Here is a 60,948-nt window from a genome sequence, read left to right on the forward strand (position 1 = left end):
CTTCAAGGACATGGATTTAAAGTGCAAAGACTAAACTTGCTCAGGCAGATGATAGAAAAAATAAGGGTGAAGTTTGAAATATAAATATATGACAGGTGATTAGAAATTCATAATGGAACAGATATGAGTTCTAAACACTTTTTTCATGCTTTTCTTTAAATGTATTTAATTTAGTTATTCATTTTATTGTAATTTCCGATGTATTATCAACCAATTATCACTGAATTGAATAAATAAGAAGCATTTCAAAAAGATCAAACCATAAACAAAAGCATAAAATGTCTTAAGATAAACATTTCATTTATGTATGCATGCAAGTATTTTATTTATGAATTTATTTTCTTTTTTAATCTATTAACCTCTAATTTTATATATATATGATTATTAATAGGAATATTTATTTTTATTATATATTTTTATATTAATTTTCTTCCTTTTTCTTCTTTGTTTTATTTGCCATTGTAGTGAGAAAAATAACTTGATTCAAGATATAATTTCAGATATATTATTATTAATTATATTATAGTAATTAAATAATTTATACACACTCATATATATATACATAATTATTAATAGTAATATATATGTATTTTTTATTATATATTTTATATTAATTTTCTTTGTTTTTTTAATAATTTAGATATTTTATGATCAAAGAAAATAAAAAATACTGAAAGATACTGATAAAGTGTTTGTTGTTGTTCTCTGTGGTGTCTCGTCACCTGTCTGTGGCCGAAGTCGTTGAGGATGGCGGCGAGTTTCTTGGTGCCGCTGTGGAGTCTCTGGGCCGGGACGGCGGGGTTGGGGTCCCTCCAGTCGACGGAGAGCCGGTGGAGCCACATGTGTGCGTCCTGCAGGTGAGCTCCTCTGATGCTGGGGTCGAAGCAGTGAACCTCACAGCCTGAGCCGGCTAACAGCCGCTCCAGACCATCATCCTCCACTCCTAACCTACAGAGAGATAATTAGGAAGCATGGTGTTAGTTTTCACTGCTACGCTGATGATACTCAGCTCTATATTTCCTCGCGCCCTGACGAAACCTACAAATTCACAAAACTAACAGAATGCATAGCTGACATTAAAAACTGGATGACAAGAAATTTCTTATTTTTAAATTCAGAAAAAACTGATATCCTAATCTTTGGACCAAAAACTTCCTCACGAAAAAACCTTGAATACTCTCTAACATTTGACGGGTGCTCCATTAAACCTTCGTCCTCAGTTAGGAACCTGGGTGTGTTCTTTGATACCAATCTTTCATTTGAAAGTCATGTTTCTAGTATCTGTAAAACCGCCTTCTTCCATCTAAAAAATATATCTAAATTACGACATATGCTCTCAATGACAAATGCGGAACAGTTGGTTCATGCATTCATGACCTCAAGACTAGATTACTGTAACGCTCTACTGGGTGGTTGTTCTGCTCGGCTTTTAAACAGACTACAGTTGGTCCAAAATGCGGCAGCTAGAGTTCTTACTAGAACCAGAAAGTATGACCATATTAGCCCAGTTCTGTCAACATTACATTGGCTCCTTATTAAACATCGTATAGATTTCAAAATCTTGCTACTTACTTATAAAGCTCTAAATGGTTTAGCTCCCCAGTACCTAAGTGAGCTCTTAATGCATTATAGTCCTTCACGTTTATTGCGATCTCAGAATTCAGGCCAGTTGATAATACCCAGAATATCAAAATCAACTGAAGGCGGCAGATCCTTTTCCTATTTAGCACCTAAACTCTGGAACAATCTTCCTAGCATTGTTCGGGAAGCAGACACACTCTGTCAGTTTAAATCTAGACTAAAAACACATCTCTTTGCTCTTGCATACACATAACACATTATCAATACATTAACATTTTTCAAATCCGTTAAAGGATTGTTACACTGCAATAATTAGGTCGGCTGGAACCAAGAACATTTCCTATAACACTAGATATACCTGTACATCAGAATAAGAATGGCATCTACGCTAATATCTGTCTCTCTGCTTATCCCGAGGTTTGCCGGGTGCTGGATCCAGGCCGTATCCAGATCAGATGGAGAACCTGTGTCTGGACCTGACTACAATGTAGCCCAGGAGACAATGGGCCTACAGATCCAGTTCTGGCTGCATCTATAATTCAGATTTTTAATCCCCGTATCCGCTTACATATATTTATATATAATCTATTTTTAATCTCTATAATAAAAATGTATAATTCAGATTTTGATCTCCATATCCATTTACATATATTATATATATCTTCCAAGGGGTTTTTTCCCTCCTAGGACTTTTTTCCCAGTGTTAGCACGCTGGGTTTTTCTCCTAGGGGGTTTTTTCCACCCCTGGGAGTCAGCCGACATTGGCTTAATGTAGCACCATCTTGTACCACGCTTGTTTGTACAGCTTATTTTTAACCACTTCCCTTTTTTTCTGTGCTTCTAATATGTAAAGCTGCTTTGAAACAATTACCAATTGTAAAAGCGCTATATAAATAAATTTGACTTGACTTGACTTGACACACACTGAACCACCATCAGAATCTCTCACACTCTCTGTGATTCTGCCACAGCAACGGCTGAATTTTTTATTATTTTTTTTTATTATATATATATATATATATATATATATATATATATATATATATATATATATATATATATATATATATATATATATGGGGATTGATTCAGATGTCCCAAATCGATTTGATTCCGATTCACAAGGTCTCAATTTGATTCAATTTCGATTTCGATTCTCAATTCGATTTTTGATTCAATTCAATGAATTCAATATATTTTCACTGGCCCCACTACAAAAAAGTAATAAATTAATAAAATAGTTATTGTTTTTGTTGTTTTTGACCTGATTCGTCGAAAATCGATTCGTGGCTTTTGAAAATCGATATCGAATCAACCACATTTAAAAAAAAACAATCAAAAAAACAAAAAAACAAAAAAAAAACAAATATATATATATATATATATATATATATACTGTATATATATATAAAACTATAGTAGTAATTTAAGTTTTAGAAATTTTTAAGTTTTAGTATTTTTATTGTTTGTCATTTTTATTAGTTTGTTTATATATATATATATATATATATATATATAAACTAATAAAAATGACAAAAATAATAAAATCACTAACACTTAAAAAATATATAATTATATATATTTTAATATGTTATATGTGTGTGTGTGTGTGTGTGTGTGTATGTGTGTATAACTACAGTATATAACTATAGTAGTGATTTTTAATTTTTATTCATTTTGTGTTTTTGTCATTTTTATTAGTTTATGTTATATATATTTATACATACATACAGTATATATATGTGTGTGTGTATAAATAAATATATATAGAGAGAGAGATATTTGGAATTTTAGTTTTAGTTTATTTTAGTACATCGAATTAAATATATATACACACACAAAATTATATATATATCTTTAATTAATTTTTATATAAATATCTTTGATATAAAAATTTGATATAAATAACTTCAATTAAGGTTTCTCTTGAAATAAAATGACCTCAACACTCCTTACAAATATTTATTACTTGATTTAAAATCTAAAAACATAAATCTATAACATAAATCTGCTTAAAACAAGAATAATTTCAGATATATTATTATTAATTATATTATATTATATTAATAGAATAATCAGAAATATCACTGAATATCAGTTAAAGTTTAAGTAACACATTTTTTTATGGTTTTAGTTAACTATAATAACCTGAAAACCTCTGATGACTAGAGCAAAATGTAAAATTTTATGATAATAATCATAACAAATATGTTTTCCAAATTAATGTAATATGGTTTGATTATACAGCGACTTGACGCATTAATACTCATTGATTTAGACTGTTCAGAAAACAGTTCTAGCATTCAGTGTAGTATATATTCATTTATATAGTATATAATCATTTCAGACAGTATTATAACATCTAATCCAGTTAATCAAGTCATCTCGAAAATAAAGCTACAGGTATTTCCATATATAATCTTTAATTTCTGTAAAAACATCTCAAATTTGGACAATCTGATCAGTACCGGGCTGAAAAGCACAGTATATGCTGGTAGTATATGAGTATGCTTTATGAATTCAGCAGCTATCTTCCACACAGTGTACTGCATATTTTGTGCTCATGTACTCATATTTTATGCATACAGAAAGTTTGCATACTGTGACCAGTATATATACTGTATGTTACAAAAAGAACAAGAGTAGTAGGTTGCATGCAATTGTGAACATATATCTGTATGTATTTGATGTGCATAATGACTGTTTTATCAGCTTTTATCAGAGTGTGTTTTAGCTGGAGGAGGATCCGCTCTGAAATGAGCCGAACGCCATGGCAGCGCTGCAGGGGTCAAACGTGCTCGAGATCCGCTCGCGTTCGTCATGAATGATTCATTTCGCCTGCTGACTGTAATGAGTCTTGAGTTCTGCTCGGAGGCGCTGATGTTCGCGGAGTCTGTTTGCACTGCAGAGGATTCTGGGATCATTTGAGGTGATCTGACAACTTTCTAGGAGTGTTTTGGCTCTTAAATAAACGCCATTATTGGGATCAGGACCAAATTATGAGCCAATTAAAAAGCGTCAGCTAAATGAATCTCACTCAGGGTCATATTTCATTTCAAAATCAAAAGGAAAAAATAATAAATTATATTTTATTAAGAGAATTAAGCCTTTGAACGTCTCTTAATTCATTTCTTTATTTATGTAAAATTTCACTGGGAGTCTGTTTGTTATTATTTACATTTTTATTGAATTATTTTGCTTTTTTCTGTTAAATAAACAGCAATTACTTTCCCAAAAAGTAAATGTGTAATTGTATATAAGGAAATATATATATATATAAGGAAATTAGGCCTTTGTACATCCTTTAAAATAATTGATTTATTTATTGACAAAATTTCACTGGGAATCGGACACTTTTATTTATTTATTTGTTTATTTATTATTATTTTCATTTTTATTTAGTTATTTTGTTTTTTTCTGTTAAATAAATGCCATTTTCTTTCCCAAAAAGTAAATGTGTAAAAGTGAATAAATATCTCAAAAAATATCTAGAACATCTCTGTGTCATATTTTATATTATAAAGAAAATTAAACCTGTGCTTTTATTTATTTATTTTTATGTAAATTTTTATTAAGAAAATTAAGCCTGTGCACATGCTTTAATTAATTGGTTTATTTATTTATTTATTGGCAAAGAATTTCACAGGAAATCAGTCAATTTTATTTATTTGTTTGTTTATTACTTTATTACTAAACGTCATTATTGGGAAAGTAAATGTAAATGAATCACAAAAAAATATCTAGAACATCTTTGGGCCATTTTTCATTTTATAATCGAAAGGAAAAAACAATATTTATACTATAATTAAATTATAAATAATTATATTTTATAAAGGAAATTAATCTTGTGTATGTGCTTTATTTAAGAAAATTAAGCATGTATATGCGCTTTAATTAATTAATTTATTGACAAAATATAAATGAGAATCGGTTCATTTCATTTATTTATTTATTTATTATTTACATTTTTTATTTTTATTCTTTGCATTTTTATATTATTCTCATGATTAAACACAATTTACCCCACAATTCTCATTAGTCAACTATACTGTTGAAATTTTATTTATACATGGTTGTATTTTTTGTTAATTACAGTACACTAATGAGAACTTGAGGAAAAATGTGTTTAATTGTCATGAAAATAATACCACAAGCATCATAATGATCCAGTTTTTCTTTGATTTTGTGTTGAAATATGACTCATTTCTTCATAACATTCTAGAGATGATCTTTGATTTAATATATAAAGTCTGTTTGTGTCAGAGGTGTATAAATGACGTGAGCTGATGAAGTTTGGCTGTATTATGAGGAGAGACGCTGCAGGGCAGGAGTCTGTCAGACCGCGTTTCACATGCATGGATTATAATGCCAGCATTTTAGTTTGCAATGCAACACACACACTCACACACACACACACACAGAATGTTAATGAGCAACAAAACCTGCTGATTTTGCATGTCGAGTGCAGGAAGGATGTACAGCATGAATCCTGACACGACCCTGTGTGTGTTTGTGTGTTCCTGCAGAATCGCACAAGTGTGTACCTGTCAGCCGAAGTGTTTGTACTCAGTTGTGTGCTGACAGATGTTCTGCATGCACAAACACCTCAGATTTCCTTCAGAAAGTGTCAAAAGTTATCCACCTTATTCCTGCAGCCCATGGCGCTTTGCACAAATTATGGGAGTAACTTCTATTAAACCATGTTCGCTCTGTGAACGCAATAAGCATTTTGACTAAAATGACATTATTCTACTCATCCTTCAACCATTGAACATTAAAAGGACATTTAAAAGTGTAAAAGCATCAACAAATTACTGCAACAGATCATGAATAACTTTATTTCCATGCAATATTATGGACAGGTTAAATAACACTTATGTAACATTATGGAATATTTATTTTTTTGTATGTTAATGTTAATGTTGATTTTTTTTTTTTTTTTTTTTAGTGTTAAATATATTGAATCTAATTAGGGTCGAATTGACGATCATACCCAGGATTTTAACATAATAGAGAGGTAAATTTTTTTATTACACTCTTAAAAATGCTGGGTTAAAAACAAACCAAGTTGGGTTGAAAATGGACAAACCCAGAGACTGGGTTGTTTTAACCCAGCAGTTGGGTTAAATGTTGCGTAATTTTATTTAACTAAACTATTGTTCAAAAATTACTGTATTGCTTGCTTAAAACGAACCCAAAATAGGTTGGAAATTAACATTTATTAATAAGTTTAATGAATAATAATCAAATCAAATTAAATTTCTTATTAATAAAGGTTTACCTTTTGATTATTATTGTTGCCTCTAGTAATTATGTGTCTGATTTTTAATTTCCAACCTATTTTGGGTTCATTTTAAGCCAGACATATAGTAATTTTTAAACAATAGTTGAGTTAAATAAAACTACCCAGCAGGTTGGGTCAAAACAATTATGCCAATCGCTGGGTTTGTCCATTTTTAGTGTGTGTGAAGAAGCGACAGACTGACCTGAGAGAATAAACGCGGCAGTGTTTCGACGCGATACGCTCGGCCAGACTGAACCGGCGGTCCAAACACAGAACCCAAGACCCATGATCCTCTCTGTCAAACACGGGCGCAGACTCTGGTCTCTCACAGGACACCTTCAAACACACACCGAAGATCCATCATTCATCACGTCCTGCAGGCGACTGATTTAAAGTGACTCTATTATGCTTTTTCGAATCAATTGTGAAACGAGTCGTCAGTAATTCAGTCTCACTTCCTGCTGAACCTACATAGGTTTGTAACTAATTTGCATAATGGTGTTCATTGGCTGAACAGCGTCTCTTTGCCCCGGCCTCAATCACTGTAGTTGTATCTGAGACTGGAAGAGTTTGGTTCGTGTTGTTCATGTCGAGAAGACGCTGTTTTCTCCTGCCAAAGCAAATCCACTGTGATGAGTTTGATACGTTAAAACCGACGCCATCGTTACTGTTCGAATCACTGTGTGTCTGTGTTATGAACATATTTGTTGGTTTCTTGTTTTTTTTTCTAATTTTATTCTTACTTTAATAAATGTTATTCCTTTCTGACCCTCATCCAACTTATTGTGTCCTTCTTTGTCGTGCCTTGCGAGCCGGCCGTGACAAATGGGGGCTCGTCCGGGATTTGAACTCAAGACCTCTCACATTCTTATACTCAGATATGATAATGAGCGTTTGGTTTCTGACCAATCACAGCAGACTGAGGCCATCTGACTTTTCTGCTGCCAAAGCAAATCCACTGTGATGAGTTTGATACGTTAAAACCGACGCCATCGTTACTGTTCGTATCACTGTGCGTCTGTGTTATGAACCCCGTATGGGTCATATTTGTTGGCTGCTTGTTTTTTTGTTTTTTTTTGCTTGTTTTTTTCTAATTTTATTCTTACTTTAATAAATGTTATTCCTTTTTGACCCTCATCCAACTTGTTGTGTCTGTCTTTGTCGCGGCTTGCGAGCCGGCCGTGACAAATGGGGGCTCGTCCGGGATTTGAACTCAAGACCTCTCGCATTCTGATACTCAGATATGATAATGAGCGTTTGGTTTCTGACAAATCACAGCAGACTGAGGCCATCTGACTTTTCTGCTGCCAAAGCAAATCCACTGTGATGAGTTTGATACGTTAAAACCGATGCCATTGTTACTGTTCGTATCAAGAGCTGAGATTCAGATATGATAATGAGCGTTTGGTTTCTGACCAATCAGAGCAGAGCAGCTCTCAGAAAGGTGTGGCATAGAGTGGCCGAATCTTTGATTGAACCGTTTTAGACTCTGTGAGACATGAGGAGCCTTTAAAACAGCATAATAGAGCACTTTAACTCAGGTATTGAGAACAGTGTTTACATTAAAGCCAGAAGTGAAGCATGAGACTGTACCTGCGGTGTAGAGATGTATCTGAGGAATCGATCGGCTTCCTCCTGTAAGTCGTGTGTCTCTGCGGCCCACGGTTGAAGGTCGATCTTCCATCTACGAATCTACACAAATACACAGAAAACTGCTGAAAACTCCTCAGTGGAGCTTCTTCAGGGTTATAGACCTCAGAAAACTGTCTTTGAGAAATAAATGACCTTGAGTTTTTCTGTCTGAGATTCTGAAAGCTCTTCATCTTATTTTAATCTTTCTGTAAATTTGAAGATTCATCAGTGAAGATCTGGAACAGATAAACTATCGTTTATGACTGTCTGAGAGCTCGAGACTGTGTTTTGTTTTGCTTTATAGTTTTTATAGATATTCTGAATTAGCTGTTTCAGTTTTAGCTTTTTTAATTTTAATACTTTGACTTAAACATTTATTTCAGTTGCTATATTTTGTTTTACGTTTAAGGTTTAATATAACCTAATATTTATAGTTTTTTTTTCAGCTGTATTTCATTCACCAAAAATTATTTTTAGTTGTTTTAGTTTTAGTTAAATATAACAACACTGGTCTTAAAATACTGTATAATTAATTGAACAGATGAACTTTAAATAATTGTATTAGTTTTGTGTAGATTTTTCTTTTTTTTAGATTTTGCTTTTTTCATGTTTCCAGATGCTGGACTAACTTATAAAGAAGCACTAATTTATTGATTTGTTTGTTTATTTAATATTTTTATTTATTAATACTAATAGATTAGTGCTGTCAAATGATTAATCACATCTAACATAAAACTGTGTGTGAGTATATATATATATATACACACACATACATACATACATACATCTGGCAGCACTGTTATCTTTACAAACTTGTGCGTTAGATGCTATTAATCACAAATAATCGATTTGGCAGCACTGTTATCTTTACAAACTTGTGCGTTAGATGCGATTAATCACGAATAATCGATTTGGCAGCACTGTTATATTTACAAACTTTTACGTTAGATGCGATTAATCACAAATCGATTTGGCAGCACTGTTATCTTTACAAACTTGTGCGTTAGATGCGATTCATCGCGAATAATCGATTTGGCAACACTGCCATCTTTACAAACTTTTACGTTAGATGCTATTAATCACAAATAATCGATTTGGCAGCACTGTTATCTTTACAAACTTGTGTGTTAGATGCGATTCATCGCGAATAATCGATTTGGCAACACTGCCATCTTTACAAACTTTTACGTTAGATACGATTAATCGCGAATAATCAATTTGACAGCACGGTTATCTTTACAAACTGTTATGTTAGATGCGATTTATCGTGAATAATCGATTTGGCAGCACTAATATCTGTACAAATGTTTACGTTAGATGCGATTAATTGCAAGTAATCGGTTTGACAGCACTGTTATTTACAAACTTTTATGTTAGATGTGATTAATTGCGATTAAATCGATTTGAGAGCACCATAATATTTAGAAACGTTAGATGCGATTAATTGCGAATAATCGATTTGACAGCACTGTTATTAATTCATTGTTGTGAAAATGTCATGAAATTGTAATGATCTATGCTGCACTAACACAGAAACTCTCAAAGAAATAATTCATTTTAAATAATTTAATAACTTAATTTTAATCTTTATCCAACTGAAACCAAACGTGTTGTCTTGAGAATATTGCTCACAATCATAATCAGTTTATGTCCTCAATATCACTTTTGTATAATCCCTGCCAGTTCCTGGTCATGTGACAGGAAGTGATGTCATTTTGGTGGGAAAACAGTGGCACAAACATCAGTAAGTGTCTATTATCAATATTATCACACATTTGTGATGTTGGTTTGTTTCACTCTAAATCAAACTCTGTCAGAAGTGCTGGTGTATTTCAGAGTTGGAAGGATCACTTATTTCCAGCTTGTTTTACTCTATTTCTATTTTTATTAGTCAGAGAATTCCAGATCCACAGACGCTGTGGCTTTTATTAGAGCTGCATTTTTCCGTCCCTCTTACAAATGTCAAACAAACCCGAGTTCAGCATGAGAACAACATCTTGGTCGTTTCAGAAAACAGTTGCACTGCTTCATCATCATCATCCTCTCGGATTACTTCATACATATTAGTCAATGTTTTCTCTTGTAGTTCTTCTTCTAAATAGAAACAAGAAATGTTGCCTTTGCAGCTGGCTAAAATAAAATAAATTGAGGTTTGTATATATTTTATTTTATTTTTTATTATTTCAGTTCATTTTAAAGTTAAAATAAACTTTAGACAAAAGTTAACTTTATTTCAAGCAGAGTTATTATAGTTAACTAAAACTGAAACTAAAACCATAAAACATTTTTGTTACTTGAAATAAAATAAACGTTAACTGAAATAAAATAAAATATAAACAACTTAACTAAATTTAGTTTAATTTGATGATAAATTTATTTAAAAAAAAATTAAATTAAAAAAAATTTAAAAGACAAAAATATGCAACAAATTGAAATGAAAACGGAAAATATGAAAATAAAAATGGATTTAAAATACTGATAAAAAACATAATAGTATCTCGATTATACTAAAGTAACGCTGATTTCAAGTAATGAAAATGTTTTTTTTTTATGATTTTTGTTTCAGTTAACTATAATAACCCTGCTTGAAATAAAATAAAATAAACATTAACTGAAATATACATACATATATAATTTGTATATTTTTTCAGTTAAAGTTATAGTAATTATGTTGTGTTTTTGTGATTTAATTCTAATTAGTTTTTTAAAAACATAATATATAAAAAAGTCAAAATATCATTAAAAAGTCTCAATTTACTATAGTAATCCCACACAGAACATGTTCTTATAATGTGCTTTTTTATCTGATTTTCAGGGGTCTTAATATTGTTCTAGGACCAACAGAAGACGTGGATCCATGAACGCGTCTCACTTGGCAAAATCTGAACGTGCAGCTCTGTTTTCACAGCTGGATTCAATCAATTCCTGATGTCCTTCCTGCTGCCGCTCTTCAGATTCAGAGCTCGTATTATACAAACACTCGCTGTGAAACATGCAAACACATTCAGCGCTCGTTTACAAACTGCGATTTTTAAATTAAGAGTTTTATATGGTAGAGGAGAAGTGGGACGCCTGAAACATTATCATTAACCCAAATATCTCCAAATATAACAGCGGTTCACTGCCGTCAAACGATTCTTCTGTGTATAAAAGATTATGCAGTTTCATTCTGTGAAGTTTGATCCATCCAGGCCTTATTTGATCAAAAATACAGTAAAAATGTGAAATATTTTACAATGTAAATCAGCTGTTTTCTATGTGAATATATAGTAAAGTGTAATTTATTCCTGTGATCAAAGCTGAATTTTCAGCATCATTACTCCAGTCTTCAGTGTCACATGATCCTTCAGAAATCATTCTAATAAGATCATTTGCAGCTCAAGAAACATTTATCAGTGTTGAAAACAGTCATATTTCTGTGGAAACTGTGATACATTTTATTTTTCAGGATTCTTTGATGAACAGAAAGTTCAAAAGAACACCATTTATTTGAAATAGAAACATTATAAATCTCTTTACTGTCACTTTCGATTAAACTCATCATGTTGCTGAATAAATATGGGCGGTCATATGTTAATGAGCGCATGATTGTAACATTCTACTCATGCATATTCATGTACGAGTCATTTTATCAGTAAATGGTCCAAGTGCACTGAAGGGGATCTTTGTGTGGTGTTAGACCCAAAGGTCAGAGGTCAAGAGCGTGAAAGTCTTCAGAAGAGCATGAATACGCTTTTGTTTAAGAGTGTTTCTGACATGCACAGTCAGCAACATAAACAGGATACCAGGCGAAAATGGAGAACAGAAGTGCGTTTGAGCGTCTGATGGATCCTATTAATCTGTGGAGTAAATTCTGTCTAAAGTTGCTTCGTTCTCCATCATCTGAGAGTCTGATCGTGTTTTCTGTGCATCAGCATGCTGTAACTCTTTCTAGTGTGAATATAGATCAGTGCTTCTCCACTGAGGGGACTCAAGATGACTTAAAATGATTTCAAACAAGCTAATATGTAAGCTGACATTCCCTCAACAATTGCTATTTTATTTTCCGTTCCAAACCTGTTTTTCATCTGTTGAACACAAAAGAATATATGATGAAGAATGTTGGTAACCAAAGAGTTTTGTTTTCCATCAACTTCCATTGTATGGTCGAAATATATCATTTAAGTCAAAACAGAACCAAACGGGGTTCTTGGAAAACCTCATATATATAAATTCATTTTTAAAAATAAGATTTTTAGACCTGGTAGTGTTATGGAATTCAATAAAATCTAAAAAAAATTTTTTTATAATGATCATTATTATTTACTTTTAGTTATGGCATGTTAAATTGCTATTTGTGAGTTAAAATAATTTACAAAAACCCTTTATTTACAAATGACTAAAGTTGTGTAAATTCATCAATAATAAATAGTGCAAACCCTGATGAACTTTCAATAACTCAAAATTATTAGTAGTATTTATTATATAGTAATTATTTTAGTATTTTTTTAATTAATTATTTATAATTATTTAATTGAATTAGTTTAATAATTTATTTATTATTAATTTATTTGAATTCATTGAATTATTTATAATTGTTTTATTTAATCATTTTAATGTAGTGCTACTCCTTGTTTATGTAAATAAAATTTTAATTTAATTATTAATAATTGTTTATTTGATTATTTTAATATAGTGCGACTCAGTTTGTAAATAAAAGTTTAATTTAATTATTTTTAAATATTTTATTGAATTACTTTAATATACCCCTAGTCCTAGGTTATGTAAATAAAAATGTAATTTAATTATTTTTTAATTAATTTAATTATTTATAATTGTTTTTCATTATTTTAATATAGTGCCAGTCCTAGTTTATGTAAATAAAACATCAATTTATTTGAATTAATTATTAATTATTTTATTTTAATATAGTGCCACTCATAGTTTATGTAAATAAAAGTTTAATTTAATTATTTATAATTGTTTTTCTTTTTTTTAATATAGTGCCAGTCCTAGTTTATGTAAATAAAACATCAATTTATTTTAATTAATTAATTAATTAATTATTAATTATTTTATTTTAATATAGTGCCACTCATAGTTTATGTAAATAAAAGTTTAATTTAATTATTTATAAATATTTAATTTAATTATTTTAATATAGTGCCACTCCTAGTTTATGTAAATAAGTTTAACTTATTTTATTTGAATTAATTTAATTATTTATAATTGTTTTATTTAATAATTTTAATATACTGTCATTCCTAGTTTATGTAAATAAAAATGTCTAAAAAATTGACCAACTTTGTCATTACAGCAGAAGTATCAGAAATCTTGTGGCGGGTCCTTGAAGTCAAACAGACAGAGAACTGCTGAGTTTTGAGATCTGAATGCAGTCATTTACATTAATATCAGTTTTCTCACCCGTCTGTGATGTTTCAGCGGCCGGCAGCACGTGGATGCGGCGTCAGCCAAAGGTGTCCTGGTAACGGCCTTCTGATGCCTGCGATTCGGGGTCTGTTTCTGGAGTCGAACCGCCGCCGTCAGACACAAGCCCTTGAGCTCCACGTAGACGTGAGCGCAGACGCACAGCAGAGACAGCAGGAGACTCACGCGCAGCAGGAAACACTTGTTCATCCTCTTCCTGTAGGTACACTGCAGTCTCATCTAACGTCTCGCTCACTTTTCAGTCGTGTGCGTCTCCATCCGGACTCTGCTATACATTTTGTACTGTTAGATATTCATGCTCCTTGAGGTTCACTCACTATTGCATGTGAATTTTACTTGTGGTTTGTGATGCAGCTGCTGTCAGATCTAATACAGTCGACTGCTTCATCTTTTAACAAATGTTTGTTTGCAAACTCTTCATTACACTGGGACTCAGTCAAATGCTCCGAACAAACATATAATCCTCTGACGCGATCTGGGACAGCTTCAGTGATTATAAAAGAAGCGCTCTTTACTTGCATCCTGTGTAATTCAGTCACAATTTGAAAAAGTTTTTGTTTTTCATGAGACTTTTCCTACTTTTCCATATACAATAAGTGCTTCTCTACCCGCCATCTAGTGCTAATTTCATTTTTTTTTTTTTTTTTTTTTTTAAATTATGGATTTTTGTGTGAATGAAGTGAATGAAAACATCCTGCAAAGTTTTAAATCTGAAAGTGGACCGTATATAGTTATTGTCTCTCAAAAGTAAGAGTCGACTCTGAGTCAATTAAACGAGTCGTTTGTAAAACGAATCCCAAGCCGTTTCGTTGTGATGTCACAACAAAACATTAGCAATATTGCCCGCCCACTTATTGCATGTACAGACGGCAGGGAAAATTCTTTTTTTTTAACAATACCACAGCAGTACAATCTTTTGTTGTGTTCCTGTCATTTTACTGACGACTGCTTCTCAAACCTCGGGGAGTTTAACGCAGAATTCACAAAACACTTGGTCTTAAAATATGGATCAATGCCCTGTTTATTTGGACCAGCTTGCTCGTCTAAATCTCATCCTGTAAATATGATTAATAATTGATGTTTATATTTTCTAGCGATCGTTCAAAATTCATAGTTTTGTGTGTTATGCTGCTAACCGGCTAACTCACATTTCTGTAGTTCTGCTCTTCAGATGTGGGTCCAATATTGTCTAAAAATGTGTCTATTAATGCAACTTGGAGTAACGATCAAGGATGGAGCACGACTTTTGTTTACAGAGTGTAATGCATGATCAGCTATTCACCTTTGTGCTCGGCTAACGTGGGAGTTTACAACTTACAAAACATATGTGTATTATTACAGTAGAGTAGAGCTCTATCTGTATTGTAATGGTATGTTAAGATGCTAGTCCACGCCAACTAATGTTAGTTGAAGTATTCTCTCTGTAAACAGTAAACACTCATTCTAATGTCAAACTAAACTAATGATATAGTCATTTTTTACTTTGTTAATAGTTATGAAGAAAAAGTCTGGCCTAAATGTTTATCTTATGTTAGAAGTTTTCAGCTTTGCTTGGCAATCTGATGCACCTACATAAAACATAACAGTGACGCTGCTATCACATAGCAGAAACGTCCTACTCCAGTTGTGATTGCGAATCAGTTTCTGGTCGATCGACTGATTCAGACGTTTCATCGTCAGATTCGGGCTCCAATTGATACGGTAAAATCAATGCCATCTTTTATGTCTGTACTTTGTATACAATGTCTTGCAAATTGATAGCTGTTATCAGTTATGGCAATGGGTAGACCAATCACAAAGGATTGGGCCATCTGACCAATCAGAGGCTCACAGAAAGGAGACTGATTCTTCATGCTTCTAACGAATCATTGAGAACTGAGGTGAAATTAAATGTATGTTATGAGAAAACGAAAGTGTTTTTTGATGCATGCATGTAAACTTGTTGTAGGAGACTCCCAAAACAATATTAAAAAGGCATAATAAGGGCACTTTAAAAAAGCTTTCTGTGTAGAAGTGTTAGTTTTTCTTCATCTTTAACCTTGTAGTTATCATCACATTAAAAATAACATTAAAAATGGATAATATTTAGAGGTTTTAAGTGCTGGAAAAAGTGTGAAAGTGTAAAAAGTCCTTGAACATTGCTTGAATTTCACTCTCAAACGTTTGCACAAACCCTGAAATTAATAATGTAAAAGCATTCAAGTATTTCTACCACAATACCACGTTACTACATTAAATCCATGGGGATTTGTGGGCTGGAGAGCCTTAACTTGTTCGTGGCACAGTGTTTCTCCTGGTTTCAGCACTATTTGATCTGATATCTGTGCTCTAAAGCAGAGGATTCTGCGCTGAATTTGCACTGTTATTAATTTTGCAGCCAATTCAAATGTGGGTGGGGCCTATGGTAACAGTGGGCGGGCCTATGGTGACAGTGGGCAGGGCCTACGGCGCAATGATGTTGAACTTGCAGGATGTTTTAATGGTTCAAAGACCTCTTATATGTCAAAAGACCAAGGCAAATTTAATTTCTCATATCATGACCCCTTTCACGTGTGATAGCGACAAAGAAACACGGAGTAAACTAAAAATGTCAACTTTTTGCATTAATTGTTGCATGATGTGAAGTCTGTGTTTATCAAATCTAGTCAAAACTGTCTTTAGTTTTCATAATGTGAATCTATTTTACACTGATTTATTTGACAAAAAAATCATCTAATATTTGGATTCGATTCCATCAAGATCCAAATAAATAAAATTAGAATAAAGTACTTTTTGTACAGTTTTTCATTCTCTGGATTTACAAAAACAGACATTAACACATGATTATTTCATACTTATAAAGAATTTCTGTTGAATTTCTTTTAAAAATTAAAATATTGTTCACCATTACTGTGATATGAAACTATTAAAACTAAATGGTAACATTTTACAGTAAGGTTTCATTAGTTAACACAGGTTAACTACAAGTTCTAAAGCATTTATTAATCTTATATAATGTTAATTTCAACATTATTACAATCAAAAGTTGTATCTGTTAATATTATATTTATTAACTAACATTAATAAACGCTGTAAAAAGGTATTTCTCATTGTTAGTTAATGCATTATAAACTAATGTGACCTTACTGTAAAGTATTTTGCTCGTAGCGCCCTCCTCTTTCAGCCCGTGCTGCCTGATCTTCTGCTCTTCATGTCTGAGCGTTTGCTTCATTCGCTTCTGTCTTTCTTCTCTGCATTCAGACACTCAGAAAGTCTTCGTATACGGAGTCCAGCGTTGGTAAACATCTTCTCACGCTGCTGCTGCGAGTGTTTGAGGCCAGGAGAAAACTGCAGTCGTCACTCGGAGGTCAGGAACTCCCTCTTTAGACCGCGCCTCTCTTCATAAACACACACACATGTTTCCAGAGCCTCTCTCCACCCGTATGCTCCTGGACAGCTGAAGCTCTGTAACTCTAGACAAAGACACACACTCTCTCCGCCCCTCAGCACAATCACAGAAACACACAGAAAGCGTTCTCCATCATCTGGCAGTCTGATCCTGTTTTCTTTGCATCAGCATGCTGTAACTTTCTAGGGAGCGAGTCAAGATGACTTAAAACAAGCTTTAAAATCAGCCAATAATCTGACTACATATTTCTTATTTTAATTTGTTCTTTGCAACTTTTTTGGAGGAAAAAAACAGCTTAATTTTATTCAGAGGCCCAAACTGAGCAAAAATATGCAATAATGCTGCAGATGCTGATATTTATATGGACAAAAAGTTATGAAATTCTGATGCTTGTAATGTAAATCAATAAGATCTTTATAACAGTATAGCACATAAAATGCAAGACTGACACCTGTTGGTGATTTTAGGAATCACATTTCAGGTAAAGTGCCACATATCCCAATCATATTTCACCCCAAAATCAGAAGGAAAAACAGAAATCATATTAAGGCCTGTTTTACAACAATTTTATATATTTTTTTACATATTTTTATCTCTCTCTCTATATATATATATTTGTCTCAGGGCTTTCTGGTTTGCTTTACATCTCTCTAAATCTCTTTTTCTTTCAGAATGATGTCCTAATCTCTGACAAGACTTTGAAACTTGACAGAAATACAGGCTTCTTTGAAACCCAAATGAAGATGTTCATTAAGGCTACATGGAAAATGGATGGTTACACTAACAAGTTACAAAAAAAGACCCCAAAAAGCACCATAAAAATATAATAACAGTAGTCCACATGAGTTTTGAGACTAAAAAGTCATTATCGACTGATAATAATCTTGTCGCTCTCAGATCTGTTATAATCTATGGAAATGAAACGGCAATTGTGATTTATTTCTCACAATTGCAATTTTATTTAAAGTGATTTTTATATATATATGCATTTGCTGTGAGTGTGACTTTAAGATGCACCAAAACAGAAACTCAAATACTCCACACCAGAAATCAATAGCAGTGTGTCGAAGTTTTGTGTCTAAAGTTTAGCATACTGTAGTTCAGTGTCATTCAAAGTGAATTCAGACCAGTGTGAAGAGTTCAGAGTCTTATATTTGCTATACACAACACAAGCGCTTATGCAGATTAGTCCAATAATTCTTCGTCTCCTAAAATATAATCCATATCCACATTGAACGGGCTATGCACAAATGTTAATGTATTAATAGCTTTATTGTCAATGTGTGAACAGCTTGTAATGAAACTTTAAAAACGAGACCCTCTTCGACTTCCTAGGTTGTCTATGAAAGCCTGTAGACTGATTTAAAGGATTAGTTCACTTTCAAATTAAAATTTCCTGATAATTTACTCACCCCCATGTCATCCAAGATGTTCACGTCTTTCTTTCTTCAGTCGAAAAGAAATGAAGGTTTTTGATGAAAACATTCCAGGATTATTCTCCATATAGTGGACTTCAATGGCCTCCAAACGGTTGAAGGTCAAAATTACAGTTTACATGATCCCAGACGAGGAATAAGAGTCTTATCTAGAGAAACCATCGCTCATTTTCTAAAGAATAAATAAAAATTATGTAAGTTTTAACCATAAATGCTCATCTTGAACTAGCTCTCTTCTTCTTCTTCTTCTTCTTCTCTATTTGAATTCCAGCAGTGTAGACACTGCTAAGTGTATTACTGCCCTCCACAGGTCAAAGTTTGAACTAATTGTTATATACTTGCACTAGCATATTGAATATGACAATTTAGTTCAAACTAAACTCACGGTCAGGTTGGCTGGTACCAAATACCTGTGAGTATCAAGGGGGGTACCTATCAGGCTTTGGTGGATTCTGGATGTAACCAAACCTCGATTCAGTTCAAATTCAGTTCAATTCAAAGCATAATGTTGAGGTGGCAGTTAACCCGCACCTCCGGCATTCGATAATTTTGGGAACCAATTGGCCCGCGTTCACTAAATTACTGGGGTGTTTATGTTCGGATGCCTCTTGGAAAAAAAAGACGCCGGATGGGGACGCGTGTGCAGGTGGGAGAAGCTGACCAGGGACCAATGAGTACAGCTTCAGGGGAACAGAGCAAAGTCGGAAGACTTATTCTTTCGGAGTGCGATGACTTTCCCCTGGAGCAGTCTCAGGATGAGACGCTAAAACATGCTTTTGAAAAGGTCAGTGTCATCGATGGTCAGCCTCTCGCTTACTTATCCGTATTTTGTGATTATAAAAGATAGGAACTTTGTTCTTTTACTACAGAGTCAAACAAAGAAAAGGGATTCACTTAAACTGTAGTCTCAAAATATACTTTATAATCAAACTCATAACAGTAATTTTAAGGCCTATCTCATTGACATGATGCCGGTGAATCGCAGAGCTAGCTCAAACATATCCACATATGATCAGATGATTTAACTGCTGTTTCTCACCGCTGTCATTTTTGTTGTGTTTATTTTGTTATTGAGAGGAAAGTGCATCACGCACATATTTACATACAGTATAGCCGTCGCTCTCAACAGCATGGACGGCATCGGATGTTCATTAATAGTATATATCGCTGCAAAAGTATTTCCAACTTTTTTCTTCTAAGCAAAGAATTAAAAAATAACTTCGTCATGAGTATGTCAGGGTCTTGAATCACATCTCTTGTGCGTTACGTGTGCACGATAATAATAACAGGGTTTCCGAATTCGACATAGAGCCCGTTTCATTTCTGTCTCTATTTTTCCTCCAGATTTGTCCTTACATCAGTTCAGATCAGCATATGCATATAAGGAGTTTCTGTTTGTCACAAAGTCCTTGTTTATTTAAAACTACTTTTGCTGATCTGAACCTATAGATTGAGCAAGATTGCACACATTGTGTTATGCAAAAACTGATAGTGGAATGGCACAGCAAATGATAAACATGTTGAGTATTCTATATCTGCAATGACAATAAATGCATGCAGTTTAAATTTATAATTAAGATAATAAAGGCAGATAGACTAGTAATGCCAGCATCTTGGATTTGATTCCCAGGTAATGCAGGAACTTATGAAAAAAAGATGTACTGTGAATGCAACGCAAGTCACTTGACATTCTAAGTAATAATTTTGACTTTTTATATTATTTTGACGTAAAAAGTAAAAATTATGACGTAAGTCATAATTATGAGATAAAAGTCGAACTTATTACATAAAAAGTCATAATTATGACATACTAAGGCATAATTGTGGCTTTTCATAATTATTACATAAGTTGAAATTAGGAAATAAAAAGTCCAAATTATTATGACATACTAAGTCAGAGTTATGAGACTGAAAATTAAAAATCATGACAAAAAGTTGAAATTGACATACTAAGTCATAATTTTGATGTTTTCTGTCATAATTATAACACAAGTAAAAATTATGACATAAGTCATAATTATGAGATAAAATTCAAACTTATTACATAAAAAGTCACAATTTTGATATACCAAAAGTCAAGTCAAGTCAAGTCAAATTTATTTATATAGCGCTTTTACAATTGGTAATTGTTTCAAAGCAGCTTTACATATTAGAAGCACAGAAAAAAAGGGAAGTGGTTAAAAATAAGCTGTACAAACAAGCGTGGTAATATGTAACATATACAAGACGGTGCTACATTAAGCCAATGTCGGCTGACTCCCAGGGGTGGAAAAAACCCCCTAGGAGAAAACCCAGCGTGGGAAAAAAGTCCTAGGAGGGAAAAAAACCCTTGGAAGATATATATAATATATGTAAATGGATATGGAGATCAAAATCTGAATTATACATTTTTATTATAGAGATTAAAAATAGATTATATATAAATATATGTAAGCGGATACGGGGATTAAAAATCTGAATTATAGATGCAGCCAGAACTGGATCTGTAGGCCCATTATCTCCTGGGCTACGTTGTAGTCAGGTCCAGACACAGGTTCTCCATCTGATCTGGATACGGCCTGGATCCAGCACCCGGCAAACCTCGGGATAAGCAGAGAGACAGATATTAGCGTAGATGCCATTCTTATTCTGATGTACAGGTATATCTAGTGTTATAGGAAATGTTCTCGGTTCCGGCCGACCTAATTATTGCAGTGTAACAATCCTTTAACGGATTTGAAAAATGTCAATGTATTGATAATGTGTTATGTGTATGCAAGAGCAAAGAGATGTGTTTTTAGTCTAGATTTAAACTGACAGAGTGTGTCTGCTTCCCGAACAATGCTAGGAAGATTGTTCCAGAGTTTAGGTGCTAAATAGGAAAAGGATCTGCCGCCTTCAGTTGATTTTGATATTCTGGGTATTATCAGCTGGCCTGAATTCTGAGATCGCAATAAACGTGAAGGACTATAATGCATTAAGAGCTCACTTAGGTACTGGGGAGCTAAACCATTTAGAGCTTTATAAGTAAGTAGCAAGATTTTAAAATCTATACGATGTTTAATAGGGAGCCAATGTAATGTTGACAGAACTGGGCTAATATGGTCATACTTTCTGGTTCTAGTAAGAACTCTAGCTGCCGCATTTTGGACCAAAAGTCACAATTTTGATATACATCATTTTGATATATATTAAGTAATAATTGTTTCTTTTTTATCATAATTATGATATATGCCTAAGTTAGGATATAAAAAGTCAAAATCATAACATAAAAAGTTGAAATTGACATATTAAGTCATAATTTGATTTTGACATAACGAGTAAAGAATTATGACATAAGTCATAATTATGAGATTAAAGTCGAACTTATTACATAAAAAGTCATAATTATGACATACTTAGTCATAATTGTGGCCCTTTGGATAAGATGTGTCATTAATCAGCTCAGTTCTTCTCCAATCCTGTCAGTGCAGTTAAATCAATAATATTACTGAAACCTCAACTAAGCAAACCAATGGCGAGCCCAATGTTTATTAGCAAACTATGTCTGTTTGTTCTATTAGCCTCTTTGAGAAATCAATGTCAAACTTGGCTCTGTCAGCCTATGAATGAACTTTGGAGTAAGAAAACACATGAGATTGTTTTACTATAAATGTGCTGAAAACTGAGAGGAAAACAGTTCTGAAGCCATCATGGCCGACAATAAGCTCCAGCTTCTGATGCTTTTGATCGTCGCTGTGTCCGGTAAGTATGAAATTAGTTTCTGACAAACTTTTTCATTTATTTCCCCTCAAATATTTGCACTGCAAAAGCGATTTACTTACTCTGTATTTTTCCAGTACAAGTTTCTAAACATTCTTAAATAAAATACATTTACTTGAGATGCAAAATGATATCAAAATGAAGTGAGGTTTATCCTTAAAACATGTTAAATATTTCATATCATTTATGTTTAAATAATTCAAATGTTGGAGGATGTTATTTTTCCCAGTTTCAAAGGATACATTGTTGAGATGAATATGAAATCCATATGGAGTCCCATTTCCAACACATAAAAAAGAATCTTTGGTAAATCTTAATTATGACAAAAAGTTTGAGATGAAGTCTAAATTATGAAATACTTAGTAATAATTACGAGTATTAAAAAGTCAAAAAAATGACATAAAAAGTCAAGATTGACATACTAAGTCATACCTTTGACTGATTTTGACAAAAAAAGTAAAAATTATGACAAGTCATAATTGTGGCTTTTCCTATCATAATTATGGTAAGTTGAAGTTAGGACATAAAAAGTCATAATTGTTTCTTTTTTATCGTAATTATGACGTGTCTAAGTTAGGACATAAAAAGTCAAAATTATGACATAAAAAGTTTAAATTGACATACTATCATAATTATGATTACATAAGTAAAAATTATGATATAAGCCATAATTATGAGATAACATTCAAACTTATTACAAAAAAGTCATAATTTTGATACGGCAAGTCATAATTGTGGCTTTTTTTTTATCAGAATTAAGATATATGTCTAAGTTAGGACATAAAAAGTCAAAATCATGACATAAAAAGTTTAAATTGACATACTAAGTCATAATTTTGACTTTTTATATGATTTTGACATAAAAATTAAAAAATTATGATGTAAGTCATAATTATGAGATAAATGTCGAACATATTACATAAAAAGTCATAATTATGACATACTAAGTTATAATTGTGGCCTTTTCATAATTAGTACATAAGTAGATTTTAGGACATAAAAAGTCATAATTATGAGATAAAAATTCAAAATTACTATGACATACTAAGTCAGATTTATGAGACTGAAAAGTCAAAATAAAAGTAAAATTTATTACATAAGTCTTAATTATGTCAAACTAAGTCATAACTGTGGCTTTTTCTATCATAATTATGACACAAAAAGTTGAAACTGACATACTAAGTCATAATTGTGACTTTTTATGCCAAAAATCAAGTTAAATCTTTATTATGAGATAAAAAGTCAAAATTATGATGTGCTAAGTCATACTACAATCAGACCTTTTGAATTCATTTGACTTTTTTCACTTCACTGGCATGTATTTGTTCTAGTTTCTGAACACCACTGCAATAAAGAACTAAATAACTACCGAAGGATTACACATACATTCAAGTTGGTTTTTTATGATTTTTTCAGCCCTGACTACAGTCATAACTGCAGAGCAAACCATAGAGTTTTAACACAACGCATTTGTTTTGTGTTGCAGACGCTCAGGATGAAGGAGTGCCATGCTCGAGTACGTCTCTTGCAATTATTCTGCAGAATCAAATGATCTAAATTCAACATTAAATATCAGCATGTATTTCTGCAGTTTCTCACTGGTGGATAATGTGTATTAAATGAGTTGCTCTGCTTCTTCTAGTGGCCAAAAGATACAAGCCTTTCAACAAGTATGAATACTTCTATGAGACGGAGTCCTTGAATGCTTTGAACGGGGCAGTCAACGGCCCCAAGGCCAGCTGCAAGGTACAGTAGAGTTCATTTCCACACATCAAACTCTAAAGATACTGCTGTTTTTTCAGTAACGCAGTGTGAATATCGTATTAGGTTGAGATCGCGGTTCCTGATACATGCAGCTACATTGTGCGCACTGCCGACTGCACGCTGAGTGAAGTGATAGACGTCGATGCGGATGGAAACCCAGTGTTTGGAGCAGCTGCTGGTGCGGAGGACTTCAAAACCGCCATGGAGAGGTAAAGCCCTGCTCACACTAACAATAACTATGGGTGCGCCTCAATCAGATCCCCAACATTGTGTATAATTCGGGCAATGGTATTCAGCAGAATCCTCTCTCTTTGTTCAGACATCCTCTGAAGTTCACCGTTGAGGGAGACGATGACATCAAGCTTTTCCCTGAGGAGGATGAGCGGATAAACATCCTCAACATCAAGAGGGGAATCATCTCTGCTCTTGCTGTCCCGGTGCTTGAGGAGGACAAGAACAAAGACATGGTCCGTATTTTTAAATCGCAATATATATATATATATATATATATATATATATATATATATATATTTCATAGAAAAGCAAAATATTGCAGTGTCAGTTTTCAGTATCGTGCAGCCGTCCTAGTCCACTGATAAACTTCATTCTTGAATAAGAAGATGCTCATGTCAGATCCACTTCTAACCATTTCCATTCCAGCCCACCATCTACGGTCTGTGTAAGACTGACTATGTCGTGAACACCAGAGAGGACGTCGCCACCGAAGTCACTCTTACAAGAGACTTGTCTGCTTGTGACAAGTTCAGGCCAGTCGATGACCACACCAGTCCCCTCGCCCTCATCACCGGCATGGTGAGTCCTGAGACACTGATTTTTTGCTATTTTAAAGGGAAGAAATTTTGTTTTGGAGTCTGCTACAATAGTTTTACATTCATCCAATGCTCTGATTGGTCAGATGGCCCATTCTTTTGTGACTGGTCGAAACAAAACGCTCATTATCATATCTGAATCTCAGCTCTTCCTCAGCATTTGATACACAGTAATACGATGGCATCTTCTTGACATGAACAACACGAACCAAACTCTTCCAGTCTCAGATAAAACTACAGTGTTTGAGGGCGGGGCAAAGCAGATGCTGTTCGCTGGCAGCCAATGGGCTGGCATTATGCAAATTAGTTACAAACCTATGTAGGTTCAGCAGGAAGATATTTGGAAGAATGTCAGTAACCAAACAGATCTCACCCCCTATTGACTACTATAGTATTTATTTTTCATCAGTGGGGGGCGCGATCTGTTTGGTTACTGACATTCTTTTAAATATCTTCCTTTATGTTCAGCAGAACGAAGAAATTCATACAGGTTTGGAACTACTTGAGGGTGAGTAAATGATGACAGAATTTTCATTTTTGGGTGAACTATCCCTTTAACATTAAAAACGCAGACAGCAGCAGGATTATTAGGATGCTGTCACTTTAAGATGTAATGCACGGATCCAATATACTGATACTGCACACATGCATTTTCTTTCTCATCTCTTTACATTCACTTAAGATATAACCGACTATACTTAGGATACTTGCCGAGACGGGCATTTTGTTTTTTACATAATTTTGTGTGAATTTGTCTGTTCAAGCACAAGAAGATGCGAAAGAGAGCTCAGGTATTGCACTTTGGATGTTTAAACTTCCCATACAGTGTGTGAGTAATGAATTGAGTTCTCTTTCACGTCTTCTTGCGCTTGAATATTTAAATTGGCAAGGATTAAACTTTCGTGATGATGCAGCACTTACCCGTAAGCTGTTTCGAGCGTTGTTCATGTTTGTTCACACTCATGTTCTCACAACATTGCATTGTTTCTGGTGATTGACATTGTTTAATATACTCGCCAACACCAATTTTTACTTGCATTTGGCGCTTGCAGAGTGTAGGCCCTGCTGACAAGCCTTAATTTCAGAATCAGAATGAGGGTAAATGAATGAAAATAATAATTTTTCCCGCATATATATTAGTTATAGAGTGAACCTCAAGAAATAAATTAAAATAATAAAACATATTAAAATCCATGTCATGACCCCTTTAAAACCCAATGAAGATGAGTAGGTTGAGATGTCCAATGTTTGTCATTCTCTCTTCCCAAGAAATATCCTCTTGCTCAGCTGATCAAAAGCAAACAGACCTGCAACTACAAGTTTAATAATGAGCAGCACCACATGACCTCTGGAACTTGCACCGAAAAACATGTTCTTGCGCTCTTTTCACACAAGTAAGTGAAATAAACATATTTTCCTGTAGCTCATGTAACTGTAGAGCATGTCGCTAGCAATGCCAATGTCATAACATGAGTTCCAGCACGTCGCTTCAGTTTTTAACGTTGAAATAGTGTGAGGAAAGATGTAAGTAGCTAAACATTTAATATTCAACACTGTTTTACAATAGAAATATTAGTAACAGTAATATCCAGTGGTGCAAACTACTCAAATTTTGCCATTTTTAATGGAAAATATAGGCTGAATCATTTACGTGATTCATAACTGAATGTCATGAGAATAGTTCAAGCTGATTACTTTACAAAAAATGTAATTCCTTTAAATAAAAAGACCATTTCATCCCCTCCCAAAAGAAAAAATGGTTTCCCCCAATGATCAATGCCTAGAATCTTAAAGTCAGCATGAAATGTTGTGCCTCTATTTTCTTCCCTATAGTGCCATATATCCAAGTGAAATGGCTTCTCAAACAAGAACAAATGTAGGGTGGGGCTTGATTTTGTCCGTGGGGAATTGATTGGATGGTTATGGTTTGCTATTCGTGGATCACATGTGCCCCGCCCTTGCCATCAGAGAAGAGAAGAGGGAGGCAAAGTTATCCTGATTCAAGATTACAAGGAACATGAATTTAAAAAATAATGATGTGCACTGATAAATCATTTAGAATAAACACTGCAATATTCCATAAAAAAAATTAGAATTGTCCATTTTGACTTTTATCGTGAATTTAAATGCTTTAGATAAAGCATCTGCCAAATGCATAAATGTTCATTGAGTATCTTGGATGCTCATGTACTGATGCTTGTCTCTATGACTTTATCTCAACCAGGAGAGAATATGGAGTGATCAATACTGGCAAACAGGCTTTGACACTTCTGGGAGTTTCTAAGTACAATGACCAAATCTTTGAACACAGTAAGAGAACATCTCTTTGGTATGAATATTCATAACTTGCTTGGATGTCAAACTGAATGCAAAATGCACTGTTATTCCTCCAGATGTGGCCAACATGAAACCCCTCCATCCAGACAGCAGTGTTGACATGAGCCCCATCCAGGATAAAGAATCCGCTCTTGTTGTTCTGAGGGAAATTGCTGACCTCTCCAAGACCAATGATGGACGTAAGAGAGCCCACTTGGCCCACAAGCTCATAGCTGTGATCCGCAAGATGGAATCTGAAACCTTGACAGCCGTTGTTCCCGAGGCATTGGAAATCTCTCAGTCTTTGACGTACCAGGCTTTGCTACAGTGCGGTACACCAGAATGCGTCAGTGCTATCATGCAGTTATTCAGGACCTTTGACACATCCTCAGTTGAGATTGACGCTGCTGTATATGCCATGGGAATGATACCCAGGTCCTCCCGCGTACTTGTAAAGGAAATGTTGGCGATGGCAAAGTTCAAGCCAAGCAAACCCATCTACTACGCTCTCAGCAATGCTGTGAGGAGGTGAGGGACAACTAGTAATGTGTTCCGTTTAAATCTTTAGATTTAGGTAAAAATAAATGGTCAACTAACATATGAACAGAATTTTACCAAATGGTAACATTTCTGTAGCTCAACCAGCGGAGGATTGGCCAAGATCTTGGGTTTGATTCCCAGGGAATGCATTGCACAATGTCATTATTCCATATTTACCTCGAATGCAATGGATAAAAGCATCTGCCAAATGCATAAATATAGTACACTTTAATTTGCAACCATGTGAAAAGACCTTTTTAGACAAACACAGTTTTGTCTCACTGACTGTTGTCCATGTTTTGCGCAAGTGAACTCAGTGTTTCATCAAATCAACATCTTTATTCTCTCTGTGTGACCCAAGGCTCTTTGAGATGGATGGAGTCACCAGTGAGATCCAGGCAGTGGCTGATTACACCCTTGAACAGATCGGTGATTGCACGGGTGACCAGGAACACGTCTTTCTTTCTCTGAGGGTATGTTCACACATGCTAATAAATTCAACTTCAGACTATACAACTAAAGCCCTATTCAGACAGTAATAGTTTCTCATGGGGACATAAGTTATGTTCATCATTTACAGGGGTTAGTCTGTGATTTTATTGCCATCCGAATTCAGAATGTCTGTGTTTTTCCTCATAAAAATTCCCTGCCAAATTACCTTCTTTTTTGATGAACACCAAGGTCATGTTGGTAATTTAATTGCCATCCATATCCTCAAGAAGGGATCAATTAAAAAGTCATTTTTGGAATCCTTTTTGACCATTGACAAGCACCGTATGGTAACTGTTGTGCTTCACAGTAATGTGTGCATGAATTTTAAGGAAAAATTTGTAAATGTTTTTTGTTAGACCAAATTGTACTCGTACCGTACAACAAATTTGACACGCCAAAATGGATGTTAGGCTATAACTCTGCAATGCTTAGGCATATTGTGATGAAATTTGGTACATGTCATCATAATCATGACTCGATGGTACTTTTACATTTGTGGCACAGCACCACCTACTGGTCAAGAAAAATGAAAAAAAAATAACATTTTTGCTTATAACTGCTGAACAGTTTGGCCAAACACCATGAGATTGGTTTCGTTAGATTACCCTAAAAGTCTATTACAGGTCATTGGCAATATGGTGGCTGCACTGGGAGCTGCGCGCCCTGCTTTGCAGTCTTCTGTTATTCAATGCATCAAGCAGCCGGCTGCCTCCCCTGCAGTCCAACAGGCCGCTGTCCAGGTCTACAGACAGATTCCTGTACCTGAAGAGGTGAGCTGTTAAATAAACCCACAACTCTTGGTGAGTTTGAAGTCAGTCTAAAATAGGGCTGCACAATATTGGAAAAAATGACATTTTGTTTTTCTGTGATATACATCAATCAGGCATAACATTATGAGCACTGACAGGTGAACTGAATAACACTGATTATCTCTTCATCATGGCACATGTTAGTGGGTGGGATATATTAGGCAGCAAGTGAACATTTTGTCCTCAAAGTTGATTTGTTAGAAGCAGGAAAAATGGGCAGGCATCAGGCGTCAGGGTCATGGGCGGCCAAGGCTCGTTGATGCATGTGGGGAGCGAAGGCTGGCCCATGTGGTCCGATCCAACAGACGAGCTACTGTAGCTCAAACTGTTCAAGAAGTTAATGCTGGTTCTGATAGAAAGGTGTCAGAATATACAGTGCATCAGTTTGTTGCGTATGGAGCTGCATAGCTGCAGATCAGTCAGGGTGCCCATGCTGACCCCTGTCCACCGCCGAAAGAGCCAACAGTGGGCATCAGAACTGGACCACGGAGCAATGGAAGAAGGTGGCCTGGTCTGATGAATCATGTTTTCTTTTACATCAAGTGGATGGCCGGGTGCGTGTGCCTCGCTTACCTGAGGAACACATGGCACCAGAATGTACTATGGGAAGAAGGCAAGCCGGCAGTGGCAGTGTGATGCTTTGGGTAATGTTCTGCTGGGAAACCTTGGGTCCTGCCATCCATGTGAATGTTACTTTGACACATACCACCTACCTGAGCTTTGTTGCAGACCATGTACACCCTTTCATGGAAACGGTATTCCCTGGTGGCTGTGGCCCCTTTCAGCAGGGTAATGCTCCTGCCACAAAGCAAAAATGGTTCAGGAATGGTTTGAGGAGCACAACAACAAGTTCGAGGTGTTGACTTGGCCTCCAAATTCCCCAGATCTCAATCATCTGTGGGATGTGCTGAAAAAACAAGTCCGATCCATGGAGGCCCCACCTTGCAACTTACAGGACTTAAAGAATCTGCTGCTAACATCTTGGTGCAGATACTACAGCACACCTTCAGGGGTCTAGTGGAGTCCATGGCTCGACGGGTCTGAGCTGTTTTGGCAGCAAAAGGGGGACCAACACAATATTAGGAACGTGGTCATAATGTTATGCCTGATCACACAATCGCACTAAAGCCATATCGCGATACTGATTTTATTCCGATATATCTTGCAGCCCCAGTCTAAAGGTCATTTCATGGCTCTTACAGGGCCGAGAGGTGCTCTTGCATGCTGTTCTGGATAGAACTGCATCCATACAGAAGCGTGTAGCCGCATATCTCATCTTGATGAAGAACCCCACGCATGCTGAACTCGATCAACTAGCAGCGGCTCTCCATGTTGAGGAAAATCCTCAGGTCAAGAGCTTCATCATCTCTCACATCAGCAACATCTTGACCTCGACAGCACCAGAGACCCTGGAGTGAGTAAAAAAATAGAATGGGAAGAACCTAATCTAATTTCCAGAAGAAAACGTAATCTTGTTTTGTTTACTCCCTAGCTTGAGACAGAAGATTCAAGAGGCCTTTCAAGGCAATGAAATTGAAATGCTCACTGAATCCACCAAATTCTCTCGGTACTACAGACTTGGATCTTTAGAGGGAAATATGATTTTTGAATCTCCAAATGAACTTCCAAGGGAGGTCATGGTGGAGATGACCTTGAATGCTTTTGGGTTTGATATGGACTTGATTGAGGTTACAGAGTACAGTAAAATCCAACATTTAATTTTTTCCCAAATTCTGCTTGCCATAATCAAGCAGCCCTAATGTCTTTGATTCTTGCTTTCAGATTGGCATGGAGGGAAAGGGCTTTGACCCCATTGTGGAGGCCATCTTTGGTGAAGATGGATTCTTCCCAGATACAATCATGAAGACCACTTTATACGCTACTGACAAGATGCCCGCCCAACTCAATGAGGTCTTGGACAACATGCTGCCGATCATGAGAAATGATAGGAAGAAAAGACAGGTATTAAATGTTGTAAAAATGTTGCAAATGGATGTACTTCCTCACAGCTGGATTCCAATCTCAATCTCTTCTGTGTGCTCTAGGCTTCTCAAAACATATTCAATGAAATCAGTCATAATGTCAACAAGCTTATGGAGGATTTAAAGGCCCAGGATGCTCCTGAAGCGATGGTGTATCTCAAGCTCCTGGGTGCTGACCTTGGGTATCTCGATACAAAAGATGGCAAGATGATTCAGAATCTCCTTAAGATGATCCCCACTGATGTGAGTCCAGCTTTACCAACCACAGCTGTCATCACATGGATTAAATCAGCAGAATTAGTCATGCATTTTTTAATTCATAATTTTAATTAAAGTTTATTTAATAATCAATTAATTAATCAACTTTATTTAATAATCAACACCCAGTTGTTGTTGTTTTTTCCAAACAAGGCAGTTTATATCAACTTTTTAATAGCAGAATTATGTTTCAACTCCAAATTGTTGTTGAAAGTATGTTGGCATTACTAATCAGAATTATATTTTTGAAATAGTTCCTCAAAAGACTGCTCTCAAGTGTCGACAACGAGCTTTTCCTTCACTACATCTTCATGGATAATGAGTTTTATCTGCCCACCAGCGCTGGCTTTCCACTGAGAGTTGCTCTGTCTGGTACATTTACTCCTGGAGTCAAAGGAGGATTGAGCTTTAATCCAGGCATGGTGAGTCCATCACACTTCAGTTGTGCATGTGTTACTGTCAACAACAAATTATTTTTGATCAAATAAATGCAGTTCTGGTAAGCAGAAGAAACTTCTTTCAAAGTCATTAAAAGTGGTATTATCCTAATATGAATTAACATGACTACACCACAGAGGGAATTTGCTTTGACGCTGTCTGCTGGCATTGGGTTTGTGACTGAGATTGGGACTCACTTCCCCGACTATGTTCATTGTGGTCTGGAGATGCACACGAACATCTATCATGAGAGCGGCGTCAGAGCAAAGCTCTCTGTGACTGACGGCCAGCTCAAGCTCTCCATTCCAGCTCCTCGTGGGCCAACTGAGCTCATCAGCGTCATGTAAGACATCTTGAAATGTATAATATCAGTGCAATAAAGGTATTTAAAAGCCCTTAGCATAAATGCAAGTAGGGCTGCATAATAATGGTTAAACTGATTCTCATTTCAGAAATTTCTGTTACATTTAAGTGAAGTTCCTAAACGTAATTTAGGGAGGAGCGAGCCCATCTAATCTTCCAATCAACAGCCAGAGTATATAAGCAGCTGCTTACCTCTCTTCAGTCTCAGCTGTTTCAGCATCCGGTAGTGCCGTACTGAACGATGTCCGACACCACGGAAATTCCACCATCCCCCTTCAGACGACGAACTTTCCCCGTGACACCAACAGTCACATCTCGCGTAAGATCGGATCTCACAGATCCAAACACGGATGCTCTTTCTGAGCGCTCATACAGACCACGCTGCGGATAACCACTCTCTCCTCCACGCTCAGGATCGCCCGTTTAACTGCGCCTCATCAGTCTTCTTCACAGACTTCATCTCTTCATTCTACCGCCGTTAATACACTGATTCTACCCATTTCAAAAGGTCCGCCAACAGCCTACGTCAAGTCCTCTCCAGCTCTGGAATTAATTTCTCCCGCAGATCATCAAAAGCTAAACTCTACGATCTTCTTTAGTTCTAACAACAGTTCCAGGATGCCAACAAACACTTCAGCATCATAAAAGCAAGACTCAGAAGTTTCTCTTCCGACCTGATGTCCTGAACATAAACATTTACAGCACGCTAATCCACAGTCCGTTGCCGCCGCACGCACTTCCTCGTCCGCCGTTTTTTCCGCCCGATCAACAACAGCGGCCGCAAAAACAGTCCCGCTTTTCCAGCTCTTCCCATACGCAGCTCCACTCCTCAGGCAAGAACTATCCAAACTTACTCCTGTCTCCCGCACTTTACTTCCTTCTATGGATTATGAAATTAAGCCTCTTGAATCTTGAAGCTTTTAAAAATAAATAAATAAATTTACAGCAGCCATAAACCAGCCAGTGCAGCTAAAGAATATAGATGTACAGCTCAGTCATTCCATTAAGCAAATAAAAGCCTGGCAATGTTAAACGTGTAGTTTTCTGATAATATAATTTCCATACTAATGTGTTGCAATAAATTAAATATAACAATAATAATAATACTAACAGAGTTTGATGCAAGTAAATCATGCTCTAATTATGATAGGGTTTTATACTGTCTTTATGGCAGAATGTACGATCATGTAATATAATATATAGATTAGTAAATGGACTTTAAATTCCATAAACCTGTAGAGTAGTGGTCTGGGTTCAACATTCTGAAATGCACAGCATTCATGTGACTGGAAAGATAGTTGAGACGTCCTTCATTTATCACCGCTCCTCTGAAAACATGCATTCATTATAATTGAGCCGTGTATTCGATATGAGATTTGAAGCTTCAGTTTCATATGTAACATCACTAATTCCTTCTGCTTTTTCAGTTCTTTTTCAATCTTCTTCATGATAAACCCATGCGCCAGGATGCCCTCGCAGATGGTTACTTCTCGCTCACCCAGAAAGCGGATCCTAGCGTGAGGCTGCCTCCGCTAGTCGTCCCTCACCCTCTATCCGTTTACAACTTGCCTCATTCCTCTCCTCCCTTCTGTTCCCCGCTTGCCAGCCCATTCTCTCGCAACAGCAGTCCCTCTTCCTCCTTTGGAGCAGTCATTTTTATATCTACCTCAAGCTTTGCAGCTAAGTGAGCAGCCTCTCTCTTCTTCAATCATTATTTCCCGGTTAGTTAGTGAAATGGACACCATCCAGACAATTTCCAAACAGTTCTTTTTTCAGGCCTGACAGAACATTTCAGCCGCAGTCTGGAAAGTATACCTGACTCCAGCTTGATCTGCAATAACTTATCCGATATAGGACCCGATATAGTGGAAGGCCTCATCAAAAAGAACTAGATTCCGGATTCATGATCCGTCCCTTTTGATTCTCCACCTTATTCCGCATAAGCCCAATTGGAGTAACCAAATTAGATGAATTCTCCACCACCACAACATAGACCAAGCAATCATTCTCATAAACCTGTATCCCATAGTAGTAACAGCCAATCTGTGGGGTTCCGAAATGTTAATTGCCCCTTAGAATTTCCGCCTGTTACCAGTTCATCATCATAGATGAACATATCCCAGGTCACCAAAATAAAATCACAGATGTTTTATCTTCTTTTTCAAATTTAGAACATTGGCTCTTGAAGCAGACTCCAATCAACTTCAATTCCTCCTGATTCAGAACTCTCATTCGTCTGGTCCATTTCCTCAAGACATCTTCATACCACATCCTCAAATACCATACTGCAAGCCGTTTCTCCCAGAACACTCCAATCCTACTGGACAGCTTGGAGTTCCTTCCTTCCACAGAGCTTTCCAGGAGTTTTCCCTCCTTATCAATATCCTTCATCTCTTACCTCCATCATACCAATTTAATTCAGGAACAATCAAAATCTACCTCAGTGGCATACATTGCTCTCCAAGTTCATCCATGGCCAACAGTGCCCCGACTCTTCAAGTCCCCAGATATCCCTCCTCATCAGAGGTTTACAAAACCAATCCCCCTCAGCCAAACACCAGACAACCTTTTAACCATCCATTTTTCTTATCTTTCTGCATAGGTGCAGCCATCACAGCAGCCCAGAGGGGCCTATCCGAACACCAAATTAAAATGATCGGTCGATGCCACGCCTTTAAAACAACATATGTTCGATCAGTTCTACATCACAAACACTAGCATCTTTCTGAGTCTGGACCGCTTCTCCCTACTATTTTTGCATCTCCCCGCTTACCAAGCCCCGCAGGGCTCATATTCATCTGGATGCAGTGAGAGCTCTCCCTTTTCGTATGTGTGTTAGCTACCACTCCTGGAGTGGGCTTTCCCATTCGAATTGCTGTGTGGGCTCCCCCGTCCAGATACTGTGCAGGCTCTCCCGTTCGACTTGCAGTGTGGGCTCTCCCGTTCGACTTGCAGAGTGAGCTTCCCGTTTATTTTATCGGGGGCTCTCTCCTTCGAAACGCAGTGGGAGCTCTCCCGGTCGAATCGCAGTGTGAGCTTCCGTTCAGGCGCCGTGGGGGCTCTCCCTTTCTGAATCGCAGTGTGATTCTTCATGTTCTTAACCATGGAGGCTCTCCCGTTCGGATCGCAGTGTGGGCCCTCCTATCTGAACAAGCGGACTGGAGGTACCAAGGATCGTACGTCCCATAAGGATCGCAGTGGGCCCTCATGTCCTTATGTGATCCAAACCACCTTGGAAGGACGGTAGCTCTGCGTTTTATCTATATACCGTAGGCTCCCTTTTTCTGCGGCAGGCAGGTTCGCTCTGGATATCAGTGGCCCGTTTTCCCTTTAGGGACGAGGACCTCCTTCCCCTCTGTTGGCAGCTGGGGGCCCCATGTACTTCTGAATTCATGGGCCCCCATGTTGCAGACGTTGCGGCGGGAAGTTCTCCAACCACGTACTCAAACCTCCAGTCCCAAAAAACACTCCCGCAGGAGTAATTTTAGAAGTCACTGCCGCAGCAGTGCAGCGGCGAGATGCATCCTAGTCAAACTCACACAGCAGCAATAAACGCAAGCTCCCGACAGAGTTCTTTAAATAATAATTTTGCCGCAGCAGAAGCCTGCTCATAGCTCCACATGGTGGACATAGTAGGGCAACGCGTTCCAGCCCAGATCCCACAGGAGCCTCATTAAATATCACTGCTGCAGCAGTGTTCATTCATGACTTCAGGCCAATTAATCGCAACCTCCTTGTGTTCCGGCATAGGAAACACTAATGCCACTCGACACCTCAACTCTATTCTTCATATTGCTTTAATCTTTCGCTCCTTTTGGGGGGGTAACAAGCATTAAGTATCTGAGTATCCCATATACTTTAAATCCTTAAGCATTTTCAACCATGCTAAATCCAACTTGCTGTCCCAAATTTATTCTGCAATTTTTGGGGGGTGTATCAGAGCTCGAGTTGAAGATGCTTCATCGAGCCCCTCCTCAGTGGACAGCAAGCCAAATTAGCTAACCTAATACCCTAAAGATTATATGGGCAAACAAACTCGTTAAGTGAAGTTCCTAAACGTAATTTAGGGAGGAGCGAGCCCATCTAATCTTCCAATCAACAGCCAGAGTATATAAGCAGCTGCTTACCTCTCTTCAGTCTCAGCTGTTTCAGCATCCCTCCACCTCCCCAAACTCCACCTTCATTTCAGGTACCTTGCCCTATATAATCATATCCTATATTTATTCACTGGGGGGGTGTATCAGAGCTCGAGTTGAAGATGCTTCATCGAGCCCCTCCTCAGTGGACAGCAAGCCAAATTAGCTAACCTAATACCCTAAAGATTATATGGGCAAACGAACTCGTTAATCAGAATTATTGCACTTTCACGTGAGCACAAATCAAGAGAACGTCAACTCATATGCAGGGTTTAGTTGCCTAATCTATTGCGACATGTAAACTCAGAATTCCATGAAAAAAGACAGACTTGCAAGATGGAAACTCCAAATTCTGAGAAAAAGTCAGAATTGCGAGATGGAAACTCAGAATTCAAAGAAAAAATTCAGAATTGCGAGAAAAAGTCAGTATTGTGAGATGTAAACTCAGAATTCTGAGAAAAAATAATTGCAAGTCGTAAACTCAGAATTCTGAGAAAAAGTCAGAATTGCGTGACGTAAACTCAGAATTCTGAGAAAATTCAGAATCGCGCGACGTAAACTCAGAATTCCAAGAAAAAGTCAGAATTGCGCGACGTAAACTCAGAATTCCGAGAAAAAGTCAGAATTGCACGACGTAAACTCAGAATCCCAAGAAAAAAGTCAGAATTGCGAGACGTAAACTCATAATTCTGAGAAAAAAGAATCGCATGGCCTAAACTCCGAATTCTGAGGAAAAAGTCAGAATTGTGAGATGTAAACTCAGAATTCCGAGAAACTTACAATTGCGGAAAAGTAAGTGTTGATAAAAATTGTGAGCTAAAAAGTTGTGATTAGCTTTTTTATTCCATGGCAGAAACCAGCTTCCATAGTTTTAAGAACATCAGCGCTTTTTTTCAATGCATGCACATGGTGGCCAGGTTGGGAAAATTAGGTAAAACGCTTGGCAGACAATGTATGGGTTTTATGCTCTTGACATCTGGTATCCGCAAGCATCCGAAAGCTCGTGGAGGCTTGTTACCAATGCAATATAAAATAAAAAATGTTTTTAGGATAGATAACCAGCTGGCCTATGTCATGAAAATTATGCTAAATTAATAGAGTCGAGCAGAAATTCTGATCACAACTCAAATGCAGCCCTAAAAACAAGTCAAATTATTTTACACACAGTAAATGATGTTATTGTTCCCCACCTGTAGCAATTCTCTGGTGTCTGTTGTTGGTGCCAAGACTAAGTCCATTCCTGTCAAGGGCGAGTATATTAACATGAATAAATGCACTGCTCTTTTCCTTGGACTGAAGTACTGTGCAGCCCTGAAGTATCCTGATGCAAGGTCAAACGATGCTGCCCCTTACTTTCCTCTCTCTGGTGACAGCAAGTAAGTGAAAATCATCTACACACTGATATCTAAATATTCCTTTTCATCAAACATTTCATCCACACTGAATCTGTGTTTAGATTTTCTGTTGAGCTCCATCCATCTGAAGATGTCACAGTGTATATCGCCACCATCAGCTACGCCTATGAGGACGAGGCAGACAAAGTCACGTTTAGCGTGAAGGCTGAAGGTTAGAGACAGCTTAACAAAATAACACTTAAGTATTTGCTACTACATAACTGAAAATAAGAGAAAACATCCACATTTAAATTAACCATCATTTGTCTTTTGCTCACTAACAGGAACATCCTTTGAGGCCAGAAATGTAGTGATATTAAACAGACAGCAGTACAGTTTCTCTGCAGAGTTGCTTATCGATTCTCTTCAGCTTGATTCTAAAGTTTCTGCAAAACTGAAGCATGCTGAGAAGCTGACTTTGGAAATTGAGAGTGACCTAAAACTCCCAGAGACGACTTCTGTTCAAACACTCATCCTGAAATATGGTACCTGTCCAGTACATTGGCCTGTCGTGATTATTGATTAATTGTCTGATCGTGGTTATTTGATCAAATCGCAATTGTGTGAGATAACTGCAATAATTGTGCATTTTAAATTTCAATCACAGTTTGCCAACCACATAAGGAAATTTATGATCATGACAGTATAATTCTAGTGAATTATCTCTCTCAAAATATCTGTTCTCAGAGAATCAGAAGATTGAGGCTGAATTTAAATCTGATGTCAGGTCTGAGATTCAAAGAATCATTCCCAACATCAGTGCCATTGAAACATTTGTCAGGAGCCTTCTTGATCACCAGATTGGCCTGAATGAGATGAAGGTCCGTGATGTTCTGGCAAAGACAGCTGTGGTAAGAACTTCCCAAATTTATTTTCATCAGCTTTTGAAAATACCCGAAGAAATAAATGCTTATTAAAATCAAAGGGATAGTTCACCCTAACATGAAAATGAAGTATATCTAATGCAGTATGCCATTAGATCCAGTATCCCTTTGAAAAGAAACAAATGTACATATGTGCAGGATTTGGGAGTTCATGCCGTGCCTGTGATCACTCTTCCAGAAAGACTCTTCTTGAATGTGTGAGTTGATGCCACCATGTTCACAAGTATTTCAATTAATTTCATAGTTACCAGTTAAAATTAACATGTTTTTTACACAGAGAGGCTGCTGCTAAATATCACTTTGGCCAGGATACCATCTATACCATCACTCTTCCCTTGCCCTTGGGTGGAAAATCCTCTAGAGATCTGAACTTTCCCACAACCCTCTCAACACCAAACCTGATTGTACCTCATCTTGGTCTGGAATTTGAATCCACTAGCATTAATCTTCCAGAGTTCTCCATTCCCTGGGGTGTGTTGCTGTCTGTGCCGACTCTCGAATTGGTAGAGATGTCTGGAAAACTAAACAGCAACTTCTACAACTTAGAAGCAGCTGTGTCTGCTGCCAGAGATCCTGCTGCGAGCTATTCTGCCATGTTTGAAGTCACTGGCACAAGTCCTCTTGAACTCCTCTCCCTAAAGGTCGAAGGTAAAAGCTGTAATTGAAGTACCACATGCACTTTATGCACTTGATTTGGATGGTTGCTTATTGATTGATTTATTTGCACAGGATCTGCTCTAGTTGAGGCCACACCTGGCGAATCTCTCAAGGCTAACGTAAAGACTGCGCTTCACCACAACATCATCAGTGCCACCATAAGCATTAAGGAGGAAGTGGAGTTTGCTGAAAAACTCAGTGTAAAATCCAAAAGCAAGTTTGAAGTAACTAGCCGTGTTGGAGTGCAAGTTTTGCTGGAACACACTGGACAGTTTGGAGTTGATGCTGAGGAGATCTCTGGAGATGGAAACCTTGAAGGATCCTTCAAGGCTGGTTCAGTCAATGGTTCATGCAACCTCTTCCAGTCAGCCTCAGTCCTCCCATTCAGACCAGAGGCAACGATTAAATCTTCATTGAAAGTAGATTCAACACTTCTTCAAGCTCAGAACTCCTTTGCTGTAGCCTTTGCCAATGGAGAAGTGATAATTCATTCCAACAACACGGCATTTGACAACCTTCTAACATTGCAAAACATTGCTAAAATCGCCTTCAAGGAATCAGACCTTGTTCTAAATTCTCATACAGAAGCACGGGCTCTTGGCCTGAAGATCCAAAATGTAGCTGAGACCAGAGCTGGTGTTGGAGCAGTCAGCATTAAGATTGAGACCTCCACTCACAGCTCTGAAGAGCAAATCCATTCCCTTTTCAGAGGAGCACTGGACATCGATGGTCTAGCTATTCACAATGATGCCTCCGTTAAACTCATGGGACACAAAGCTCTCCACAAAGCCATTCTGAAGCTCAATAAAGATGGCCTGACCACCAATGGCACAACCTTACTGCAGAGCCTCTTGAGTCTGGAGGAGCTTCAGCACACCTTTGAGATCACCTACAAAAATGAAACTGCCACTGCTCAGAGCAAAACCATTGGAAATCTCATGGGAAGTCTCATTAACCACAACACTGAACTGGAGATTGCTGGACTTTCTGGCACAATCAAAAATCATATACGTGTCAAATCCATATTATTTGATTTTGAAACCAACACTCATGGTACAACTATTCCATTCAGAGTCAATTTTGATGCCACTGTTAATGGTAAATGTAAAACACATATGTATGGATACGAAAATCATGAGGTTATCGCAAAAGTCCTTCTGAAAGCAGAACCACAATCCATTGCTCACTCTCATGAATGCAAGATCTCATCCCTCCTAGACTATGGTGTCTTCATTAAATCACAATTTGAAAGCATGTCTGACACTCTGCTGATCCCCTCTGAACAAAAGACTAAAGTGACAGTTAAGGCTAAAGTGAATGACTATGCCATTGAACAGGAAATCAGTGCTTACAATACTCCAGTGCGGCTTGGGCTGGAAGGGTCTGGAAAGGTGCACACCAATCTGTTCAACACTGTCAATACTGATTATCAGGACTTTGCAGTCTCTGGCTTCCTAAAGTATGATAAAAGCACTGATATACAATCAGTTAGCTTGCCATTCATTCAAAGTTTTTCTCTAGTCCCTGACAACATTAGATTATTACTTGTGAGCATGGGCGAGACCCTGAGGAATTACATCAACCGAGAGGGGATTGCTTCAAAAATTCAGAGCTTACCTCAGCATGTTAGTGACTTTGTGTCTAATTTGAACATTGAGAGAAGAGTTGTGCAGCTGAAACATGGCTTGAAAGCTCTGTACCAAGATTATGCATTAAAGCTGAAAGGTCTGATCGGTGCATTTGAGAAACTAGTGAGTGATGTGGGCAACCGTTTCAGTGAGGCATTGGGTAATTTGGAGGAATTGGTTTTGATGGGTATGCAGATTGACAAAGCTGTTGAAATGCTACCAAAGCACATCAAGGTTTTGATATTTTCCATCATTGAGGATGTGAAAAATACTCTTAGCTCGATTAACACCCAAAGTTACACAAAGCTGAATGAGATCTTACATCCTGCCAGTGCTGAGCACAAGCTTGACAGTCAGATTCCTGCAATTTCGACATCTCTTCTAGTGCCATGTTTTGGAAAACTCTATGGTCAAGTCAGAATCAGCAGCCCTGTCTACAACATCAGAACCTCTGCAGAGTTCAAGAATGCCTCGGAGAAATACCCTTTGTTCACAGCTTTTATTAAGACTAAAGGAACCTCTGCAAACCTTGAGGTTCTGAATTACAATCTAGAATCCACAGCGCAGATATCGATCCCTGAGAAGAGTCCTGTAATGGTGTCTGAAACTTTCAAGTTAACACACATTGAATTGGCTTTAGATCAACAGGCATTGTTGACTATGAATGGATCTGCCTCTAACGATACTTTCTTTCTTGAAACTTCATACAAGTGCCGGGTGAACATCCCCTCACACTCACTGTCTGGTTAAGTCAGTCTGATTCAGAAGGCAGTATCTTGCCAGGATGATGCTACAATCACACTGACAGTTAAAAATGAAGGAACCGGCAAATTTGCTCTTCAAGACTTCTCTGTGGAAGGCACCCATGAGAGTGACCTGCATGTTAACATGGGCCTTGGAGCTGCCAAGTTATCTTTCACTGGCCACACTTATAGCGATGATTTGAAGATGAAAATGAAGGTCAATGCTGATGCTATTGGTCTAAGCCACCTTGAATTCAGTGCTCGTGTTGAAACGGAGTCTCCATTTATCAAGAACAGTTTGCTGGTTGCTTCTGGAAAGGCTCGCTTGGGCGATATGAAGGTGGAAATCAAGACATCCCATGTCACTTCGGTTGTCGGAGCTGTCAGCGGTGTCTTCTCTAACACTGCCAACATCATGACTTGTCCAAGTGAGGTTGCTATTGACTTTCAGAACAGGGGTATTGCCATGATCAACCTCTTTGAGTCTTTTTTAGCCAATATTGATCTCCAGAAAAACTACGCTGTTACCTTCAACTCTGACATACATGAAATCAGCAGTGTGGCAGTCGCCCACTTAAACCATTACAACTACAGCCATAACTTCACAGCCAGCAATAACAAAGCTGAGATGGGTGTTTACGCTGTTGTGAATAGTGTGGCCAGCTTTGGGTACTTAAATGCTGTAGAAATGTTTGTGCCAGCCATTTTCAATACTGCAGCAATCAGAGAGCTGAACTTGAATGATAATACTGACCTATGGTATGACTTTACCACAAGTGACCAGCCCATTGATCTAAATGCCAAACTTGTCTACCAGAAGAGCTGGTTTGCTCCTATTATTGATTTAGGTCTTGTTGTTCCTTCATTGGGTAACCTGGTCTCTGAGGTGTCTTTCAAGTCCTCTATTCTTAACCTCAATGCTAACGCGGGTATTTATCCGAAGGATTATTTGATGCGTGTTAGTGCCACAACTGATTCTGTGTTTCAGGGATCGAAGGCAAAGCTTGATGGAACCACTAAACTGACTGGACTAAAACTGGCCTCTTCTTTGTGTTTGGAGAATGCCTACTTTGAGGGTAATCATAAGAGTACCTTGACTCTGGAAGACAACTATGAGGCTGGATTGTCTATGAACACAGTTGCTAAGATTAATCTGACAAGCTTCGCTATTGATGCTACTCATCAACTTTCTGCTGACACCAAGGCCCATCCAAAGGCAGCATCAAACTTAAAGATCAAGTACACCTTTGATCGTCCAGATTCAGTGGCTGCTGGATATGGAGATGCTGAGAATACCTTAAAGCTAGATGCAACTCTTTCCTTCATCTCCATTGAGTCTGCAACCCATCTAACCACAGATTCTACATTCCCTGATGCCATCAAACTTAAGGGAAATATGGATAATGAAGCTAACATCTGTGTGAAAGCTGATGGTCTGAAATCCAATCTGAAGACTACTGGAAATGGGTACTTTGATTTTAAATATGCCACGTTGGGGTTTGACATTAATGACCAGCTGACCTTGGAGGGAGATCTTGGCCGTATGTATTCTTTGCTAGAAATTGATTCAAACTATACATACACATATGATAGACAATATGAATTTGCAATAAACCACACTGCTCTTGGTAAAGCTGAACTTGTTCCCATGAGCACCCTCATGGCTACTGTAGACATGGTTTTAACGCAGCCAAGTTATCGTGATTTTGATGTAAGAGATACACGTACTTATTTAACAAATTGGTCTGAATACAAAACAAAGGTTTTCTCCCGTTGGTACAATTCAAGTACAGATATATCAGTGTATTTTAGTGAAATACCTGTCTTAAAGCTTGTGTTTGGGTGCTCTCACAATCTCACTTCTCCATCTTCGCTTCTGGAGTATCAGGGTGACTTAAGTGTAATTCAAATAAACAAAAATTAACATTAGTTTTTGTTGAATATACACTGACTGGAAGAAATATTTAGGCAAGGCAAGGCAAGGCAAGCCAAGGCAATTTTATTTGTATAGCACATTTCATACACAATGGTAATTCAAAGTGCTTGACATAAAGAAGAATCAAATAATAAAAAAATGGAACGCATAAGAAATAGAAATAACAGTGAATCAAACTATTGATTTCAACGAATCATTGGGTTTATTTACTGAATGCTTTCTCACCCCAGACCTCATAATCACTGACAATAACTTCAAAAGTCATTCTCAAGTACAAGCATGTTTGTCATCCTTAGTGATTGAAACCCCAAAATATTGCTTGTCCCAAGCACAATAAATGGATCATTTTACTATAGACTCGGCTCTTCTTATTGTTCTACTTCATTGACAATTTTACACTAAATTGTAAGATTTTGTGATGTTCATTGTTTATTTAATTGATGTTCGTATATACCTTTGCATAATAAAAAGAGGATAAAATTACTTGTGATGTTATTTATATTCCTAGTTATATTCCAAATACGTTTTTTCTTTTGTGATTTTATATGAAAATGTCCTGCATTTAAAGAACATGATGCAAATAGCCTGAGTGTGAAACGAAAAACAATAATTTCTTGACTTGATGCTATAGTAACCATTATTAAACCAGTTTTATTTAAATTATCTTATTTAAGAACATTTATTCTCCTCACCTGAACGATCATGGAAACGGAGCATCCTGTACGTCCAACGGTTTTTGCAACGGTCATTTATTTAAATATTTATGACGTATATCAATTATTCGCTCTATAAACATGCAGTGTCAGATTATTTTCACAACGTTTCTAAAGCGTTTTATTTTGGTAACGTTATTTGTTTTATTATTTTAGAAAATAAGTTGTGTTTGTGATATTGGGTGGATTTAACTTCTGCAAACCAACAGGAGGCAGTATGCACAAGCCTTGCGTAGAAAACAAGAAAAGAAAAAGAAGATGCCTTGTGCTTTTACGTTTTTATAAAACAAGGTCATCTTGTTTATGAATAGTTTGTGAAATGGAAAAATAATATTTTTAAGCCACACCATTTTATTTCATATATGCAGTGCTTCCTCATAGACGGATGATCGCCTTTTCTTTATCAATTCCATCTAAGTTTCTTCTTTCTGAAATATTTTTTATCGAAATCCAACACATATATATATATATATATATATATATATATATATATATATATATATATATATATACAACGAAAAAAAATTATGTCAAGTACGTTATCATATGACCAGAGCCGAGGAACGTCAGTTCGTACGTCACAGTCACGTGGTAAGATTTGAAATTAAACCTCGAAACACTACACAACTGCTGTCAGTATTTTATGCAAGCAAACCGCCAAAACAGGAATATTTTATGATTTTCGGAGGTACAATCGTGATCTTTACAACTTATTAATGTATATGAGTCGGAAATATAATGGTTGAATCATTTGCTAGTAGTTGTCGCCGCTGTAATGAATATTATTCCATGCTACTCATGTTATGTATATAATACTTCTAGTATTTTGATTACAAATAACCTTTGCACGATACTGAATTTATTAAATCACAGGAAATTTCGCACAGGATGGCTTTAGGGTTTGAAAAATCAAAATGCCTGAAGATGGATGAACTGTCGCCTCATATTTGGAGGTAAGCAATGAATGCTAAAGATCATAATAAAAGGGATGTTTTTATTGTAAGTGATTTTAATGAATGTTGTTTTTGTTTTGGGTCGTTTGTGGCTCACTGTAGTGAAGTGCTGCTCCTGTAGTCATTACTACATTTGTATAGTATAAAACTGGTCTAAACCAGACATAAGAGTAAGAATAAGTTTAAATGAAAAGTATAGCTTATATTAAGTTTAAACAACTGTGTACATATCTCCTAATTTGAATTCCCCTGTTTACAAATAGCATTAGTTAATTAACAGCATGTGTTTGTGCACAAAAGTCAGTGTGTGTTTGTCAACCATGTGCAAAAACAAAATCTATATTATTATCTATTGACAGCTAGCTAGAGATATAATAGATCTGGACAGTTTGGAACTGACATCCAAAATGTTCATTCTGGCAACGTTATGAATAATGTTCTTCCAGTAACGTTAATAGAATGTTCCTTCAAAGAATGTTCCCTTAAAGGGATAGTTCACCCAAAAAATGAACATTATCCCATAATTTACTCACCCTCAAGACATCCTAGGTGTATGACTTTCTTGTTTCAGACGAACACAATCAGAGTTATACTAAGAAATATCCTGGCTCTTCCAAGCTTTATAATGGGAGTGAATGGGGGCCGAGATTTTGAAGCCCAAAAAAGTGCATCCATCCATCATAAAAGTGGGTTAATAAGGTGTTTTGAAGCAAAGTGATGCATCTTTGTAAGAAAAATAACTATATTTCTAACTTCATAAACTAGAATTGCTGGCTTCCGGTAACATCCGTTTGCGCATTCACAAGAGAGTCGAGTTCTGATGTAGGAGAAGCATAAGCTTAGACGCCTCTCGCGGTTCAAACATATAGGGCTGGGCAACAAACTCAAGCTCTTTCCACATTTCTCTTTAAAAATTCTAATTCGAGACCGGTGTTTTGCTTTGCTCTATCCTCCTCGCTTCCGCTTTCGTCAATACGTCATGCGTAAGGTCAAAGTTCACTCTTTCGCCAGTGATTCTAGTTTATAAACTTAAATATGGATATTTTTCTTACAAAAATTCATCGCTTTGCTTCAGAAGGCCTTTATTAACCCCCTGGAGTTGTATGGATTACTTTTATGATGGATAGATGCACTTTTTTGGGCTTCAAAATCTACCATGAAGCCCATTATAAAGCTTGGAAGAGCCAGAATATTTTTTTAATATAATGCCGATTGTGTTTCGTCTGAAATAAGAAAGTCATATACACCTAGAATGGCTTGATGGGTAAGTAAATTATGGGATAATTTTAATTTTTGGGTGAATGATAATATCCTGGCTCTTTCTAGATTTGTAATGGCATTGAATAGTGACCGAGTTTTTGAAGCTCTAAAAAGTGTATCCATCCATTATAAAAATAATCCATACGACTCCAGTGGGTTAATAAAGGCCTTCTGAAGTGATGCGATGGGGTTTTGTAAGAAAAATATACATATATATATATATATATATATATATATATATATATATATATATATATATATATATATATATATATATACTCCCCCCAGCATGAGGAAGATCCGTTCTAATGAATAGATCAGTTTAGATCCGCTCTGACGAACAACAAAAAAACACTCTTTTTAACTCTTCCATCCAGATGTGGTATTCTCTGTTTTTACTGATATTTTTTATTTCTTATGCATTCCATTTTTATACTTATGTATTTGGTTCTTCTTTATGTAAAGCACTTTGAATTACCGTTGTCTATGAAATGTGCTATACAAATAAATTTGCCAATATATAAAACCCTCAAGCTCAGTGGATTTCGATATAAGAGAAGAGCTAAATCATACGTCGGGTCAGAGGTCACCTATCCGACAACTCGCGTGTACGGCTATTTATTATAGTTTCTAAGATATTTTTACGCATTGCTTTGCTTCAGAAGGCTTTTATTAACCCACTGGAGTCATATGCACCTTTTGGAGCTTCAAAAACTTGTGCATATTGGATCATTTTAATTTTTTCATCAACAACGTTTGCATATGTTTACAGAACATTCAGATGCTTTCATAACTTAATGGGAATGTATGAACATGTATTTGTTAGTTGGATTATAACTAGTATTTCTGTTCATCCCATAAATTGGTCTGTGAATCTTTTATTTGAACTGGTGTAATCGTTCCACTACAGCGCTCCAGGCGTCCCGGCGGAGACTGCGGTCCCGTCCCAGAGGAGCCAGACTCCAGAGGAACACGTTTCCCAGCAGGAGGGTCAAATGCAGATCATGTACTGCAAAGATCAGGTGTACCAGGGAGACAAGGAGTTCAGCTTTGAAGAGCTCCGTGCGCAGCGCTACTACAGAGCCCTGAGCGGTGCGTCCAGATGTTGTGTGTGTCCAAAAATCCATGAAAGCATTTCTGTGATTTTACAAAAATATCAAGAGATTAGCTGTTTTTGCAGTATTGCTTTAGAAACGAGTGATGGAAACGCCAAATTTCGAGAGAAAAAAATCCCTTAATTCGCAAAACGTTGTTATTCTCGCTTGAGGTGGTTATACTTGTGCTAAAAAGAGTTAATGTGAATGATGGGAGATGGAAACATGTTTGCCGAATAAATTCTGACGTATCGACCATTAAACCCACGTGACTAATCGTCTGTTTCTGCTGATGTTTTAGCAATACTGCCATCATCTGCTCGAACAACTTGATGGAAATGCACATAATTCGCATTTTGCTTTTTTGCGAACTTTGAAAAGATTCACTTCACGTTTGGATGGATATTGATTGCATTAGTCAGTCAAGGTTTGCCATAATGATAACGATATAGTTTTAAAAATCGTTCGAAATATTAAAAAAATAGCAGTTCACACCATATATAATGATAACAGCACAGAGAAGCAATATCATTAAAATCAATTTCATGGCTGATTGACAGCCAATCAGAATCCATCCTGCTTTAAAGAGCTCGAGCGTTTAAAGCGATATTGTGTGCTGGTGTGTACACTAATTAATAAATTTATTGTTATAGTTATCTTTATAATTAATCATTCTTGGTGTGAACGGGACTTTAGAAACACCTCAGTGTAATATAACAAAATATATATAATGAAAATATAAAAACTCCAATGTTAATAACTGTTGAAACGTCATCGCAGTCTGAAAGATTATTATTATAAAGTAGGTAAAATAAAGACAGAAATCAGCTATAGTATTTTAGCATCATTGTGATATTATTACAGATTTTTTGTATATATTTAATTAATTTTAAGTTAAAGTTAAGAATTTTGTTGGGTGTTTTTTTTTTTTTATATCATATTTAAATCATATATACATTTTATTTCGGTTAATGTTTATTTTATTTCAAGTAACATGTTTTTAATGCTTCTATAAGCCTGGATTAGACCGTATAGCTAATTTAAAGGGTTTAAAATTTAAATGTCTGTCATTAATTACTCACCTTCATGTCGTTCCACACCCGTAAGACCTTCATTCATCTTCAGAACACAAATTAAGATATTTTTGATGAAATCTGATGGCTCAGTGAGTCTTGCATCGCCAGCAATAACACTCTTTTTTAATGCCCAGAAAGCTACTAAAAACATATTTAAATCAGGTCATGTGACTACAGTGGTTCAACCTTAATATTATAAAGAGGCGAAAATACGTTTTGTGTGCCAAAAATAACAACTTTATTCAACAATATCTAGTGATTTCAAAACGCTGCTTTATGAATCTTTTGTTTCGAATCGGTGATTCAGAGCTCCAAAATCACAAGATTCCAGTAAACGAACTTCAATAGTTCACATGACTCTGGCAGTTTGATTCACGCTCCAAACCACTGATTCGAAACAAAAGATTCGTAAAGCTTCATCAAGCAGTGTTTTGAAATCACTAGATATTGTTGAATGAAGTTGTTATTTTTGGTGCACAAAAAGTATTCTCTTTATAATATTAAGGTTGAACCACTGTAGTCACATGACCTGTTTTACTGATGTCTTTAGTAGCTTTCTGGGCATTTGAAAGTGTAAATTATCTTCAGGCCTCACTGAGCCGTCGGATTTCATCAAAAATATCTTAATTTGTGTTCTGAAGATGAACGAAGGTCTTACAGGTGTGGAACGACATGAAGGTGAGTAATTAATGACAGAATTTTCATTTTTAGGTGAACTAACCCTTTAATCATATTTTCATGACCTACAGAAAAGTCGTCACACCTCAGGAAAGTGAAGCAGGACCTGCAGCTTCAGATCGAGCAGAGACTCATCCAGCAGAGAATCAGCAGCACAGCAGCTCCACAGCAGCAGGTACGGCTTCCCTTAAACTCCATAAACTCCATATCTGACAGAGATTCCTGCTCTCGGCTTTGGAGAGACATGATGAGGGTGAGAACATGATGACAGAAGTGCAGCTGTGGGTGAACGCTCCTGTTTAAAGCATGTTTTGGACGTTAAAATGAACTTTCAGACACCACCAGCATCACATATTGTGTCATAATATTAATAATTCATTTGAATTGTTCGTCTAGATCGTTCAGGAGGAGGCCAGTTCTTCCTCCCAGATGTCCACGAGTTCATGTGAATCTGCCGCCACTGTGGTGAAATCAGCTCCGTTCATGATCTACAGTGAGCAGGAAGAAGGTCATGTGGTTCAGAGGTCAGTTCTTGTTGGGTCTTAAAGAAATCACATGCATATTTAATCACATGCGATAATAAAATGTATTGTTTGTTTTCAGGAAGAGTTCAGTGAGTCGAGAGGAGGACGGGAATCACAGTGAGTCTCCTCCAGTGACTGTGTGTTTGAGTGCAGTGATGTCATTCCAGTGCTGAAACACTCTGTGTGTGTGTGTGTGTGTGTGTGTGTGTGTGTGTGTGTGTTCAGGTGAAGACGCTCAACAGAGGAAAACAGTCACAGGAAAATCATTTGCCGCTTCTGATGAGAACAGACCGACCAATAAACCGTAAGGAAACCTGGCCTCTTTCTTTCTTTCTTTCTTTCTTTCATCGTTCTTCCTTTCTGACGTTCTTTCTTTTAATCATTTGTTCTGTTTATCGTTCTTTTTTGTTGTCTTTATCTTTCTTTTATCATTCTTTTATCATTCTTTTTTATCTTTTTCTTGTTCTTTTTTTATCCTTCGTTCTTTCTATAGTTCTTCTATCATCCTTTTATTGTTCTTTTTTCTAACGTTCTTTCTTTTTGTCATCTTTTTATATCCTTTTATCTTTTCCTTTCTTTTTATCATTCTTCCTTTCTACCATTTTCTTTTATCATCTTTTTATTTCTTTCTGTCATTCTTTCATCATTTTTGTCATTCTTTTCATTTCCCTTTTATCGTTCATTCTTATTGTTCTTTTTTTCTTCCTTATCATTCTTTATCATTCTTCCTTTCTTTCTATTGTTTGTTCTTTCTATCATTCTTTCTTTTTATTCTTTTTTATCATTTTATCTTTTTCTTTCTTCTATTCTGTCGTTCCTTTTATCCTTTTATCGTTCTTCCTTTCTATCGTTTGTTCTTTCTATGATTCTTTCTTTTTATCATTCTTTTATCATTTTATCTTTTTCTTTATCATTCTTCCTTTGTTGTTCTTTCTGTCATCCTTTTATCATTCTTCCTTTTTTCTTTTTATCGTTCTTTCTTTTATCGTTTGTTCTTTCTATCATTCATTTTTTTCATTCTTTTATCTTTTTCTTTATTGTTCTTCCTTTGTCGTTCTATCATCCTTTTATCGTTCTTCCTTTTTCCTCTTAAGTGTTCTTTGTTGTTCTATCTTTTTATCATTCTTCCTTTCTTTCTATTGTTTGTTCTTTCTATCATTCCTTCTTTTATTCTTTTTTATAATTTTATCTTTTTCTTTATCATTCTTCTTTTGTTGTTCTTTCTATCATCCTTTTATCGTTCTTCCTTTTTTCTTTTTATCATTCTTATCGTTTTTCCTTTCTTTCTCATTTGTTCTATCATCCTTTTTATCGTTCATTCTTTCATTCTTTCTTTTTGCATTCTGTCTATATTGTTTATTCTTTTTGTTTATTGTTTTATCTTTCTTTCTCTATCATTCTTTAATTTTTTGTTCTCTTTCTTTTATATATTTCTTTCTCTAATTCCTTTTTTCTTTCTCTCTCCTTCTGTTTTCATTCCCTTTTGTTCTCATTCTTTCTCTCAGTCCTTTAAATTAATTAATTCTGACTATGTTTTCTTTGCTCTTTTGTCGTGTCAGATCATTTTCGGCGAACCGTGTGTCTCTGAAGCTGCCCACCTTGAGTCTGAAAGCGCCGAAGTCAAAATCCGAGCTCTCCGCTGACAGAGTGAGATCAGTGTTCCTTCAGTATCTTCTCAGTAAATGTTTTCTCGTCAGTGTCAGTAATGGCGGTGCGTTCGTTGGCAGGACGCGTCCATCTCTCGCTCTGAGGAGGCCATCATCAACGGCCACTGGAATAAGACTCTGTGCCGGAGTCCAGATGACACGTGTGAATTCGCTCGTGCCGCTCAGCTCGCTTCAACTCCGTTCGGAGGAGTCGAGAGGCCTAAAGCGTCCGAAGCAGGACTGACGGAGAATCTGAGCAGAAATGCTCCAGAATCCTCTAAAGCGCAGAGCTCTGATATGAGCTCCGAGGAGAAAAAGCTCAGGTAATCGAGCGTGACATCTGTGATTAAACTCTGGAAATGTTCAGAATTGTCATAAAAATGTCTTAGACTGAAGAAAAAATTGACGTAGAACAATTTTCACTTACAAATTGCAGTGGATTTCACAAATAATTACAAAGAAACTATTTTCTTGTAAAACGTACTCCAATAATTTTTTTACTTACAACTTAAAAAATATATTTTTTTACAGTATAGTGGCCGTTCACAGAAACACATTTTTGCCTTCCATTGCACTGCTTTTCCATTATTTTTCTGTGTAAATGTCTTGTGCATGTCGCCACCTACTGGGGACAACTTAAAGTTCAACATTTAAAAAAACAAGACCTTGCATTTTTTGCATATTTATGTTCTCGCTTATGCACGTTTATTACTCTAAAGTGACAATAACTTTAAGTAGTAGTGTGCTATGCATATATTTACATACTGCGATTATAAACCATATGGCAAAATTTCTAACTATAGACTTTTTATATAGTTGCCACAATAATATCGTCATATCGCCAAGCGCTTGTAAATAAATGTTGAATTTTTTACATTTATGCATTTGGCAGATGCTTTTATCCAAAACAACTTGCATTGCATTGAAGGCACACATTTTTATCACTTCATGCATTCTGGGAATCGAACCCATGAGCTTGGTGTTGCAAGTGCGCCACACTCTGTTTAAGCGACAGGAACATTGTTGCATTCATGTTACCAGTTATGACAAGTCTTGATTATAATCTCACTTTTTATTTTTGTTTGTCCATGTTTTGTGTTTATAGTCCTATCCTAGAGATCAGTCAGGAGTGTGGCGGCACTTCCTTCGCTACCTTTTCCCAGGGTCCCATGAAACACTTTAATGACACCGAGATCAGCCGATCTGTGGAGAGAGCAGAGACTCTGCTGGAGAATGGTGGGAAATAATGCTCAGGTTTAAACTAGATCTGTTGTAGAGCTGCACGATTAATTGTTAAATGATCGCAATCTACAGCAGATCACCTTTTGAAAGTAACTTGATGCTTCAAATAAAGATTATATCTTTGCTTCGTTACACCAGTAGGTGGAGACAAGTGACTGTTAAAATTTATCATTGAATCATTCAAGAGATTCGTTTAAAAATGCGATTCATCCAGTAGTGAAGTCTTTATGAGTGAGTCATTGAATCATTCACCCAAACTTTTTTTTAAAAAATATTTCGTATTAATTAGTAAATTACATGTTATTTTATTTTGTTGTTTGTTCAGAATCATGGACGAATCATGATCTCAATTTTAAACAAAAAAATCATGATTCTTAAATTTATCCGTCCAACTTTAATCTGTTGGGATTTTTTTGTTGTTGTTCATGCTCATTCATGACTTATTCATGACCACTAGATGGCAGTTCAAATCTTAGATGTTTAGATCTAAAAATGATTCAGATTCATTTTAGGTTCCTTTCTTATGCATGTACATCAGAGCTATACGATTCTGGATAAACTGAGAATCAAATTTTTTTTTGTTTAAAATAAGATCATGATTCTGAATAGACAACTAAACAAAATAACGCAATAAACTAGAGGTTTTGACAAAATGTTAATTGCTGCAGTCTATTTAAAAATATTTATTTGACAAAAAAAATTGGGTTGAGTGAATGATTCAATGACTCACTCATAAAGACTTCACTTGTTTCATTACTGGATGAATCAGTGTTTTTGAACAAATCTCTTGAGTGAATGATTCAATGACTCACTCATAAAGACTTCACTTGTTTCATTACTGGATGAATCAGTGTTTTTGAACAAATCTCTTGAGTGAATGATTCAATGACTCACTCATAAAGACTTCACTTGTTTCATTACTGGATGAATCAGTGTTTTTGAACAAATCTCTTGAGTGAATGATTCAATGACTCACTCATAAAGACTTCACTTGTTTCATTACTGGATGAATCACTGTTTTTGAACAAATCTCTTGAATGAATGATTCAATGACAAATACATTTTTAACAGTCACTTGTCTCCATCTACTGGTGTAACAATGTAATGATACAATCTTTATTTGAAGCATCAAGTTACTTTGAGAAGGTGATTCACTCTATTTTGATCTCTACCGTAGATATCAGTGTTTATATCTGAACTATAAACTTTTATCTCAGTACTTTTGTGATCATCTGAATGGTTGTAAGACAGAAATAATGATACTGTGTGATTACCCACATCACACAAATATTAGATTATCAGTAAGACATGTTCAATTATATAATGATCTAGCATCTTTTTAACATGTTTGTGTTTGTGCACGTGTTATCAGTCACTGAATCCGAGAACGTCTGCAGTCCGGGCGTAAGATCCAGGCTGTTCCAGCAAGCAGACGTGACATCGTTTCCAAACTTTCACCGTAAAACTGGACTTCTGCCTGACACCAGCGGCAACTTAAATCTCGGTACGTGTAAAACTCACGCACGGCTGCAGTAATGTTTTTACATTAAATTGTTGTCAAAATAATGTTTAATAGAACATTCCACACACTTCCAGATGGAGAGACGTTGTTTTACCGCGGTAAGTTGGGGACGCTGAAGGACTTCACCTTGTACTCAACCAGCACCGCTGCTGTCCTTCTGAAGGTGTGACACTTAAGTAGATGTTTTAAAACGTTTCAAACGTTTGATTGGCAGGGTTCTAAATAATTCAATTTAATGATGGCAAATGAGATGTACAGAAAACTGCTGAAAATAGAGACACAAAAATATTTAGTTTAATATATTTTTACAGTGCAATTTTAGTATTATATTATGGAATCACTGCCATTTAGGAATAAGTTTGCGTGTGCGTTTGAATCATTTTATTTATTTATTTTTTTTTTAAAGGATTAATCATGTAGCTCTAATTTAGCTGTTAATTAGAAATAAATGTTTCAGTTTTTCATTTAATATTTATATTTTATTTTATTTCAGCTTTATTTCAGTTACCAAAAATTATTAATAATTTTTTTCAATGATAGCAAAGCTGATATTCACACTTTACTCTTAATATTTAAATAATTTTTTATGCAATATATTTTTTACTTGTGTATTTATGCTTTTATATTTTTTCTTCTATTTCATATACATTGATTTATTAATTTATGATTTATTCTATTTAATTTAGTTTGTTTTTTTTGTCTTATTTGATATATACAGTACAGTCCGAAAGTTTGGAACCACTAAGATTTTAAGATCAATAAGATCAATAAGATCAGCATATTAGAATGATTTCTGAAGGATCATGTGACACTGAAGACTGGAGTAATGATGCTGAAAATTCAGCTTTGCATCACAGGAATAAATTACTTTGTGAAATATATTCAAATAGAAAACAGTTATTTTAAATTGTAATAATATTTCACAATATTACTGTTTTTTACTGTATTTTTAATTAAATAAATGTAGCCTTGGTGAGCAGACGAAACTTCTTTTAAAAACATTAAAAATCTTAGTGGTTCCAAACTTTTGGACTGTACTGTGTGTGTGTATATATATATATATATATATATATATATATATATATATATATATATATAACATTTTTATATTTGTGATAACCTTTTACTTTTATATTATCTCTTGCTCTCTCGTAGTTTTATATATATATATATATATATATATATATATATATATATATATATATATATATAATTTAAAAATATATTTTATTTATTTTTTTTAGAATTTTTTTCACACATTTCTTATATTTATTTAGTCATGTTTTTGTGATTTATTTACTCATCCTGTACTGTACTCATCCCTGTGGTTTTCCTGTTCAGCTGGACTCTTCCTCAGTGCCGTGGGATTTCTTCATCAGCTCACAGCTCAGAGCTCGACTGTCACATGACCAACAGGATCATCTCGTCCAGATCTCCTGCTATGTGTATGAGAACGGCTGCATGACTCTCTGGAGGATTCCTCCTGGAGACACCATTGAGGTTCTTCTCGTGAATTCATTTTCTTTTCTTCGTAAACCTCCGCAAGTCCTCAATCAAACATTTCTGTTTCATCTTCCCACCCTTAGGATCTTCTCGCTGAACCCATTGCTAGACAGGATGTTTCACTTATAGTCCTTCAGTTACTAGAGTTGGTGAAGCGGTTTCATTCCTGTCAAGTGGTTCATGGAGGCCTGAAGCCAGAATCACTGTACTTTTACCTCAGGTACATGAATAAAACACATGCACACGCTAGCATTTGCTGGATGGTCTTTGTATTGATACCCATTTCCATCCTGTGTTTGTGTCCGCAGTGGAATCGCAGCACTAGATTTCTCAAACGCAGTGGATCTGCAGCTCCAGAGTGACGTGAAAACGGCACAAGATCTTCCTTCTGCACAGGACTACATAAAACGGGGTCTTCTGTCACCTTCTGCTTCACCTTATCAGGTACATTATCACATCACTATTGCATGCCACAAGCATTGCATGCTGATCCTGAGATTGCTTGCTCAACATTTAAACAGTCTGGTTCAATAGAGTTCCTCTGAGCCCCTCCACCTCCCCAGCTCCACCTGCCTAGATCTGCTATGGGATTGATGTATATCTCTTCATGCATAGTCCATATTTGAGCAATAATCAAGCAGAAGTAAATACAATCTTAAATCTACTCGACTAGGCCAGTAATAAAGCTGCTGGCTCATAGTTTAGCATTTGCATAATTTTGTACATTTATCTAGATAATCATTAATGAATAGTCAAATACATGAAATGTGTAAAAGTTGTATTTAATTTTTTTTTATCATTTCTGCTCTTCCGCAACAGGTTGATCTGATTGGCCTTGCAGAAATCGTGCACATGCTGCTGTTTAATCGACCAATGAAAGTGACGCTGGACAATTCGGCCTGGAGTTTGGATGAATGTTCTGGATCTCACCACAGGTACAATCAACTTACAATCAACTTTATATATATATATACAGTACAGTCCAAAAGTTTGGAACCACTAAGATTTTTAATGTTTTTAAAAGAAGTTTCGTCTGCTCACCAAGGCTACATTTATTTAATTAAAAATACAGTAAAAAACAATTACAATTTAAAATAACTGTTTTCTATTTGAATATATTTAACAAAGTAATTTATTCCTGTGATGCAAAGCTGAATTTTCAGCATCATTACTCCAGTCTTCAGTGTCACATGATCCTTCAGAAATCATTCTAATATGCTGATCTGCTGCTCAAGAAACATTTAATGTGTACAATTGTACAAAATATTTGTGTACAATATTTTTTTTCAGGATTATTTGATGAATAGAAAGTTCAAAAGAACAGTGTTTATCTGAAATCTAATCTTTTGTAACATTATAAATGTCTTTACTGCCACTTTTGATTGATTTAATGCATCCTTGCTGAATAAAAGTATTCATTTCTTTAATTTCTTTTCAAAAAAATAAAAATAAAAATTCTTACTGACCCCAAACTTTTGAACGGTAGTGTATAATGCTACAGAAGCTTTGTATTTCAGATAAATGCTGTTCTTTTGAACTTTCTATTCATCAAGGAATCCTGAAAAAAAAAGTACACAACTGTTTTCAACATTGAAAATAATCATAAATGTTTCTTGAGCAGCAAATCAGCATATTAGAATGATTTCTGAAGGATCATGTGACACTGAAGACTGGAGTAATGATGCTGAAAATTCAGCTTTGCATCACAGGAATAAATTACTTTGTCAAATACATTTAAATAGTACACAGTTATTTTAAATTGTAATAATATTTCACAATATTACTGTTTTTTACTGTATTTTTAATTAAATAAATGTAGCCTTGGTGAGCAGACGAAACTTCTTTTAAAAACATTAAAAATCTTAGTGGTTCCAAACTTTTGGACTGTACTGTGTATATATATATATATATATATATATATATATATATATATATATATATAGTATGTGTGTGTGTGTGTGTGTGTGTATATAATATATAATGTGTGTGTGTAGAGATATATATGTATATATATGTATATGTGTGTGTGTATTATAAATTTAGACTGTCTTTTGCTCTAGATTTTGGGGTCAAATGTGTTTTTGTGAGATGTAGGCGTGTGATTGAGTGATGCTGATGAGATTTTTCATCAGATTTTTCATTCATTTGTTTTTCTTTCAGCTCTCCTGTAAATTCCTTATGGAAGGACTTTTTCCACGCGATTTTGAATCCAGAGCAAACTTCTTCAGAGCTGGTTTTGTCCGATCTCCTCAGTAATGTGAGCAACGGCTTATGAACGCCTGATTTTAGGTCAGGTTACACTATTTTGTTATAAAATAATGCCATGTTCTTTTCACTCCATGTAAAACAGTGATAATGGAATTAATGTTATATATTGTTGTTTATACACGTTAATAAACTATTTTCACAATGTAGGCTTGGGTGTTTTTTGAATTGAATCAGTTTAATCTCATCAATCTGAAACAGTCTTTGAGAAGATTTTATTTTATATAAAATAGTGACTTAAGATATGATAGGTTGTTTTATATTGAATAAATGGTAAATGACACTATATAACAACTTCAAGTATCATGCTTTTTATGTAACTGTTGCTACATAAACATTAAAAGATACAAATTATTATTAAAAGAATTTATTCATAAAGTACTGTATCAACCTTCCACAAGATGGTGACATGAAATCTGACGTTGTAAACACCACTCACATTTCCTTTAGTTTGTTTTTCTGGGGTTTATACACGTTTCTTCTGCGTTCAGATTATTTGACCTATTGAATTGCCGTTATCTGACTCATGTTGTGTTGAAAACCTGCAAATCAACATACTAATCATCATAAATGGTTCATAGTTGACGCATTCTGGTGTTTATAATTAACTCTGAGTGAATCACCATTGCAGCAGCATTTGTGATCATTTAGTCCATTCAAACTCTTTTTTTCATGTTTGCATTTTTTTTTAGTAACACTTTACAATAAGGTCCCATTAGTTAAAAGTCTGTTGAACCAATGGGATCACTCGGGGTCCTAAAGGAGACCCAATTCCTGGGGGGACTCGATTTCCCACCACACCAGAGCAACTTTTCTCTATTTACGAATATGATGATATATGCATGCAATTTTCAAAATATAGACACTTATAATAGGCTTACCATAGTAAATCAGGGTAAGACAAAAACACATTTTGGAAGAACGTCTGATGATATATTGACATTGAAATTGTTAATTTTGAACAAAACAAAAAGTTACATAATGTACCTTTTAATGGGTAGTATTTTTAGCGCCCAGAGTTAAATCAGCTCTGCTCAGATTACATATGGTCCCTCTCTAGTGTTAAAGTAACACTGAAGCAGAGTTAAAGTTAATAAGATTAAGTTATGATTGAGCATTAGTGATGAACACCTGCTGTTAACAAGCAGAATCACTGAAGCGAAACACAATAACTACAAATGACTTCCAGCCACAGCCTTAGATGAAATCAACTGAAGATAAAAGGCATTAAATCTCTTAAGATCTGATTAAACAATTATCTCATTAACTTTAACTCTGCTTCAGTTTTATTTTAACTCTACGTAGGGAGGGACCATATGTTCTCTGAACAGAGTTGATTTAACTCTGGGGATTTTGCTGTGTAAATGCAAAATCACTTTATGATTTATATAGTTTAAAATGCGTAATATTGACCATTAATGTCTTTTAAATTACATGGTTCATATACTAGTATATAACTGAAGCTATAGGTTGTGAAATCAAGCATTTTTACTGCTTTTTTATTTTATTTTAGTTCTAACATAGCATACATTTACCCGATTAGCCAGCTTAGCTTAAATTAGGTATGTTTTTTGCTCCCAATATCTGCTTCCAGTTTGTTTTATTATGAAATACATAGGCATTCATTTTATATTTCAAGCATGTTGTTTGTGCACTTAATGTAATAAACATCATACAACAGTGAAGACATCATGATAACTTTTGATCAGGCATTACCGCCTGGGTCCTAAAGGAGACCCAATTCCTGGGGGGGACTCGATTTCTCACCACACCGGCTACTTTGACGCATGTCTGGTGTGGGAGTAGCTTAGATTAGTTTAGATTAGTGGAGCTGGTAAATCTCCAACCTCCGGAGAATCACCTGTTTTAAACAAACGGCGAATAGAGGAGAGTCTGCTGGTGAAAAGAGAATGTGACAGAGCTCGTAATAAAACAAGAATCAACATCAGCTCGACTTTTAGGAAATGGCGAGAAGAACTGATGGATTTGAAATGATGTAAAAGCAACGTGCCTGAAAAATTACGCTTTTGTCAAGATTCAACCATTTAGAAACAATTTATGATACAGTTGTCAGATTTTATTGGTGATTTCAAAAATGAAATTTAATCAAAAGCTTGACGAACAGCTTTGGAGAATTTGATGTTTCCCCATTTTTAAAGAGATATGCCTCGCGGGCACGCAAGTGCAACTCCTTTCAAAGATGACTGCAGAGTGAAATGACTTGTCTTAAAGGGACTTTGTTTATATCTCTTAAGAATAGTAGTGTGTGTTTTATGAGCAGTAAGATAATCCCTCACTTTTTAGTTATAAGAAAGAACCATATTCATCCACAGAGCCGAAGCACAACCAAAACAACGATCTTCCGCAAAATGCATGCAGTTTTGTTTTGTTTTTAACCGCTAGAGGGCCAAAGTTACATGATTTACCTTTGACCTTAGTTAATGCATAACAATGAACACTACAATTGTTAGTATTTATTAATCTGTTAACTTTAAAATTAGTAGAATGTCAAAATTAATATTAACTAAGATTAATAATGTTTTATACGTGTTTTTCATTGTTAATTAATGTTAAAAATGCAACCTACAATATTTAAAAAACTCTTAATTTTAAAATGTATTAGTAAATGTTTACATTAACTACGATTATTACACACTTTGATATTTGTCATTTTAGTTCATGTTAACAAATGCAACCTTAGTATAAAATGCAGGGATTGTATAGTTGTCCATAATAATCCTAGTATAGAGAACAAACACATCAGAACTGTTGAATCCTACAGATGGAAGGACACACACATCTCTCACACTGTA

The 60,948-nt window shown here is 35.8% G+C and overlaps 3 protein-coding genes across 6 annotated transcripts in view; 2 read left to right on the top strand and 1 right to left on the bottom strand.

Annotated features, from left to right (window-relative positions):
* mettl24 (methyltransferase like 24) overlaps window positions 1-17,410 on the bottom strand; it is a 24,665-nt gene extending 7,255 nt beyond the window's left edge. Inside the window, exons 1-5 of one of the 2 annotated variants that reach the window (XM_048207926.1) lie at window positions 17,051-17,410; window positions 13,901-14,192; window positions 8,459-8,557; window positions 7,068-7,201; window positions 723-948 (exon numbers count right to left, since the gene is read on the bottom strand). In XM_048207926.1, the coding sequence (XP_048063883.1) occupies window positions 723-948; window positions 7,068-7,201; window positions 8,459-8,557; window positions 13,901-14,143 (702 nt within the window). In that variant the 5' untranslated portion in view covers window positions 14,144-14,192; window positions 17,051-17,410. The remainder of the gene's footprint in view (window positions 1-722; window positions 949-7,067; window positions 7,202-8,458; window positions 8,558-13,900; window positions 14,193-17,050) is intronic. The other variant, XM_048207925.1, reaches the window with a different exon arrangement.
* A 4,382-nt stretch (window positions 17,411-21,792) lies between these two features.
* apobb.2 (apolipoprotein Bb, tandem duplicate 2) lies at window positions 21,793-41,874 on the top strand. Its single transcript, XM_048207881.1, has 24 exons — window positions 21,793-22,471; window positions 23,976-24,005; window positions 24,132-24,235; window positions 24,317-24,462; window positions 24,573-24,720; window positions 24,914-25,066; window positions 26,353-26,477; window positions 27,308-27,393; window positions 27,477-27,927; window positions 28,301-28,412; window positions 29,055-29,201; window positions 30,443-30,654; window positions 30,733-30,928; window positions 31,023-31,202; window positions 31,286-31,465; window positions 31,735-31,902; window positions 32,056-32,261; window positions 37,614-37,793; window positions 37,874-37,983; window positions 38,096-38,296; window positions 38,499-38,662; window positions 38,834-38,892; window positions 38,973-39,343; window positions 39,425-41,874. Exons 1-24 carry the CDS (start codon window positions 22,420-22,422, stop codon window positions 41,728-41,730), a joined length of 6,087 nt encoding a protein of 2,028 aa, XP_048063838.1. The 5' UTR covers window positions 21,793-22,419; the 3' UTR covers window positions 41,731-41,874.
* A 3,009-nt stretch (window positions 41,875-44,883) lies between these two features.
* Window positions 44,884-58,284, top strand: bub1ba (BUB1 mitotic checkpoint serine/threonine kinase Ba). Of its 3 annotated transcripts, none has more exons than XM_048207896.1 (17): window positions 44,884-44,963; window positions 45,246-45,325; window positions 47,496-47,677; window positions 49,505-49,608; window positions 49,830-49,957; window positions 50,037-50,074; window positions 50,183-50,261; window positions 51,517-51,604; window positions 51,685-51,926; window positions 52,709-52,839; window positions 54,218-54,349; window positions 54,442-54,530; window positions 55,709-55,867; window positions 55,954-56,090; window positions 56,179-56,314; window positions 56,690-56,805; window positions 58,031-58,284. In XM_048207896.1, exons 1-17 carry the CDS (start codon window positions 44,919-44,921, stop codon window positions 58,143-58,145), a joined length of 2,001 nt encoding a protein of 666 aa, XP_048063853.1. In that variant the 5' UTR covers window positions 44,884-44,918; the 3' UTR covers window positions 58,146-58,284. The 3 variants fall into 3 exon arrangements, with proteins under 3 accessions (XP_048063853.1, XP_048063854.1, XP_048063855.1); XM_048207897.1 differs by having other exon boundaries at window positions 44,956-45,060; XM_048207898.1 differs by lacking the exon at window positions 44,884-44,963 and adding an exon at window positions 44,985-45,060 and having other exon boundaries at window positions 45,260-45,325.
* Window positions 58,285-60,948: the final 2,664 nt, after the last annotated feature.

This window comes from Megalobrama amblycephala, linkage group LG11, assembly GCF_018812025.1.
Source record: "Megalobrama amblycephala isolate DHTTF-2021 linkage group LG11, ASM1881202v1, whole genome shotgun sequence".
In the NCBI taxonomy this organism is placed as follows: Eukaryota; Metazoa; Chordata; class Actinopteri; order Cypriniformes; family Xenocyprididae; genus Megalobrama; species Megalobrama amblycephala.

What these genes read in the sequence shown, in the direction of transcription:
- apobb.2 (XM_048207881.1), top strand. Translation starts at nt 22,420, where the DNA reads ATGGCCGACAATAAGCTCCAGCTTCTGATGCTTTTGATCGTCGCTGTG. An exon ending in TTTGATCGTCGCTGTGTCCG is followed by an intron (nt 22,472 to 23,975) that starts GTAAGTATGAAA and finishes TTTGTGTTGCAG; the next exon opens with ACGCTCAGGATGAAGGAGTG. An exon ending in TTCTGGCAAAGACAGCTGTG is followed by an intron (nt 38,663 to 38,833) that starts GTAAGAACTTCC and finishes ACATATGTGCAG; the next exon opens with GATTTGGGAGTTCATGCCGT.
- bub1ba (XM_048207896.1), top strand. Translation starts at nt 44,919, where the DNA reads ATGACCAGAGCCGAGGAACGTCAGTTCGTACGTCACAGTCACGTG. An exon ending in TCGTACGTCACAGTCACGTG is followed by an intron (nt 44,964 to 45,245) that starts GTAAGATTTGAA and finishes ATTAAATCACAG; the next exon opens with GAAATTTCGCACAGGATGGC. An exon ending in TCACTGTACTTTTACCTCAG is followed by an intron (nt 56,091 to 56,178) that starts GTACATGAATAA and finishes TTGTGTCCGCAG; the next exon opens with TGGAATCGCAGCACTAGATT.